Source organism: Chlamydotis macqueenii, chromosome 10 (assembly GCF_036417535.1).
Source record: "Chlamydotis macqueenii isolate bChlMac1 chromosome 10, bChlMac1.mat, whole genome shotgun sequence".
Lineage (NCBI taxonomy): Eukaryota > Metazoa > Chordata > Aves > Otidiformes > Otididae > Chlamydotis > Chlamydotis macqueenii.
In genome coordinates this window covers 16,955,852-17,027,940 of record NC_141565.1, presented here as the reverse complement: position 1 = coordinate 17,027,940, position 72,089 = coordinate 16,955,852, and the positions used below count along the sequence as shown (strand labels likewise).

Here is a 72,089-nt window from a genome sequence, read left to right as displayed (position 1 = left end):
TTGTGCAGTTGTAAAAAATATTTTCCCTTCAGGTAAAGGTTTCTTGTGGATGCCACACCCTAAAACATGATGGGGACTGCTACACTTATGGTGTAATTAGCTTTTTATTACTGCAGTTTTTACTGAAGGACATAATGGGGTTTTTTTTAAATGTTTATAAAAACTGTGCTGAGGAAATGCATCCTTTCACCAGCTTAACTATATATCCAGCCTTTTTGCAAGCGTATTTCTGGAAATACAGCTTAATATAAAATTTCAACAGCTTGAGCAGAAATGAATGACATGGAGACAATTGAGGTTACCAGAAATCTAGATGCGCCACTTTCTTCTGTACTTCTAAAACAAATCTGAGACAGTCTAGCTAGCCAAGCAATGGTTTAATTGCTGATGTGTCCTCAAGAGAAGAGCTAGATTTATTGAGTGAAAATGTTTTTAAAAAAATCAGAAGAACAAAGAAGCTTGGTTTGACCCTGCAAGATCCCTCCTTAATCACTACTTTGATCAGCCTTTTCCCTGTGGATCTCGCTCAGCACCGGAAAACATCTTCCCTGGCACGCAAGCAGGCTCCTTTAGGACTGGAGCGCAGTGATTCACCAGACACCCAGCAGAGCAGCCTGCTCTAAGGGGCCCTTACTGCACCAGCTCTGCCCTTTGCTCACCCCTATTGCCATTTCTGGACATTCTCATCCTCAGACAAGGACATTAAATCTGAAAATCTGTATAAACCAAAACAACTTGATTAATATGCCTGTAAGTAAGTCTCAGAGGGCTTCTGAAAATGGATTTTAAAACTCTGATTTTCTCAACAGTAGGTGTAGTAAAAATACAGATTAGAAATTTGGAAAGCAATTACTACAATTATTTAAGAGTACCAGTAAGTTGGCAAGTCCTTGCTTTAAGACTAATCTGCTATCCCCCATTATTACATAGTATGCTTACATGGGGAAGGGAGAGCAGAAGAAATGGCAGTGTTTATCTCTTTGAGCGTAAATTGGCCTTGATTTCCTTCACTGACTTCCCTGCTGTTCACAGCCGTTCTGCTATGACATTTTGCCTTGGAAGTCGTTCATATCTCCTTAGCGCTGGATGCTTATTAAAAGGTTAAGTAATTTCTCCAGCTGTACTTTGACCAAACTCTGGGGACTCCATGAGCCAGACCATGGCCAGAGCCCCCGGTGGGAAGTGTGCACCCAGGTGGGAACCTCAGAAGCCGATGGCTTTGCCAAGACCAGAATTTGACCTTTTAGCTGAGTGCGTCACATTCATTCTTATTTCATGCTGCTCATTTCTCCAGAGCCAGTTAAGGTGACGTTAGAAAGCCAACCTACAGCTAACTCATCACAGTAAATAAAGGGAAATTATAACTACATAATGAAATTAAGTCCCAGACCCTAGTTACCTGACTAATCTCATGCAATAGAGTGAGTCTGTTCCTCCTGTCTCCCTTGGACATTACTAAGAGCAAGCCTGCAATATTCTTCTGAGTGTTTAATTGGGGATTTTCTTTCATATAAAACTCTAATTTAAAACCAGCCATTCCAGTTTTCTATGGTAAAGCCAAAAAAAAAAAAAAGAGAGAAAGAAAAGAAAAACTAAGTGTATCCAATAAGACCTAAAAACGATCCTTAAATGTCACAAAAGTGTTCAAGTAAATTCTGAAGCGTGTATAATGTCCTTGATTTAACTTGGAGGCACTCAGTCAAATCATTCCAAAATATCTTTTAAAACCAACTTGCAGAACTGCATTAAATTTCTAAAAAGACAATCTTACACATAATTAGACTGCGTTTAATTGAGCTTACCTTTGTTTGCTTTGGAAACAAAAATCAAATTAGGGCTCTTTTAGTCATGAATAACCATGCCTACAAAATGGTAAATATGATTCAACAAATTCATTTTACACTGATATCTAGTTTTTAACTTGGATACATTTCCCTAGTTCTGCTGTGTAGACAACTTCTTCACCAAGGTAGATTTGGAATAAATCAAAAGATGTTCCAGGATTTCAAGATTCAATAAGACAAATGCAGAGCTGACCTGAGCAAGTGTTGGCTCTTCTGTGCCACAGGAGGTTGCTCCATATAACCTTTAAAAACCTCTCCCTCTCCAAATTACTGGTGTGCGCCGATGTAACTGAGCACACTGTGCTAGTTGTCCTCACTGTCAACATATTTTTAGAGCTGAATTTTTATAATGGGGCTCTTTAAATATAGCAGAAATATTTTAAATATTTCTTAAGCTTCCAGATCCTTTTTTTTTTTAGTATAGAGATGGTAAACAGATGATTGTGGGGGCTAAGTGGCATTCTATCATATGATGATAGTAGCTCAGCTAGGTTTTTAAAGCCCTGAACTTTGTTTTAAATTTAAGCACACTTAAACTGTGAGAATAAATCTGCTTCATTATGTATAGGGATAATGTTAAGGCCTTTGCTTTGTTTGGCATATACAAACACAACTGGAAAAATATATTGTAAGAAGTTTAAAATCCTCTAGGGATAACACAGAGTCCATTTCAGTCAATGGGAAAAAAAAAAATCACAAAATCTGTTTTTAGAGGTTTTGGATTTACAAGAACCCTTAGGGAAGAATTCTTGGTAGCAGTTGTATTGCTGAATTACATGGGTGCTTTATAAATCTCACCCTTTATCTCCAGTAAAGTCTCACAGATGCAGTCAGCTGGGTTTGAGTTACTCAGACTGGCAGGGGTTTACATGGCTTTTTCGGAGAGGCATTTACTAGGAGAGGGGCTGAGCCCTCCCCTGCGCTTCACATGGTCTCCCTGAAAGGTAATGCCTTTTAGTTGCTGCTCCTCAGCCAGGCTCCCTTTGTATTCTCTGTCTAAAAGCTTTGTACCTCTTCAGAGTAACAGCAGCTTACTTTCAACAGTCACTGAAATGATTCTGATTACTTGAGGTAGAAACCTGGTTCCCATTCACACAGACACAGATGTTCTTTGGTGTCAGCCCAGGCCTACTCTCGTCTGTACAGAGACTCTACACGGCCTTCAGACTCACCAGTGCCACAGGACTTGCTAGCTAAATGTGAAATTATTTTGGTTACAAAGCCGAGCAATGTCTTTAGCATTTCACTGAAACACTTCATACGATCTTGAGAAAAATAACTAACTTGACTTTCAGGTCTTTTAATCCTGTCTGCAAAATGCTGTGTTCAAGCGTCAGTTATTGGTTAGTATCAAAAAGTATAAGGAGAAATAAAACACAAAAAGAACAAGGAAATATTTTGTTTTAAAACAATAGAAGGTATTATTCAGGTCTTTGCTCCTGTGACTTTGCAGCTGGCTGCAATAACCAGTTTGGGACCATGCAAGTGCTTGCTGATGGTGCATAGCGTAGGACTTGAAGTAACCGGAACAAACTTTCTATTGTTACCTTTTGTCCCATTCTGTACCCAGGAAAATATCTACTTTGCAACCTTTGAGAAATGATCCATCTAAAACAGTACATGGAACAGCTAACCAAGAAACTAAAGACTACATGACTTCCTTTACTGCACTGAAAATTTCCTTGATCTTCAGAGGATCTAGCTTCTTTTGACCTAAGACTTTCCCAATATTCTCCATAGAAATATCATTAAATGGTGGCTGACCTGACTACAATAGGACACCCAATTGCTACCGGATGAGAAATTTGTAGGTTAAGGAGAAATCTGTACTTACAATAGTCTTCCCAACAGACTTCATTTATTCCTGTCAGGGCATACAGCACCCATTTTTAGATGCATTGAGTCAATTGTCTATTTTTTAATTGCATCAGTAATATTTTATATGTGCTGAAGTGGTATTAAAATTTAAATTATTTCAGCAAGCTAATAATTTGTTTTCTACCTGGCAGACAGACAGTCTCTCATGCATAAGAGCAGACAAGAAGAGTGAGAGATGGTGTATTAGATGTGCTTTGAGACTGAAGCACCTTCTGCAGTCCTGGAGGGTGAAGAACAGACACTTTGATATAGTCATTGTGGTTTATTGATCCTATTAACATTATCTTGTGGTAAAATCAATGCTGGAGTTTCAGTCTTGCAGGAGACATGTAAATGAGAAGACAAAAAACCATGCCAAGGCAAATGGTTTCCTGATGGAAAGAGGGATATGAAAAGAAATGATGGGAGGAAGGTGTGTGTTAAGCAAAGATAGAATTTAAGGACAGGAGAATGAGCGCAGGACCTTGTGAAAAATCATCCTCAGTCTTTGATATAGAATGTGGTCTCCTGAAAAAAATCTCTTCACTAAATGTGACATGGCCTTGAAAGGCAGGAAGTGCTGACAGCTCCTGTTACTCAGACCAACGCTGGACCCATGTGGTCCCTTCTTGTCTCAGATCCTGCACAAATGCAGCCTTTCTGCAAGTCCTGCTTGTGTTCATGCAGGGTCTGTCCAGGCCAGGCACACAACAGCACCCCATCCTGCCATCAGTAATAGAAAATTAAATACAAATGGCTGTCACATGTCTGTATTGCTTTAACCAGTTCACTAGTCCGTTAGGTGGGTTTTTTCCACTTTGGTTCCTTTACACACTTACCTAGAGAACTAGGCTGTCACCCTAAGCTCCTCTACTGCACCTGCAGCTGCATGTTTAGGATGATCTTAGCCCAGATTTGATGGTGAGAGGAGAAGGGGCACTGCTCAACCAGCTGTCTCGGGTTGGATGTACACCTTGCAACTGAAACGTGCTGCCCATCTCCCTGTCCTGTGTCTTTGTTGAATGCTCAGCCATGGGTATTGGGAAAACCCAAAGGTGTCAAACAGGAGAGACAGTAACGTGAAAGGAAAATGTCAGGAAAACCTTGCATTCCTTTTGGAGTACCATAAAGGATTTTTAGAATCAGATTTTCAAATAACTGAAACCAGCTTTAAGGCATTCACTGAAATCACAGCATTAACTTGGAATTAAATGGTTCTTGCTCTTCCCCATTGCAATTACAGAATCTTTTTTTTTTCTTTTTTAAACTGACCAACTCTTTGAAATCAATGTGAATCTGTGCACTCATTTGTCTGAAGGAAGCTACATTTTTAAAGGGAACTACACAGGAGGTGCTGAAGAAACAAAATCCAGCTCAATGCATAGGTTTCACTGGATGCTGAAACCTACAGATAGCTCTAATAGCATCTTCACACTGACGCATCGCTGCAGCAGGGCAGCATCACTCAGATATCAATGAAGGCTCAGGTCTGCAGGCAGCGATGCACCCAGCTGACAGGGTCAAGATAAATATGTTCTTCTATAGCTAGGCCTGAATGTAGTGAAACATCAATGTCCTCCAGATTTATTTGGAGCAAATGATAATTTCTTTCTTTTAGAAGTTTGGGGTTTTTGTTCTTCTCACACCAAGAAGTCCACTTTTATAACAATATGTTCTTAATGATCAATTAGTGAGTTTCCAAACCACAATCCATATTACAGAATGACAAATTAAACATTTCTTGTGAGATTATTTCCCCCCTGTAGTACATTTAAATTAGTATGGCTTCATTTGCTTGGCAGCTTAATCAGAGGAGCTGTCTGTGCATGAGTGAATGTGTAGCTGTTGTTTTTAAAGTTCATTTGATCTGTAAAATCTGAACTTACCTAGTTCCCTGCTCTACCAGTTCAGCCAGGTTATTAGTGAAAGGTAAAATAAAATTTTTGGCAGAAATTTCATTGATGGCACAATGACAATGTAAATTCAATCCCAGTGTCCCCCCAAAACCCTCTTGTCAATACTTACAAAACCATCACCTAAAAAAAAACCAAGGAAGATGAGAGCAGCCATGCTGGGTGGGGTAAGTGTCCTGTTCCCAACAGCAATCAGCTGCAGATGGTTGAGGACACAGGGATGGGCAGGTGAAGGTGGTTGTTCTCTGATGCCTTGGGCCATTCCCTGTATTAGGGGCTTCACCAAACTGGCATCTGAACCATTAGGAAATAAAACCTCCCTATCAGTGAGTGACTCTTCCCTCTTCTAATCAATTTATATTTTTTAACTTTATAAATCTTTCTGGCAGGAGCTTTTGCAGAGATGCTCTTTGAGTTGTGTTTCATACCTGCTCCCTGGTGCATTCATTGGGTTCTGCAGAGCTCCTGCTTTTATGACAAACAGGGAAATTTTGAAAAATGTTACCTGTTTAGCTTTGATTCACTAGTCATTGTAGATCTATATTCTGTCCTCCTTCAGTTATTTTAGGTACATAAACAATGCTATTGGCCACTGTGTGCCTAAAATTAAGCATATTGTAAAGTGCTTGCCTGAGTCAGCGCCAAGGCTTTTGTGCCAGTTAGCTTTCTGTTCCTCAGTAGCCAGAGAAGTATTTGGATGTACAAGTGCAGCACAGGACCCTTTGTGCTCCCTTTTCCTCATAAAAACAGACTGCTGCTCAGTGAGGGATCTCTTGTGCTGAGCTTCTGTATGGAGCTCCAGGAGATGCTGCTGACCTCCAGTGCCTGTGTTTAGGACCTGGAGCTGGAACCAGTGGGGCAAGACACTGGGTGCATCTGGAGTCTTGACCTTTCAGCCCTACGGTGCTCCTGGCAGGATCTGTATGTATGAAATAAGGGGAGCAGCATGTTTGGCCCAGAGGGGTGCTTTCAGGCTAGGTTCTGGTGGTCCCCTGAACCCCCTCCACCGTGTGCAGGGAACAGACATCACTGGAAAGGGCTGTAGTGCTTTGCACTGCATCTGCTTGGCCTTGATAAGGAGCTCCTCTGCCATGTCTTGGATCACAATATAGGTAAGGGCAAAGCAGAAAGGGTTTGTGTTCACCCCTGTTGATTCTGGAACGAATCTTGTTCACTCTGTCCTCTGAAATTATATTCAGGCAGGATGAGGCCATAGGCACATCTCTGTCACAGCATCTTTCCAATAAAAGAAAACCCCAACCCTATTATTTAAAAAAGCCCCACAATGACTAAACAAATAGACCAAGACTCATTAATAACTGCAGACTCCATTGCCAGTTTAACATGAGGAGCAATTTAATTGGGACCTAGACTGCGTTTTGTAGCTTCGTTAATGTAATTGAGTAATGCATATTGATTTTTCATGGGGCTCAAATCTTTTTTTCTTCATCTCATATAAGAAAGCCTGTTAAGGAATTATTAATCACACTATAATTGCTTTAAGATCTATGCTCTAATTAAAACCATAAATTCTTTATTACATCTTTATTTTAATTAGACATCCAGAAAGACAATAATTTTTACAAGAAAACTTGTACAATAAAATTACCCTGCTTAGCAACACTTCAAAAAGCCTGTGTTTAGGACACACAGACTCCAATAGGACTTCCTAAATGAAGACATGCGTGATTCTAGTCATAATCAGAATTAAAGATGTCCTCTGAATGTAATTAAGCAAGTTTACAATAAGATCTTCTCTATGCAACTGAACTGTGTCCATCTACAGGAGTAAGATTTTACTTTCTCTTCCTGTCTTTCTTTTGAAAATCTAGGACCAAAGAAGCATGTCCTGAAATTTTAAGAGCCTAATCAAAGGTTTAAAATATAATCCTCTGTCGTAGTTCAGCCCCGATCGGACCAGACTACGCAGTCTCTCTCTCACTCCCCCCACACTCCGAGAAAAACAGGGAGAGAAAATATAAGGAAAAACGGCTCGAGGTTTGAGATAAGGACAGGGAGAAATCCTTAAAGTTACCGTCACGGGCAAAACAGACTCGACTTGGGGAAAACTATTCATTTATTACTACAAACAGCAGGATAATGAGACAGAGAACAACATAACCTCCCCCCACCCCTCCGTCTTCCCAAGCTTAACATTATCTCTACCAACTTCCCCTCCCGAGTGGCACGGGGGGGGAAGAGGGAATGGGGGTTGCAGTCAGTTCATCATACGTTGTTTCACACCGCTGCTTCATGGTCGGGGGAAGAACTCCTCACATTCCTCCCCTGCTCCATTGTGGGGTCCCTCCCACGGGCCACAGTCCTTTGTGGAACTGCTCTGGCGTGGGTCATCTCTTCCACGGGTGCAGTCTCTCCAGAACAGCTGTCCCAGCGGGCCCTCCACGGGCCACAGCTGCCTTCAGGCATCCACCTCCCCCGGTGCGGGGTCCTTCACAGGCTCCAAGTGGATCTCTGCTCCTCCGTGGACCTCCATGGGCTGCAGGGGGACAACCTGCTCCACCATGGTCGTCACCACAGGCTGCAGGGGAATCTTGGCCAGGAGCCGCATTACTCCTCCCCCTCCTTCTGAACTGACCTTGGCGTCTGCAGCCGTTCCTCACAACAGGCTGGTAGGTGTCTCTCAGGATCTTTTTTTGCATCTCATTCACTTCTCATCTCCTCTCCACTTCTTGCAGCCGGGCTGGACCGAGTCGGGCCCAGTCGGCTGCCTGGCGAGAGGCCAGAGGGTGAGGCCTGCAAGGCCCATGAGGCCTGCGCCTCCCCCTCTGCGCCTCTGCCCCCGCTCAGCTTCTTCACATCTTCTCTTCTCTCTCTTTTTTTCTGTTTTCCCATTCTTAAATACGTTATCACAGAGGCGTTATCATGGGACATTCTGCTACCAATTGGCTCGGCCTTGGCCAGCAGCAGGTCTGCCCTAGGCCCGGCCGAGTCCACTGAACAAAGGGGAGCGACTTCTAGCAGTTTCCTACAGAAGCTACCACCTTAGGCCCCCCCTCACTAACAAAACCATGACATCCTCCTGTAATGAAAACAAGCTTATTATCATAACCACATTCTGGTGTCTTCTTCTGGGTGTCTTTGTTCCTGCTGCCATAGGTATCTTTTACCTGCCAGGAGGAATTTAAAATAAGCATATTTCCTCATCTGTGTCAAAGGACCTGATATTTCCCCCATTTAACCTACTGGGAAACTGGGTCCTGAAGAACGGGGTCCAGCCTACAATCTGTATGGATGGATTTCAGTGTGTTGAACTGTGAGTCCTATGGGTCTTTGTTACTAGAATTTGAAGATGCTTTAAAAGCACAACTTCACTTTTTTTTTAAGATTAAAATTATTTCTGTAATGTGAAATAACATGATTATTTGAAATGTTAGCTAATCCGTGATTTGCTGCATTTTAAGTCCAAAACTTTGTCAAAGGTCAATGACTGATTGACTCAGACCGAAACTTTTCTTAGTCTCTAAGCCCAATTGAGAGTTCACCTTATCCCAGTTCAGGATAATATAACTCAGAGTGCTCAAAATTTTACCAGAGAAAACCCTGTAGGTTCCCCACTTGAAGATGTGGTATGTGCCAGAAATGCTTATCACAATTCTGCAGTCTGTTCTTGTGATGGGTACTTTGTTGATGGCCATAGCCTCACTGCAGCCAGGTGAGGAACCTGGGCCAAAACCCTCATGCTTTTAATGGGAGAAATGTACCGGTTAATTCCTCATTGCAAGGCAGATTTTAAACTGTGGCTGTGCACAAAGCACTGAGGGTAAACTGCAGTGATATGCTTGCAGCAAAATGAATGCTTGTGTCCCATTTTCTTTGAAGAATCTGCAGCGCATCTCCTTTCAAATCCCAGCACACCACTTCAGAGTGATATGTTACTATTTACACCGAAAAGGTCTGATTGAAAAGCCAGCTCATAGCCTAGCAGTTGGTAAATGGTAAAAAGAGAGGGTTATTCGCCACTAACTCCTCCACTCATCACCGAAGGAAGCCGCTACGCAGCCAGTACGTTGCCTAGACACATCATTTGTCAGATAATGTCTTGATGGTCACTTGATGCTGATTCAAAATAGATGAAATAAGGTGTTGCTGGAGGGTTTGTTATAGTGGCAATTAGATTTGCCTCTCTGTCTCAGCTATGATCCTTACCTGTGCTAAGCGGTAACAGCTCATTTAAGCAATGCTGTAGAGCTGCCCAGGGGCTGCAGCCCCAAGCTGCTCTGATGTGGGCTGAAACACAGCAAAAGGGACTTGCAAACATCCTGGTACTTTGTCTCCTCTCTTCTGCCTTTTTTTTTTTTTTAACACCTGACACTCTTTTCCAGCATTTTTTATGGTTCTATTCTTCTATTGCTTTAATTTAACCTCTGTTTATTTATTAATTAGGCTGCTGATGGTTTCAACATCTCCAATGCATGGCAGATGCTGACACAGTGCATGAGCTCGGGGTTTAGATGCTCCGTTCTCAAAGCATTGCCTCCATCCGGGACCTGAAGCCAAACTCATTGGCCTGGTCCAGACCAGATCATGGGCAGCTTTTTCCATTGGTTTCAGTGGACTTTGAATCAGGATAACCTGACGTGGTGGAGGAAACAAGTGGGCTAAGTGTGAATAGAAATGTTTGAAAAATGTGGATGTATTTCCTAGACCAGTGTGCCTTGGCATTCCATAGCAGTTGGTCGGAAGGGTGGTTGTACCAGCCTTCATCAAAGTGATAATGAAGTTATGGGGGTGGGGAGATGCAGGAAAACTTGTCCTTGAGATGCAGAGGGCTGCCTGCCACAGATAGATTAGCAAATAGATCAAACAGCATTGCCAGCCGTGCACTCCTCTGGCAGTCCTTGTGAAGTTTGTAAGATGTCTGCCCTGCCTCCCGCCTTAGAGAGTAGGAACATGATGATTTTTTCAGGCTTGAGTTCTAAGGCTTTGCTTTCCTGATCTGTCTTTGCTTAGGCTGAAAACAACTCAGCAGGTCTTCTGTGGGAATTAAGCAAACAGACTACAAGGCTGAGAGTACCTTTTGAACCCTTGAGTCGAGCAGCTGAAGTAGGGAGTGAAGGGATGTGCATCAGCAAGATCTCAATGTAAACTGTGTGCCCTTCTGTGAGGGAGAGCTGTCTGCATTTCTGGTTTTATTGTTGCTGCTGAAGTAAAGTAGAATATAGCATTGTTCTTAGCTTGACTGGTCCCCTCAGACATGATCTAACTTCAGTTATACTAGTGGAGCTATTGCAACTTATGAACCTGGGTTTACTGAGTTTCCTTAAAAACAAAAAAAAAAAATTACCAGGATTTACCTTGGAGATTGCTAACAAGCAGAGACAGAAAGCTGTGGGTGGAAAATATTAAATATCATTACTTTATAGTTATATTAAGTTATTAAACAAATCACAGTTAATTTGTAGAGATCAAAGTACAGTGAGCCACTCAGGTGAATTAATGTGATCAGTCTCTCTGAAAAGCATCCTCAAACGTGGAAAACTTAAACACCTCTATCAAGACAGCGGATATCTGTTTGATTTTCTTACTACCCAAATAGACATCAAAATAACAACTAGGCTTCCTGTTATGTAGGAAACAACATTTTTTAACCTGTCAGTACATTTCAGCACTAAATCAGGAGTTTTTGACATCTCTGGCTTTTGATCTCCACTAAATGCCTAAGACCTACTATTCATTACACGAGAATCCCTGGGCGGATACCATACTCAAAAAATTCAATATCTATTTCTTTAAGAATCAAACAACATACATTAAGCAATTATTTACTCAGATAATTTGTATGTATTTAGTATCCCGAAGTCACTGATCTTATTATAGATATAATCTGTTTTCTCCCTTTGTGAAGCAAATAACCTTTTTTGCTATTACAAATGTCAAGAAACAGTTATTCTCAATTTCTCACGAATGTGACAGAGGGAGGGAGATGACACTATTGAGCTGAAATATAAAAAAGGCAATGCATAATAGAATTGTGGAACTCACGGACGCAGGATGCTGCAGGAACAAAGGAATAAAAAACAATGAGAGATTAATTGAAGAAAAGTCATTTGGAGGCCATTAAATGAATCTCTAGCTTTCAGCTTTCAAGCAACTGAAGACGTTGGATAATTAGAGACGTAGAAGTCGTAAGAAATAGGGCATCTGTTACTGGGCACTTTGGAGAGTGGATATTGGGCTAGAAAGGGTCTTGCTCTGATCTATGCTGCATGGTTTTATATGGTAGGAGAAATAAATGAAAAACTTATAAATCGTTACTTGTATACAACTATTTGCCCTCAGAAGATGTACTAACCGCCCTTGTGTGTTGAACTGTGGCAGGATGGCAGCTCCTTCATGTGTGGGTGCTGCTGAGCAAGCCCTGATGCTACGGCTCGGGGGTGCTTGCCTGGGGCAGAACGCAGAACCCGTTCGGTTCCACTTCCGTGCGGGGCATCCCAGCACATAGGTGCTTGCCAATCGTTCCAAACGGGCTCACTGTGGTGCCAGCTCAAAGCCTTTTCAGAAGCAATTCCTGTAAACAGGTAGCAAAGCAAGAAACGTCTGGAGCAATAACTCTTATTTGAGCCCAGCCAGCAGAAGTGGGAACAGCAAACCTAGCCAGGTGTCTCTGTCCTGTTCGGCATGGATCAGTGAGAGCAAGGTATTTTTTTCCCTTCCCTCCGACTCGGCCACGGGTGGTGGGAGTAGAGCTTTTTAAGAAAATGGGTGATATTGAAGCCATTTTGTAATACTATCCATTTTATAGTGTTCATGGCACAAAACTAACTCCAAGTTCCTTGTTCCTACATAGTTCCTCTGCTCTGGACCCGTGTCATGACTCTAGTGTTCCAAATCCACCCCACTTACCCTCAGCTTTGACTACAACTGCATCCATTTCTCCTTTGATCCTGTAGAGCTGATGCTCCAAACCTCTCCCCATCTCCCCACCCCCATGCATGTAGATTTTAGGGTGATTTAAAAAGCGTCTTTCCATTTGCACAGGGTTATATTGGCTTCCAAACTCCTAACCTGGTGCATATACCAAACACCTCATCTCCCCTCCTGTTTTCTTCCAGCAGGAGCTAAGTTCCTTTGTCACTGTAGCTGAGTAAGCCTGTAGGGACATGAACCACATAGTCACCCATATATCTTGGAGGCAGTGTGACAGGGCTGCAGAAAGAATAGACTGAAGTGATTTTTCCTCTATTATTACAGTTCTTGTCTGCGCTATGGATGTTTATTGCACAATCCCCACTTGTTCTGCATTCAAAATGTCTCCACGGATATGGATGCAAATTCCACGCATTAGTACACTGGCAGGTATTTAATAAGAACAGAAAAAGCCAAGTGAAGATTGAAATCTTCAATCCTTTAGACATCCATATGAGCAGTGAAACTGCTGTTATAAATGTCTGTTGACAGTGCAGCTGAACTCCAGGTTCATAGCAGTAAAGAGGCAGGAATTTTATTGCTTCTGTGGTCTGAGAACACCCAGAAGGCTGCTTGTGATAGCACAGCTTGGTTAATATGGATCAGAAAAAACTGGGGAGCCTGTGCTCCACCCAGCTGCTGTTGGCTCTGGTCCTGCCTGCTGGCCCTGGGTTGGGGATACACACAAATCATGGTGCCAATTGCTCGCACAGGGTAACTGGAGAGAATTTTTACTTCCCCACTGAGCAAGTTGTGCTGAGCTCTGATGGAAGCCAGACAGTGTGGTAACCAGTAATTAAGTTGTATGGAAAGATGGATTTCTTACATGCGTGCTATTGGGAACCAAACTATGCCAGAGAGCACCGTTTACACCTGCCCTCTTCAACCGTGACATCTCTGCCTCCCTCCCCTAACCCCTACCTACCAGTATAGCTTTTGCTTGACCTGCCATCTGATCAGAAACAGGATCTGCTCCTTGTTCTCTGTTTGCCCCTCCTGTGAGAGCAGACTAAATGACGAATTGTGCTTTGGTGGTGCCTTGAGGGCCATCAGGCTGCCCTGGGCTCTCCAGCACAAGCGCAAGAGCTGCTGTGGTGCTGTCAGTGGGACCAGTCTGTCCAGCCTGCTGCCTCCCAGGGCTGGAAGAGCTGTTTGAGCTATTTTAGACCCAAAATTAACCTCTAGCTCTACCACCACTGAGGATAGACTGCTCTGCAGAGCCTGTGCCATAGCCACATGAATAACACCCGGTAAAGGCAATGAGAGGGAGAGACAGCTACAGTGCAGAAAGTGTTTTGTCCATCAATTACCCCCAATTCTTCATCCAGAAAGATTAAAGGCTGTTTGTTTGCAGTTATATGTAATGTCATGCTCTGTTTGTCATCTTAATAGCTCTCCTGGGATCATAAGACATGCCTAAATGCTACAGTGCCACCTTTCAGAAAACAGTCTACTAAAACTAATTAATAGTGCACCCTATTAACACATGCAAACTTGGCATTATTAGTCTAATTAAAAGGATTTTAACAATTTGAGTTCCCTTCTCTCACCCCCTCACAGATTCTAACATATGCAAGTGAAGTAAATTAAATCCATTAATCACCATTGGTGCAAAAGATATAGGTGCCCATAACACGGGCTCATCTCTGAAGAGAGACACTAACATGCCTCATTATGTTTAATTTCGCTCCTTAGCAAAGGATAATAAATACAAATTGTAACATCACAATAAAATATTTAATTATTCACGAGTTTGGTAAGAAAGATAATTAGCTTACTGGTATGTGTCTTCATTTGGGTGATAATGGATCCAATTTAGGAGCTTAACCATTTCTGGATAGAGGTTGAAAATGAGAGTTTTTCTAGGACTTTATTGCTTGAATGTAAAGAGAAGGAGCCCATTTCCACAATCTCCATTACCTCCCATGGAGAAAGCTGTGCAATATCCCAGCCCCTAGGCCTAACAACGTATTCCAGGTACCTGGAGCAATCCTGCCTGTGAACAGGCTCGGGCTGATCTCTTCAGTCTTGCAGAGATACGGGAAACTGAGGGCTGACGGTGCTTCCAGACATGATACTACACTGATCCCAAAGGACAAGATGTCAATGTTTTAACCTTAATACTGATGGATTTTTAATTTGCTACGTAAAGACTCTGGGGTTTGCAGCTGATTTGAAATTCAGGATTTTTCCATTCAGCTACATGAGCCACAGTTGGGGAAGACCTATGAGAGCATCACAAGCAGTTTAGGCTATGTCCCATGTGCAAAGGGGGTGGACTGGGATGGAGAGAACTCTTGCCCATCCCACCTCCTTCCAGCCCATCTACATCCCCGGATGTAACAAAGATGTCCCAGGAGCTGCTGGCGGATGTGCCGGTGGCTTGCTGCAGGGGTGCAGGAGTTAACCTGGTGCACTGCTCAGTGCAGGAGGCAACTGTGCTGGCAATTTAGCAGCTGCTGTTTGCTTTTATGGGACCCTAATTTTATTTATTTTATGTTCCCCTCGTTGCACATATTTAAGTGACAGATGCGTATGTTCCTTAATCTCTTCCTCGTTACCGTATGAAATTGTAGCTGCGTTTTGACAGCTTTCAGACAAAGATAAAAGAAGAGCGGAAAACTTCAAACGCATGGAAATTCACGGAGACCCTGGACTGACTCCTGGTGGGGAGATCACTGAACGTGTAGTTAGAGGAATTAGTTAAGACTGGTGGCCTTGGAGTTCATGGTGTCTGAATGCAGATGTGAGGGAAAGCCTTGCTCAAGCAGCCGTGATCCCAGCTTTAGATTATGTATCATACAGAGGAGAAGGGAGCTTAGGAGTGGATTAATACTCAGAACAGATTGATTCAGAATCGTATTTCCAATGCACTTGCCACGCACCTCTGCACTGTAACCTTTGCTTAAGGAAAAAAAAACGGGAAACCTAGGATGTCTCAACACCTATGTGATGCAAATAGTACACTTCAAACTTACTTTGTAAGATAATTAAGAGTGGGGAGGTCGATTGGTTTGGCAGAAATATAGTGTCTTACCACAAAGGGAAAGGGAGCTTTATGCCAAAATTAAGAAGAGGGCACTGTATTTTTGCTTAGTTTGAATTATTTTTGTATTATTTGCCATACTCATTTTAATGACTGTATCATGATATCCCCATCACCATTTCCCACTTCTAAATACATTTTCAAAGAATTCCCTAAAACATGAATTGGATTGTCTTTCTGAAGAAGGCATCCAAATTAGTGCAAGAGAGTGTGAATATAAATTTGCAATCAACATTATAAATGCGGTGTGAGTGTTGTTTCTTCCTCCACTAATTCTTCTGAGTAAGATTTACTGTCTCAGTGAGGATTTTTAAATAGATTAAATATAACATGAACTAGATAGTTGTTCACATGGAGCTAGAGCTGGAAAGGCTCATTAATCACTAGTTTAAATCCCAGAGTATCCAGTCATCCTAATTAATGATTCAGTGCTGAACTTTACTCCAGCAGTGGCAGCAGAGCCGAGCTATTACCCATCTCTGCTGATAGGGACTGAGCGAGTCGAAGAAAATGAAACAACGCTTTGGGATGGTGCAGCCGGGCTGCTGCTACCGGGGAAGCTCCGTGCCAGCCTGCTCCCACTGCACTGGGAGCGATGGTGGTCATCAATGCCCAGTGCAGCTGCTGCTGCCTAATAGCCCCGTTTGAACACTTGCTGGCGCAGGGTTCAAGCCACAGCCCCGTGGGACAGGCTAGTGGGTCCTCCAGTGACTATTTTGACAAAATGGGGCATATTTATAGGCGATGAGGGCTTCCAGCCTGCTGGATTCCTGGTAAGCTGCTGGGTAAGATGCTCCTTTTGAGGGAGACGCAGGACACCAGGAAGGCGGAGTATTTTGGAGCTGTGTCTACCCACGGTGCCTAAGGTCTCCTCTGGATCCTGATATCTGGGTCCTGATATTTCATGTAGAGGAACAGAGCACCTTTTGTGCAAGCCAGTGCTTGATTAAAGGCTGTAGAATTGAAACTCATTCTTGTAATAAGAAAATAATAAATCATAATCCTATAACTCAAATGAATTCACCTTCTCTTTAGGGATGCGTCAGTTCTGTATTTCATTTATCTGTGTTTCTAAGGTAAAAAATTCACACTATTTCAGTGCTTTTTTTTCCTGTAATGTTTTAGCATGTAAATGCTTTGCATTCCTCACAAATGCCAAAGAAATGTCGTTGTACTTTGTTTTTGTTGTAGGTGCTTTGTTTATTATATATGGTCAGGAAGCTCCACGAGGAAAGCGTTTCATCATGCCTTAGAGAATAAGAGACCCACTCAGGCCCTAGATTAGCAAAGCAACAAATTACAAAGTTCTTTGCCTTGCTACAGTCCTGCTGCTTGGAAATTAATTAATGAGGTGGTCTTGAAGGGTTCAACTTTGACTTTGGGGACAGTAGTTGTTTTTTTTTCTTTTTGGTTTTGTTAGAAGCAAATTCTTATAGGAGAAAGTTAGCTTGAACACAGTCTCAGTGCATGGAAAATCTGCTGAGATGGGGTTTGCAGTTTTGTTGTCATTTTGGACCTAACGTTCTTGTCAGCTGTTGTAATAATTAATTTAATCATGAGAGCTCTTAGGGCTCTACTTGCCTAATTCCTAACACAGAACCAGGGCCTTTGCAGCAGCAACTGATTTTTATTCTTGTTGATTTTTAGCCAGGCTAGAGGGAGCTGAGAAATTTTAGCATATGTAATTTGAGTTATTTCATAAAACATTTAACAGGGGCCTATTTCATTGTTCACTAAAGCAAGTTGATGTAAGAAGGATGATGTTATGGTTAATGTAAATCATAATTATTACCAGGTGCATCACTGAACTGGGAAATTGTGCTAAAAATGTAAGTTTTGCTCCATTTCATATTGAAAAATTACTTTGCAGTCTGACAGCCATTAATCTCTGTTACAGGAATGTTATTCTTTATTTAGGTAAATTACAGTGCTAAGACATAACAAGGCATAAATTATCAGGCTGCAGGAGTCCACTTCACTGAGCTAAGCTGAGCTCAAACAAGCCCTGACAGTGAGAAGAACCAAGCCACCTACACCTGACACCCCCAACCCAGTGCTGTCCACCCTGAGGGACATCTCAGGTCCCCACACAGCCAAACCTTCAGCATCTCCATTCCCTGAAAGTTGTCTTCTGGACATCTGTAAAATAGTTTGTTGTAACAGTGCTCAGCATCTTTATAGCTCCCACGAGGCTGTACCCTCCACGAGAGGTTTGTGGGATGGGTGCTGGAGAGATTTGTGGGATGAGTGCTTTTCATCTGTTGGTGTTGCTAAATCCTCTCTAAACTTAGGTTTTCTCATAAAACAAGGCTTCAAGAAAGTTCCCTTTTTATCCAACAGCTTCATTCTTAAAGCAGGATTGGAGATCTGTGTTTGAAATCCTGCTCTGCAAGGGGGGATGCAAAACTGTATCACTTTATCGTCAAGGGATGAACTGGCTATTCCAAGGCAGAAGTCTGAGATATTTTCTGGCTTCTAACAAAGATTTTCCAGAAGTGGAAAGTGTGTTGGGAAGTACCATGGCAAGCAGGACTCCGGCAGTCTCTTCTTCTAACAGGGAGAGCGCTCATACAGAGGAATATTTATTATAAAATATCTAAACTTCCTCAGAGCAAGTTGCTGCTCCTCCCAGTTCATGCTGTAACATCAGAGGTATAGAGTCCTAGTAGCTTTTGCTTTATAAGCAGAAGAAGCAACTAAACATGAGTTTCCTACATCTGAATTATTCAATAAAAGGGTCGTGGGTTTCTGAGACAATTCTTAACTAGGCTTTTCATGTGCTTTCAGTAAAGTAGTTTTGGTTGGTGGTACTCCATTCACTGTGAAGCCAGCTTCCAGGCTGCTGAATGAATGGTGTGAAATTAATTAATTAATCTTTACTTTTGATAGATATACTTTTTCTGCATGTAAATAACTCTTCTCTTCCTCTCAAACACTTTTGGCATCTATTCCAAACCAGTGTAATCATTATAACTCTTCATAATGATGTTTTAAAAACATCATAGGATTGTTAATTAGCACACCATCACCCGCCAGGCAAAGCTTAAGTCTGAGTAGGTGAATCTCAGGTGCTCTCTATGAAGTGCCTTATCTACCATTTTGTTGCTTGTTGAAGCTCAGCTCCTTGTACTCAAATCACTGTCCAAAATCCCTGAGGGCCCCTCCAAAACTTTTTATCGATTGTGTAAGCAATACTTCTCAGAAGACTTTTTATTAAATCCACCCTCACATTTGTCCTGCCAAGTTCATCTTTGACAACTTCCCAAGAAAGGATGAACAGTTTTGACAATGTAGCTGAAGAACAGAGAAGTCTGTCTGCTTTTAGTGACCATTTTTAATTTTCATTATGTCATCTTCAGGCTGCCATGGAAAGGGGCTGGAGCGGACGTGTCTGTGTCTTGGCATCTCTGGTCTCTTCATTTGCAAAAAAGCAATATTGAAAGCGTTAGAAGTGCACAGCGAAGCTGAAGTGTTGCTTGTAAAAATGATGATAACAGCAAATGGGAAGCCATTTAACACTAGATGTGTTGGTTAGCTTGACAGTACTGCAAGGATGTTGCCAAACCTGAAATGTATGCCTTGATAGTGCAGTCGGCAGAATGAGCCAGCTGAATCACTGTGCTTGTGTTCAAAGAAATTGCAGCAACATATGCAAGTTGTGTTGCACTTCAGGGTTTGCTATGAGCATGTGAGAGCAATATTGAGCTGCCCTTTCCTGAAGCAATGCAAGAAGTTAAATCAAATACATTTCCCTAAAATTGGTGACTCAACCCAAATGGTGCTCACGGGCTCGTTAGTGACTTACCTGATCAAACTTGGTTTGCATAGGGGTGCAATTCTGCACATCTACCTTCAAATGATTACTAAAAAATTATTGGCATTTTCCATACTTTAGCATCTGGCATATTATTATATAGAAAGCTTTTTCCTCCTGGAAAGTTGAAGTGAAAGAGGTTTTAGGAGGACGGTTACTGTTCGCTAGCAGGGAATACCGCACCACAAACATTTCTTTATGTGCCATTTTCTGGGCTTTTAAAAGAAATTGAGAGCCTCAGCCAGAAAGAACAGATGTGAGAAAATTGCAAAATGGTTGCCAAAGATTATGAATTAACTCTGCTGGTCAGATGTTCAACACCCCCAGCTGATTGTGTGCTAATCTAAGAGTAGAGTAAATCAATCATTATCCAGGCTCGGGATATCTAGGTAGACCATAGGAAGCCTCTTGATTAATATGTGCATCCTCACCTAGATGACGGTTAGCTCTGCAATTCTTGGTTAAACTGAAGGCAGAAAGAATTGCTTTTTAATAACCTTGATAATAACCCTTCTGATAGCTCCATTTAGGCATCATTATTGAATAATAGTCTGTGCAAGTCATCAAGTCACTCTGACATTGGAACAGAAAATACACAAATATCCTGGTCATGCCACTGATCAAAACAAGAGACAAACCCTCTTCTGGGGCAAATTAACACAGTTCCCTTGGTATTAACAGAATGGAGTAGCATTTCTAAACAGACACTGAACCAAAATGATGCTTAAAATTTTGATGCAGTGTGTGTAAGATTTTATATATACAAGATTCTTTAAAAAGCCTTAACTGCCCCTATGCTGTCCTCCTGGCATTGTGCAGCATCTAACCTTGTGCTCAGTGGATTCGTGACAGACTTGACGCTGCAGGATGATGCCGATGGATGGACACCGCAGCCAGGAGGGATCTGAGCCACTGCAGACCACCGAGGTGTGGGGAGGTGATCAGGTCTGTTACAGGGTGGTGAACCAAAGCTATACATCTCAAAGGTTTACAGCTATTTATCACAGCTGCTGTTGTGGCAAAGGAAAGCGAGTCTGGAGAGATTGTTGGTACACACAAACCCAGAAAAACAACTGTGGGATATTCCTGTACCACTCGGAACCCCTTGTAGAGGGAGATGTGCTCATTACCAGAATACACTACAGTTAAGTCAGCAGTGCCAGCATCAGTAAAACCACAGCAAATTACACCAGCTGCTTGTTACCTGGTCCATGACATACTGCATCTGAGCTTGCTCCCAACACTGGAATATCTCTCCTGATTCAAGTGGGAACAGGACAATGTCCAGCATGAAGTAGCAGATACTCTTCGCACAGCCAGCACAACTTCAGCCATGAATGGCATGTGAAATACCCATTTCATGGAGGCTTTTGTTTATTTTTTCCTCCATTAAGCAAATTACTAACCAATCATTTTGTATAAAATAACAAAATATGACATTATTAGATCTGATCTGTGCAAACCCTTTATGTATAACAGCCTTGGTTTAATTTCACTTGTAGCATTGACAAACAAATCTAACAGTAAACAAGTTGATCAGCTGTCAATTAGCTGATTGATGTGCTCAATGCTAAACACCATACAGCCAAACAGATTGCCGGAGTCCTGGAACCATGAGACGAATTTTAGAGCAGAACTTCCTGCCCTGGTTTGTTTCATGTCTGTATAAGGGTTCATCTAGGAGTAGAAACAAATTTTGTTAAAGATGGCCCTTGCCTGGGCTTTGCACTTGCACTCACTCCGCAGCCTTGTGTTTAAACAGATTTAGAATGGGTTTTGCTTCTCTTTGGGTTTTACTTTGCCGAACTTCAGAACCCATGGTAGCAAGAGTGACTACAATTTCAGCATAGAATTGTCACTGCTTACAGGGTGAAGGTTTTTTTTATTCTGTTTAAATAATCTCTAGTAGTCCTTATTTACAATTACGTTTATTCCCAACACTTTCAAGGCAAACTGACATACTTAATTTGCTGCAAAAAAATAAGGAATTTGTATTTTTTTTTTTTAAGCAGAGTACCTTGATTTCTTTATTTGCTTTCTCCTTCTGTGAACATGTAGCATGCAGTCAGTTCTCTTTCTTCTGCATTGGTTCTATATTGCGGATTTCTTATTCTCTGTATCAATGGCGGTTTACTCAGTTACACTGTGGAAGGAAAAAGGATGCAAACCTGCTAATATTAGTATCATAGGACCTAGATACACTCCTTTCTTCCTTTCACTTTCAATGGCAGCTGATTTCTAATTCCCAAGCTTCATGCCTTCAGAAAGCCATATGATACCCATTTGTCTGTATCTTGGCATTGTTCAATAGCTGGAATAGATTTTCTCCTTCTCTAGGACTTGTTCCTCTTATATAATGAGGTTTAAAATTTTCCAGTGCTTTAAATCAGAATTTGCTGTGGTATTTTTTGGTCACATTTCTTTAAGTTTCTCTTTAAAGGTAAGGACAAAAATTAATCCTTTTCAACAGTGAGTGATTCTCTTCTCTCATTTATTAGTGTAATGGTTTTGAGGTGCTGATAGAGGACAGTCAATCTTGAAGGACAAGAGTAGGAGGTTCTCATTCCACAACCATATTCCACGGGCATGTCCCTGGGTCTGTGCCTCAGCTTTCGCTCCATTTCTGTGGCATTTGATGGGATCGTTTAGCAAAGCGGTTGTGCAATGCCTACAGTAAGTGTGTATGCTGACAGGGCCCAAGGGAACTTAGGGGAATATCCTGAATTTCTTTTTGGTGGATGCTTGGAAGCATTTCTTGGATATAACTGCAAGACGGCAGAAAAAAAAAAAACTGCCTGGCAGTTTAGCAGGGAGCAGTTAATGAGGGTGTTGTGCACAAGTGGAGGAGTCGACATCGCTTGAGTGGGATGTTGTTTTCCATTGGAGTGGAGTGTCATTTTTATTTGAAGAGCAATGTAGGCTGGAGAGGAGCTGAAGTAAGAGCATGCTTGATTTCCTGGGCTGATTGTGATCCACAGTGCATTCATTGCCTTCTGTGACCATTTATGTACAAACCTGCCCACTTCTCATTTCCACCTTAATGTGACTCTGCTGTTTGAGAAGGTAGAGGGACCCTAAACCTGCGTGCACTGGTGTCACAGGGGAGCAAAGGAGGTAGGAAATGTGTCGCATCTGGACAGTGAAAGCAGGGACACAAGATGTCTTCCTCCTTTTCCAGCTGTGACATGATGTAAAGAAAACATAATGCAGGATGCTCAGGATGAATAATTTAGGGAGAAACAAGGGGTATAAAATTAGTAAGCTGTGAATACGCAACCAAAACAGCAACTTGAAGCTGTGTCTGTGCATCATTTTCAAGGCAATGTTGGATTTTAAACTCTTATCTCCAGATGTTTATCCTTAATGGAAGCAAAGCTGGAGGCTGGCTTCCACAACTCAATTTGTAAAATAGCAGCCACATGTTCCCTTCATCACCTCATTGCAATTTTGCATTTTATGAGATGAAAACAATTTCCCTGCTTAGTTTTTCTCTTATACAGTCTCCCCATTTGAAACAGTTATCATCCAAAAATCCATTAAACAATGGTTTTGTCTTTTATTACGGGAATAGGCAGTTTTAGTGCAGAAGGTTATAATTTTCAGAGCTGAGCTAGCCTCTGACTATGTGCCAATTAATTGAGTCTAAATTACTGATCCACTTTGACTTTTAGAGGCCAGATCCTTACCTGGTAGGGACTAGTCCAACTCCTTAGTATGCACTGATGCTGTCGTGGTACACACTGGCCATCCTTGGACCTATACCTGCTGTTGTGAGCAGCAGATGACTGTTCTACTTGTAGTCATTACGGTTGGTTTTGCATACAGTCAGCTGCACAAAGAGAAAATCCCTTTTTATTTCTCTGGTTCCATTTTGAAAGAGGACTTTTGATTTTCAGTGAGTCTGTGCAATGGGAGATGAGCACCAATGAATATACAAATATCTAGGTTAGCCCTACAAGGAGGCACACCTGAAGTTCAGCCCCTCATTTATTTGTGTATACCTGGGAGAAAATTACTTCTCCATCACAGTAGCAGCTGTTGAATTAGAGGAAAAGAGAATTAATAAAAAGCAGTACACAAGAAATTTGGAGAGGATGGACAAAGCCATGTAGTATTCAAGGGGAAATTATTTAGAATCAATTCACAGTCTCAAGCTTTGGGGCTGTAGGGAAGAGCAGTTGGAAGAAGCTGGTAAATAGTAAATATATTTTCCCTCTGAGGGGCTGACAATATCAGTGACAGGATAACAGCAGCGTGACGGGAGCTTTGCCATACGTGAGCTCGCTGGCACATCACAGCATGGCGCGCTGCTCACCGTGTGCCAGACGGGACATCTGCTCTGGTTGGAGGGGAAGCAGAAACCTCTCACTCCCATCCTTTGCACTTGGGTTTCCTTTAGGTAAGATCTGCCTTCCCCCAGTTACTCCAGGGCCTGAGGAAACTACAGGGAAAACAGAGCGAGGCACATCTGGAACAATGGAGCAGCTGGGAAGTGCCTAATGCTGCAGGGGACAATAGTATTGTGTGGATGGCTGTGACCTTTTCAATATTCCAGATTTTGATTGATCATTTCTCCTCTTTCGCAGACTGTAAACAGGGGAGCAGCGAAATAGGTGGCCAAAATAAACACAGAGTTACATAGGCTAAGGCAAATTTACATTGAATTTATGAGAGATAAAATTTTGCTATCTCATTCCACCCATAAAAATTCTAAAGAGAACAGAAAGTGACATAAAATCAATCCATTTCCGTGACAAAGCTCATTATGAGAAGAGAAAATATAGTCCCATATTAACTTGTTCTCATTACTGTTCTGAGATTTATCATGTTAGATGCAATGTGTAAGGGAGGAAAGAAAAGCCAAGCCTTCCTTGCCCTTACCTTAAAAAAAAAAAAAATCAAACAGATAAAACAAGCCAAATTATCCTCATCATGTTCAGTGAGCATATATTTTTGTCAAGCCTCACAAGGGGCATGATTAGCTCAAAAGGTGTGGCTTGGAGGAACCCTTCCAGGCTGGATGTTCTGGGGCAGAGCAAGTACCGCTGCCTTGGCTGCCACTACTAAACCAGCTCTTGCCCTGGTATCGGTGAAAAACAACACTCTGGGAGGGAGATGCTGTTTGAGGACTTCAACCACCTTGAATCTGTTACATCATCCCTCTTCTAAAGGGTGGCAGGAAGTGCATCACAAATGCATGATTTTTTTTTTTAATACTCATGATCAAGTAACATTAAAGCAGATAATGTTTCCTTTTTTATGCTACTGCATTTATTCTGAAAGGCTTGTTCAATGTAGCAGTTACCTGTTTTCTAGTAATTTACTGTAAATGTAGAAGCTGGGAATCTATAGAGGGCCATGGATATCTCAAAGGTGCTAATTATTTGGCTTGCAAATATACTAGAAAAGTTTTAACTGGAGGTGCTGCATGGCAAAGCAGCCGTGATCCTGCTCCCTGATCCTGCTCCCATCAATGTAGTCACTGTTAGGTCAGATCTTGATTGAAACAGCCATGAAACTAAGTGTAAACAAGGGTCCTCACAGTGCAAAAACCAGCCCAGACTCCCACACATGAGTGACAGGGTAGCCCAAGTGCCTCTTCAACCAGCTGAGTCCAAATACACCACAAAGATCCTTGGGATTGTATATCAGTGATGGATGAGTTAGGACTGGTCCTTCCAACATGCTTCTAGCAGCCTGTTAGGAAAGAGCCATCTTCCTTCTGGACGAGCAGGACAATGGGGATGAGCAGCTGAGGTGGAAGGGCTGATGTATACAGTGTCTCTGAACTTCAGCTAAACTTCACCACCCCCTGATGTGGCTCGAGGCACATGTGCAATAGGTTGGAAAGCGTGGGTGGATAAGCCCCGGTTGTCCCAAAAGCCCAGCAAAGAAGTCTTCTGCTCCAGCTGGCAGACAGAGCAAGGGGCTGCTGTAGGTGTAATGTGGAGTGTCTTGTAACACCACCTAGCTGGAGGGAGCAGGATTTTGAGTTTGAAACAGCTGGTGGGAAAATAAGAGGAGACCTGAGTTGCTCAGAGCCAGGAAAGGGAATTGCCACGCTCAGGCCAGCTCCAAGGTCAGTTATTTTGTCTGACTGCTGTATTTTACCTGCAGTGCTCATTCTTAACTCTGCTTAAGCAGAGCAACAAGTCCTGGGAGAGAAGTCCAAACCTGTCTTTGCAGATGGACTCACTGCATTTGCAATGCAAGGCCACAGCCCTGGCTCTGAGGGGCCATTCGAGAGTCCGGTCTCATCCTCGCATGCATTGCTCCTCGTGTACTGCTGAACAGATGCAGTTCATTTCAGAGCTGACATCTGGTGCTGTCAGAGTACATAACTGGTGCTGATTTGCAATGCAAGCTGAATACTCTGACCTTTTTGGGGCATTCATAAGAGGTGATAGTCTGTATGCGCTATATAGATAAACTAGTCGGTGTGTGCTTTTGTTTGTAAGGATGACAAGGAAAAAGTAAATACACAAAATGAAGTCTGCCAGTTCTGGCCAATGCAAAACCTCAGTGGCCAGCTGAAGAAAGGAAGAGATGACAGATAAATGGAGGGTATAATGCCCTGATAAACACAGGCATTTCCTCAAATCGAGATTACAAATGCTGCTTCTCAATTCAATCAAACTCCTCCTTACCCATGAAAATAACATTCCCAGCCACTCCCCTGATCTGCAGAGGATCGCACAGAAGTACTGTGATGCTTTAATAAGATGCCTTTATCTTTCCAAAATCTGAGAGGGCAAGGTGAGGTATCACTGAAGCTGGAATAAAGGAAACTGTGTCAGGGATATCTGTACTTCACAGCACAAAATGAATCCTGACAGGTCCGTGAATCCTAACCTCGCGCTGGCTTCAACGGGAACTCTTGCATGGGGCAGTGCAGAACCCTATAGAAAGTGTAGTTCCAGTCTAGAAGTAAGGTCCCTCAGGACAGGCTAGGCTTACTTTTCCATACATGGCTCTGGGATTTATACTGTTATATGGCTGGAATTGCTTGGGGTCTTTGGTCTACCTGTTTTGTCTCTGCTTTCTGATGTGATCTTTGAATATCTCAGTGTCTTTCATGCATTTACCCCCATATGTCAGATTGTGACCCGGGGAATGGAGAGAGAAAGGTTCTTTAGGGAGAGGCTTTGCTTTACTCAGCTGTCGGCATCCAACCCTCATGCACCCCAAAGTCTGTTGACACAAGGAAATGTAGGGTCACACAGCAGAGACCCTCAGTTATCAACAGAGAAGGGCACTTTGTGTACTTGTGAAGTGAGGAAGGGACTGTCAGGACAAGAGGAACCAGGACCTTCTCTGCAAACTCTCACAAAGTCATACTCCCGGGAAGGAGACGTCCCCAGCTGTGCTTTGAACTTGCCCTGCATTCTAAGTTGCATCAGGTGGTGGAAAGCTGAGTGATCACAGGGCTTGGCTGTAATGGCGGAGTAGCTTCAATAGTGTCAGCGCAGATAAAAGTGAGATACAAATGTTTATCTGCCGAGAAGCTTGGGCACAAAGTGACATGTTTAAAGGAGAATTGAACAGAGCTGTCCAAAGACACAGGTTAGAGCATCCTTCCTCTGTATAAAATCAAAGTCCCATGCCTGTCTAAAAACCAACACATGCCCAATGAAGGGGAAGACCACAAGCTGCCAAGAGAAATGTCTAGGTTCTTGGATCTAGAAGAGACACAGTACACTGGTGTCCACCTTACAGGATTCCGCTTGGCTCCAATCCTTTGTTTGTCTCATTACAGAGATTAAGAATCTAGCTCAAAGTCTTCCAGACCCCTTTAGGGTAGAGGACAACAATCTTGTAGTTTTACTGAAGGCATTATGGGCACAGTCACATGGGGTCATCCTGGGTTCCTGAATTCATAGTAGAGGAGGAACTGCAGCTCTCCCTGGGGCTGGTCTCCTCTACGAGCTCAAGGGGTGAAACACCTTACAGAAGAGGTTTCGCTGCTTCTACCTCGCCTGCCCTGTCCTCTGCAGATCTGACTTTCAGCAATGAGCAGCCTAACAGATTGTTGCCTTGAGATCTGTGAGTAAAAGTCAGAAGTAAAAAGATTTCTCCTTACAAAACTTGCTCAGAAGAGTTGAATTTTAGATGAGTAGTTCCTTCAGCAGTGGGACTAATAAAAGAAGATTTCTTAAGTTTTGTACTCTGCAGCATGACATTCTAGTAGCCAGGAACGGGCAGGCTCCAGGTGAACACTTTACTGTGTTTGGGGTGCTGATGACATCTTCCTCTGTGGACTTTTCCATGGTTGAGTGAGGATAAGGTCTGGTTGTAGCCTTTCCGCCAGTGGAGACAGCAGCTCCTGTTTTCATGACAGCCGGAGGTCTCAGTTGCCTTTGAAACTGCTGTTCCCTTTCAGATTGGGTGCAGACAGTCCCCTAGATTCAGAAATTACTCAGCGAGAACAGACGTAGACACATAGTGGTACAGGGAGTATGATTGTGTGAACCTCACTTGCTTGGGAAAATAGACTAAAAAATAATAAAATGCAGAAGCCTTGTTACTGTCACAGCTGAACAGTCCTTTCTGACATATTCTATTAAGTCGCTTCTGTTTCACTCAGGTTTTGCATTACTGGTTCTCCTTTCCACGAATGACCTTTTCCACACCAGGCTTTGTAAAACTATTGCCGTTCTTCATTTAGAAATTTGCTAAAGTGTGTTTGCAGAAACCATAGATTTTTTTTTTTTCTGATGAATCATCCTTTTTGGGGGAAAGGAACAAAGAATTATGCTGCTGACCTTTCTTTATATTTAACAGGATTTTTTTTTTTTTTTTTTTTGCAATTTGAAAATCATACAATTGACTTTGGTATGGTTGGAACACTTCTTCCTATTCTGCATCAGCATGTTTATTCAACTGTTTGTTAAGTACCTCTGCAATGGTATTTATAGCACAACGTGTTTTGTGGAGAAATTTCACTTTCTCATTCCTCATCAAACATAATTGGGTAACTGAAATAATATTATTAAAATATTTAAGAAGACAAGGATAGGTTAATATATGGAAGAGCTGTGGGACTTGTGTTATACTTCGATGAGAGAGAATAAAATCTGTCATTTATTAAGATGTATTTCAGTTGGTTTGCAGCTTTTGGGGTATACTCAGGCTTCCTGTCCCACGCACAGCACCAGTGCCTCCCCACCGAGCAGGGAGGGAGCAGGGCTCCGATGGCCGGCAGTGATTAATTAATTGAATGTCTTGCTGCCGTACTGCCTTATGCCCTGGCAGGTGCCCACATTAGCATGGGCCTACAAGAGAAAAGAGGGTAAATAAGACTTAGCTTGCCCTCCCCACGAAAGGTTTGTTCGATGGCTGCATGTACACAAAATACTTATTCCGTGCAGTCTTATTGCCTGCTCCAGTAGTGTTACTTATTACTTGGGTCATGAGAACTTTTTTTGGTGTAGGATTTTATTTGTGGTGTGAAAAAGCTACCAAACTTTCACTTTTACCACTAAACTAGTTATTCCACTCTGTCACTTATCCAATATGTGTTACCCCTGCATTATAGTACCTAAGCCTTGGTAATGTATAACATCACCTGGTGCACTGAGCAATGATGCTCATTAGTGATTTGTGGTCCCATGGTATGTGCTAAAGGTAGATTAAATAAATCATGCAACTCCGAAGAGCTCGTCCAGCAGCTCCTGTTCAACCCAAGCACATCCCTTTTGTGTGCCTGTCAGGGCTCTACAAGAGCAAAGCTATGGGTTGGTGACTTCAATCTTTCTGAGATGTCATGTTATAGATCTAGCAAGGAGCTCATGCCAAATTACAGTTTGCTTCCTTCTTTAAAACTTGACTCCTGGAAGTCTCCCCAGTTATATCTTGTGTCATGATCATGCCCGCCATCTCAGGGATTCACCATCTTGATGATAGCTGTGTGCAGGGTTTGGAAAGATCACTGGCTGCCCCTGTAAATCACTGCTTTCCATTCTGTCTGGCTGTATCTGTAGTGGGTTTTCATTCTCTCAGCATCTGGCTTGTGTCTCACAGCACTGAGCAGACATCTGAGCTGGGGGACCCTGAGGCATCAAGTTCAGCTATTCAACCTAATATTCTGCTGTTAAATGCATTTAGGAGAGGAATACCGTGTGCTTCAGCCCTTTCCCACACCACAGTTCCCGCCAATTGCCAGGGCTGCCTTGCAAAGCTGCTGTTGTTGGTGCTACAATTACCTGAGAACTTCTCAGCCAGGGAAGAGAAGAAGAACCCAGAAGTCCCATTAACTTCAGCAGCATGTAGGCGCACAGAAGGACCAGCTCAGCGTAGGCTGCCAAGCCTCCCAGCTGATTCAAAACAAATCTCTTTTGTTCTCTCTCTTTGTTTCAGGCAGTAAATAAAAATGAATCCCCCAAGGACAAGAGCATTTAAGCTTAGCGTACTTTTCTTTGTTCCGAGCATACCAGTCTGTTCTTCCTGGCTGATCAGATAGAACGGAAACCGAAACAATCTCAATTTGTTGTTCTGTTTTATTCTATACATACTCACTGCTTCTCATTTGCCTTTAAATAGCTGCATAAATACACATTAAATGCAGTGACATCTCTTTTGGGATGCAATCCAGTGTTTCCTGCTTATTTTGTCTCTTTGAAAGAGATTAGGTTCTCAAATATTGCCATCTTTCTTGTAAAATCTTCTGTACGTGTGCACACGCAGGAACGGATATTATAATGCTGAGTCTGTTCTTGTCCCCTGCAGTCATCAGGATTTTGGTGACACTAAATGAATGCGTAAGAATATTACACATGGCATGTGCCCAGAAACCATGGGTGAAAGCAGAAAAAACCTCTCGCTCTGAATAGCCATGAGTGTTATTTTGGACTGACGCTTCTTGCACCATTCCCTCTGCTCTCAGTTTGCTCTCTTCCCACTCTGCCTCTGACTCTCAAGCACCCATCCCAGTTTGCAGGGACCTTTTTGGGTTAGCAGCTTACGGCTCCTGCAGAATGGCTGGCTCCTCTTTCAGTCTGGTTTCCATCACCCAGCAGACACACGCTGTCACTTTTGGCTTTTCCAAAAAGCAGCCTTCCTGCTCATCACAAGTCTAATGAGTAGATATTAGCACTCCAGGCTTTCAAGATTGAGGTAGATACAAGTGCCAAAATCTGAACTTCTGGCCAGCTGATGACTGTCCTTCTAGTAAGAAAAGAGCCATTTGATGCCATATACACCAACTGTCAGCTCCAGAAAACTGTGAGCACTAAAATCTCTGCAGAATTCATGAATTAATTTTGGCCATCTTCCTGTGCTTTCTGAATTCATTTCACAGAGATGAGCAGAAGGAAAGTTCTCAGCACCTGGAGAGAGTGGGTTTCAAATTCACCCCTTCGGGTATTCCCACAGCATCTTTTCCAGAGTGGCAGTGACCTCAGGTGGGCACATTCCTCAGAGGCTGCCACATCTGGCTAGCTCAGAGCAGGAGGAGGCTGAGCCCATATCTGTCCTCAGCATACCACATAGTCACACTGCTTTGTTCCTGTTAGCTGGAGAATCAGGAGACCAGCCTCATCAGTTTAAATCAGTAGGTCTCTTTGCAGTGTGGAATAATCAGAACTGCTATACATTTTTCCAGAAGAGACTGTGGTTAACAAAAAATGTTTATTGCAGATCAACTGTTTCATTCTAATAGTGAGGTGTGTATCCAAAACATACGTGTATCATGTGAGATGCACATAAAAACATATACATGTGTGGACACAGATGCACGTTAAATCTGCTAGCCTTCATTTAGGAAGACAATCCCAGCTATTTCGTACAGCACTGGGACTAATCCTGAGGGTCAACATGGTTCTGCCTGGGATAAACTTGTAACTGAGGTCTTCTAACACAAATGATGTTGAAGCTCAGTTGCTGGCATTTTGTATCCTCTTATATTCCACACACTTCCCACATCTACGCAACGAGTTGTCACGGCTGGGTACGTTGGCACATCATGCTCAATATATTTCTGAGATGCAAAATGAGAGATGATCAGAGAAGTTCTGAAATAGCCAAAACAGGAAAACTATGAGCTTAATTGGAGCATTAACCCTGAGTGTGGCACTAAGCGGGAGCTGGAAGAGCTCTGCTCCAGGGGAAGCATCTGTACACTGCTTTGCTGCTTTGATTATCGAGTAGTGTGATATCACTGCCCCAGTATCTCCAGTGCGTAACTGCAGTGGTGTGGGATGAGGCACGACCACTAGCCCTGCCCTGAGTGTATAGGATAGTGCCATGCTGCCTCCAGCCTCAGAGAGCAGGCAGTGGGTTGGGATGCATGTAGAAAAGCAGAATATCCTTTTCCTCTGTCTGTTTTTATCCCTCTCTCACAGATTTGCATGTATCTAAGAAAGGAAAATGTCAGTAATTTGCTACTTAAAGGTGTAGCACTAGCAGGGTGATCTGACAGCAGATAGGAGTCTGGGGGTGGAGAAGGGGGGAAACAAAACTCTAAAAGATTATAAGGGTGTAGTATAAGAACCAGCTAAAACAAAGCAAACCGTCTGGGGAAAGAGAGAGAGTTCTGCATTTCTGCTGCAGAGAAATGCACAAAATTTCTCTGCAGGGAAATGTCTTTATCATGCTGCTGGCTAATTAGTGACCCCCAGGTTGAAAGTGATGGGGAAAAGTACAGGCGAAAAATGAAAATGCACTGGAAGGAGCATGCCCATTCGAAAGGAAAAAAAAAAAAAAAAAAGTGGGATGTGGAAAGCCAGAGGTCGGGCGGGGATGGAGGAAGGCAGAGGCGGGCGCGGGCCCAGCGCGGGGCAAGGCTGATCTCTAGCGGCTGCGGGCGGAGCCGCCGGTCCAGCGCTCCCGCACCGCTGCTTTCCGGAGGGGAGGAGCATCTTGTGGGGGTGCCACCCCCAGCACCGAGACCGAGACCCGGTCCAGACTGTTTTCACCTTTAAGTAACACGCCAGGATGTATTTTCTCTCGCTAAGCAGCCGGTTCTGCGGCTGTGTGTCTTTTGGGGCAGAGATCTGTCTTGAGTATTCGGCTGCTTCACAAGAATTGTTTGAATGAAAAAGGGAAACATTGATTTTAGATCTTTCTGTTATTTTTTAGATTCTGATTCAAAGCAATTGTTTCTTTTTTTTTTTTTTAATTATTCTCTGTTGAATACTTAACTTCTTTTTACTTTCTCTGTGGTGTCCAGTCTTGTTCCTCCTGTGGTTGTTGGAAGGAGAATAGGTGGAAAAAGGAGAGGTAAAGCCAGATGTGAAATATTTTTCATTTGTTTGAAATAGTTTTCTTCCTAGTTGTAACGAGGGAAAAAAAAAGAAAAAGTGATGCAATTTCATGCATAATATTTGCAGGCCTATTAACAAGGAAAGAAAACCGAAATGTTAATTCTTCGGAAGAAAAAAGGGTGGTTCTTCTCCAACAGGAAAACACAGTTCTCGCTGAGCAAAGCGCACACTAGTGCCATCAGGCAGATAGTAGAGCTGTTCTTGCTCAAATGTGTACCAGTTGATTAGGGGGTTGGACTAGATGACCTCTAAAGGTCCCTTCCAACCCAAACTATTCTGTGATTCTGTGAAAGGACAGTTGTGACAATCATCAGCCACGTTTTAGCCACTACTCAGAGGAACCCGGGGAAAAGAAGGAATCCAAAGGACATTTCAAAATAGACAAAAAATTGAGTACTATGCACTTTGAAGGGCTATATAGTATTGAATTTGTCAGGAGAAGTCATTTCCCTCTGGGTTGTGCTGTGCCAGCTAAAACCGCTGATTTGTTCTCAAGCTGCAAGACTAACAGTGACGACACTACTGCTTGTTCAGTCACTGTACGTGCTTGTGTTTTACATAATGCTGACAAGTCACTGCAACAGAAACCACATATTCAGAGCATCGCTTACGTGATTATATATGCTCACACATCCTTAATCTAAGCGCTCTCTTTTATTAGCTGATAAAACACACAGCACTGCTGTATATTTCTGTACGTTCCATCAGCAATTGTTGCTTAATAATGTTTGCTGATGAAGGTTGCATAAGTTTAGAGAGAAAAACTTAGAAACTTCAGAAGATTATTTCATCCATCATTGTCCTTTGAAACAGGCGGTGAGGTTTTTTTTTCCAGATAAAATATTACCTTTCCTTAATTAAAGAAGATACGATTAAAAATACTTCCAACTGATCTAGCACAGTTGGTTCAGGGGTGCTTTGCATATCACAACCTTCCTATCCCAAGTCCTTTTCATTCTACCGTTTCAGCAGCTAACACCCCGTGATCTATTCCTTGACTCGGCATTTCACAACAACAACTAATATTAACACCAAAACCACAATCACTTCATGGAAAGACAGAAACACCTAATCAGCACATAACCGTAACGTAGCGGGAAGGAGCCAGGCTGAGGGATATGGGAATTTATACAAAGAGCGGGCTTGTTTTTTGTCTCTAAGTGTCCAACACTGGTCTAATTCTCCTCCCGCTAACTGCACCACTAAGATCCTGTTTCTTAGGTGAGTACAATCCCTCTGATGTGACTCACGTTTGAAAATCTCAGTAGTTACCATGTCTTAGGGCACCTCTCGCTCAGTAGTGGAGCTTGGCCAGGGATAGCAGCTTGCCCTGTAGTACCATAGTCAATGTCCACATTGTGGCTGCAGAAAGAGCTGTACTCCTCAGATTGTGCTCTTAGCCCAGGGAATTATTTTTTTTTTGTCTGCCTCCTGCTGAAATCTTTCCTTTTTTGCAAAAGCAAAGCTGTCTGCTTCAGCGACCTCACTAGTGACAAGTGCTTATGGGGAGAAAGAGACCTTGCTCCTCAAGAGAAGGGTGACAAGTCCCATCCATCCCCAAGCCAGGGCAGGTCTCAGCCTTTCCACGTGATACCTGTGTCCTGAAATTTCCTTAATGTCTGCAATGACAGGATTTACTACAGGGCTTTTTTGTTTTGTTTTAATATCACCTTGGTATTAAAGGGAGGAAGATGTGCAGGTCTTGCACAAGATAGTAGTAGTCCATGCCATGAGCTGGTCAGGGTTGGGCTGGACAGGGGCCTCTGGAGGCTCTTCCAGGAGGGCATAGCAAATACTCATGCTCATGCCAGCACAAACTGGGAGCACAAACCTGTGCAGAGGAATCCCCCCAATTTTGGCACCTTTCCTGTAGCTCCTTGGAGAGTGGTTAGGGTTTTGGTGGGGCAGATGCTTTCCCAGGCTCCTGCCATGGGGGCACTGTGAAAAACAGGCATCCAGGGCTCATGCCCCAGCATTTCAAAGCAACCCTGAATGCTAGCTTCAGAGCCATTTTTCACATTTTGCCACTAGCTGTCCCTCTGACGGCCCTGGCAGCCAGCACTGAAAGAATTTGTTGCCCTGTGATGAGGAGCTGTGTGACAGCCAACGGGCAATAGAAGTCCTGCAGCAACCCGCTGCTGTCTGTACGGATCCTTAGGCTGATTCATGTCTCTCTCTGGCAGCGCAGGCCTCACACATCCTGCTCTTTCTGGTGTTAAGGAGAAGACAGCAGCTTTGCACTTGGAGGAAGGCTACTGTACTCCCTCATTTGGAGGTCACAGTGATGGAAGACACACTTAAAAGCCTTCTTACTTATTTATATACATATTTATATAGCTGCTACAAGAGCATCGAAGTATTCTTTCTTATAGGCTTCTGCTTTTCTAGGTTTTCCAGCTCATATTAAAGTCATAATTTCATGACCTGCATTTTAAATTAGGGTCTCTGGGAAGTGCAGATCGTGGGCTGTAGATAAGTGTATGAGTTCCTCTTGGTCTGACGGTCCCGAGTGGTGCTTTGCTGCTCTAGGAGCATAAAGACATTGGGAGGGTAGGAGCCACCAGCCCAGCTGAGTGTGGGGCTCATGGGTGTGCAGAAAAGCCACAGCTGGTGAAATGATAATGGCTAATAGACAAGGATCCAGTGATATCTGAGCAACCCCAGGATGGTTTTAAGCCACTAGGAAGCCCTAGACACAGCCTGCACAAGCGTACATAGGACTCTTCTGTCACATATGTATGGTATTCATTCTCTGCGTGCGATGCGTGCACACACAAGTGTGTGTGCGGAGCACAGAGTGCCCAGACACATCTGCACATCTGGATGTCCCGCACATTGGACAGAGTTGTCCTTCTGACCTGGGGCCTGGGCTCATAACTTAAAATGGCACTGGAGTAACAGCCGCGAGCTGGTGTGGTTCACGTCCCTGGTGCTACCTCTAGCAGTCCAGCAGCTTTGTCCCCTTCTTCAAAGCCTCTCTGAACCTCTGCTCACATTTCTGTTCACGTTATGCAAAACAAGAGCACCTGCACCTCCAGGAGCAAAGGCCTGCTGCTGTCATCAGTGCTCGCACACAGCATGTGTTGAGGGGAAAGCCCTGCTCGGCTTGTGTGCACACAGTCATTTCTCACAGGTAACGGCTCCTGCTAAATGAGGCCCAAAATATTTCTCCAAACGGTGCTTAACTGCTTACATGCTTAGAAATAAACCACGTTTAGCTGCCTTTAAAGCTTTTCCGTGTCTATTTTTATGCATTAAGATCAATTTCATGAGCTTTCCTAGGTAAGATGATTGCCATCAGCAGGAAGAATGTAGTAAATTAATTATAGATGTGTGTTAAATTACTTTCATTACCACCCTCAGTTCTGGGAGGGAATTGTGTGAGCTGGATGACTGATGAAATGGGGTTTTTTACATATTCCCCCAGTAATAGATATTTTTACATGGCCACCAGTGTTGTTTCTCAGTTCAGAGAAGCTGGTATTACACATTTCAGAAAATGGAGGTTCAGTCTAAATTAACCTCCAAAGGTTGCCAGACAACTGCGGCTAAGATAGACTTGCTGGGATACAAGCTGTCTGTTCAGGGTGTTCTACTGGCGTTCCTCAGGAACCTGCAAAGGTGAACTCAGGGAGGGTTCATCCTCTTCAACATTAAGCACATCCAAATCCAAGGGAAAGGGAGTCACTTGAATTTGGGGGGTTGTTCCTACACACTGTCCAAACTGTAACAGCCCAGGCAAAAGTCAACATGTGTGGAAAGTTATTTTCCATATTCACCTTATAACAACCTTGGTGCAGGGTATTTTCTAGGGATTAATGACTAGGCCAGTTTAATGGCTCTCTGCTGAACTTCAGGCTATCAACTTTTCACAGCCTATCATTAATCCCTGGAAAATATCTAGGTTCGTGATAGATGCGAGTGAAAAATAATACACTGTGTGAAGGTAAGTATATTGCTAGTGTTTCATCATGTCCTGCCCCTAATTACTAACTTCAGATAGGCTTCAGAATACAAGTAAATTAGCAACAGCTTAGTTACACTGTAATTACAAAGCTGCTTCACTGCACTTCCATTTATATAGTGTGTAATTACGATCTTCTCTAGCTGAAAGCTGAAATCATGATATAATTGTCCCTTGTGTTTCATACTGGAATGCACTACACAATACTGTATTTTGAAGGGTATCTGTAACAGGTAAGTCAGAGGACAAATACCTACCGGGTAAATTAATTCAATATACTTATAGCCAGTGCATTCATAATCTTTTTGTTAAAAAAGTAAAAAAAAAAAAAAAAAAAGAGTTTAGCAATGGTTTGCTGACAAAAAAAAAACAAAGAGAAACCCAAGCAGTCAGGCTGTTTTCTAAAACATTCTTAGTTTTCTAAGCCAATTCATTGATGGAGGTCTCCAAATGGAGGCTTATCTCTGGAAAGGTGATGTTTCCTCCTTGTAGACCTCTGTTTAAATATTGTAACACAGATGACATGTTAGCACTTCATGCAGGAGAAGCCCCACATGGCTGTAGCCCACCCTTTGAGCTGCAGGGAGATTTTGCTTCTGGTTTTAGTGAATCAGCACAGTTGTCTTTATTAACTTCTTAGATGAGATGTGAGGACTCATTCATCTTCCTTGTATCAACCCACTAACACTCTTGTCCGACAGACTCTTGACAGACTTTCTGGAGAACACAACACCTCTTGAAGGAGAACATGTACTCAAAAAATCTTTCCACTTAAATACTCATGATCTCAGGGTTAAGCTGACTTTTGGGAGTAATGCAAAGAGATCTCAAAAGAAGAAAAAAAGAAAGTCCAATGAAATAATAAATACGAATCATCACATGTCTTTTCCCAGGTCACAACCTGGGAATAAACATTATTATGTGGTTTGTCCTGGCTGGAAGAGCAGAAAGGCAAGCCTAGCTGTGAGAAGCAAGTCATGCTGCCTCCTCAGTCCTGAGTTGTGGTCTGGCATCCGGAGTCAGCACTGAAGGGAGCTGCCCTCTCACCTCACATTGTGTCCGACATCTGGCTAGGACCCATCTAGTACCATCAAAAAAGCTTTGAGGATTCCTCTTGCCATCAGATTTGAGTGGCTCACAGTCTTTTAACCTATTAGTCCTGACATCACTGGTGAATGCAGGCCCTTCGTGCAAGGGGATTTTCCCTCCGATCTGTTGGAGTAGGCTGGGACGTGGGTGCATGCATGTGCGCACAAGGTAGGGACTATCTCAGAAGTCTGAAGCACATCAGAGAGATTTCATTCCCCACGCTGCCTCTGCAGAAGCAAGTCTCCTGTAGTTTCCATTAGACTTGTAGAAGTGCCAAAAACCCCCCGTAGTCTGCTGGGAGAGTAATTAGACTTGGCAAGTTTGCTCAACAAGCACTCATTATACATGGTATTAACGGATGATAGGTAGAGTCTGCGGTTATTTCACTTAATAATGCATGGATCCTCCTAGATATCCTAAGGATCTCTCTCTGGAGTTGTATTTTGTGATCAGATGGCATAACTAATGGCTGAGGCTGATTACATACTGATTAAAAACTACTTAAGAATCTCATCTGTCCAAGAAGGGAATGCCAAGCCTTGCAGTACGAGGGAAGTGCTTGTCCCTCTTTCATTTCAGTTGTACCCATTCATCTGTCCCTAGCAGCAGGCACTGAATGACTCTGCTTTGCACATCAAAGAGAATCCAGGATACATGAGGAATCCATTGTGTCTGAGTTTAGTCAGAATTAGACCTTGAAGCTGATGTCTTTGGTGAATGGATATCTTCCCCTCCTCAGAAGCCGGTGGGTTTGTCCAGGAAAACGTAGAAGCACGTTCTTGTTTGGTGCCTATCTGAAGCAGCAGTGTTCCCTCAGAAGGTTGGAATTTCTTCATGCAACACATTTTAGTGGGACATATTGCACTGAGGAGATCGAAGTCTAAAAAACTCTGGAGATCCTATGGGAAGCCTGTGTTTCTCTGTGTTTCTTTTCCCATGGATTTAGTCTGGTGAGACAAATGACAAAATTGTGAGTTGGGGAGCTGGTAGTGAAAAATGGACCATTCAGAGATGATCACGGTGTGACGATGGGCAGTACCAGCTGAGGAGTTTGCACCGTTAGGACTATCAGTTCATTTGAAGCAGATCCTAACTTTGGCTCCTATATCTATGGGCAAAGTGCAGGACTCTGCCTTGTGTGTGCACTGGGGACATCCTCACCTGGACACTTCTAAGAAACTTCTTAGTTGCCTCTATAGAAACAGACGTTATTTCATTCTTACCCTTCCTAAAATCTGCTGGGCACCTATACCTTCATAGGTAAGGCATAAAACAGAGCTACGTTCACCAAAGGGCTTTAAACTACATGCCGGCCTACTGAGACTGCAGGGTCCTTTTCAGAGCTTGGTTTACAAAGGACAGCTGACTTGGGACAGCCTTGGACACTTACAGCCAAATATCTGTCACTGAGTTAACTATGAATTCACAGAAATCAAAATAAATGCACATGTTGAACACTGGGAGGGATTGTTATATTTGGAGGGTACAAACCTGTGGTAGACTTCATTAATTGCCTGGTCCCTGCTGCAAGAGGCATGGCGGTGCTCCTCCGAAGCTTTTCCCGTCTGGCTTGCACTGTAACGGGTTTCTTAGGCTGTCCAGCAAAATTGCATCTTGAATTTCTGACTAAAATACGATCTGCAACTCTTAGATGGCTTTGTAGTGTTTGAAAAATGTTAGAAGAGGGGAAAACATGCTTTTAAAAAGTATGGAAACAGCACGATATAAGAGCCAAGTTCAGTGCAAAGTTAGTGTGTGCTGAATAAGGTTGTTTAAAAAGAGAAAAGAAAGGGAAATCATTAGAGGAAGCATTTTCTGTCCAAACTCATCAGTAATACTAAAGTTGAAGAGATGTAGAGTATGTTTCAGAAAGTAGTAACATATAAGCAAACAAACAAATACTAAAAAGAAAAAAAGATTACTTTTAAATATTGTACAAATGTATGCCTTTGTGGAGGGAGGGTACATAATTCTTCCCCTTGCATAAATATCCTCTCTAACTGTTTGATTGATAACTGAGGGCTTGGATATCTCAAGCCACGTAGGACTGTGTTTGTCTCAGCCTTTAGACGCAGTGCTGTTAAACACGTGGAGATTCACCCTCTGCGGACACACCGAAGTTGCAGGCACAAATGTCACGCCAAGGGTGACACCTCGGCAGGCGCTTGGCTCTGCAGGACAAGGGGTTGTGTGTTTTTTAAAAGGGAATTATATGATGCCGTTACCTGCGATAGCAGGGTCTTGACCATGGTGATACAGAAGATCCCGTTTACCAACCTATGTTCATTTTTTTCACGTTAGAATGTAAATAAGCCTCTCTCCAAATACAAAGCACAGCACAGCAACACCTTAGTGAGTGCCAAAGCAGACAGCAAATGAAGTCTCCATTTCTGAGCTGCACTGCCGTTACGGGAAGCTTTGCTGACAGTTATGAATGTCACACATCAAAATGCCCTCACACGGTTCTGATCAGTCTAAACAGCACTATTTTATAGCCAATGTCACTGTTGCCGCAGAGGGCATGAAAATCTTCTTTTAAATTCATTCCTCAATGTAATCCGAATGCACCTGTATTGTCTACCAGGCATTTTCTGAACGCAGCCAGATAAATTTGGTGTCAGGTGCCACAGGAACTGTCCTTCTGAATAATCTCGTATTGTCTGAAATGATTGCATATTTCAAACATACAGGTTGGCACTTCATTATTTTTTTTTGTTTGCTTGCTTGTTTTTAATACAGTTACTATCAAGTTACCTCTGCTCATTTGTGTTTCTAGACTTCTCTGGTTTCCTCATGTGTTTTGCACTTTCCAGACGTGGTTCATTCATTTTAATAAAAGGAAGAGAAATATATTTTGCTCTATTGCTGCACATATTGCCAGTGAACATCCTTCCCCTTCATGGCCACGAGCTCCTCTGTGTGCTGAATGTAGAGGGCTGCCCAGAGCAGCAGAAAAGCACACAGATGAAAACTGCAGCCTCTTGCGCTTACTTCAGCTGACAGCCTGGTTTTACACTTTGTTCCTTGAGTGCTGGGTACTGGCATCCTCTTGGCTATCACTCCACTGTAGAAGACTTTGATGAGCGGCATAAAATAAAAAGCACTAAAGCTCTCCTTTGTGATGAGCTCAAATCTACAGCTGACCTTGCAGAGCTGCGGCCCCCAGCCTTGCTCATCTGCCCTGCTCTTGGGCAGTCCGTGTTGCTCCTTGCCCAGGCCAAGGCAATGCTATGTGTGGCAAAGCAGCATCTGGCACGATGTGTGATGGCAGAAAATGTCCCCTTCTAGTAGTGTGACACTCCACCATATGGCACAGTCACTGCTTCATCATTCTGTTAAAAAGGGAGGTAGGAAGGTGTGTAAATTTTGCCACTTCAGAGTAAGTGTTGAAATATTTGGATTCCTCCTCTGTGCTTTTAAATTTGGAAAACTAAATATAGGGAGGGAAAAACTGAGGGGAACTATAAATAAGAAATGTGTACGTGGGTTAAATCTAAATCCAGTCCATGGCATTTGTCACACCTCCCTATCAAACACCACTTGTGCCTCTCCAGCGGAACGCGGCTGCAGGGAGTGCTGTGTTGCTGCCTGGTCTCTTGGCTTCTTTTGTGGTTATTGGGAATGATGGTTCAGCATCAAAATCAGGCTCTTGGAGAAGGTCAAGCAACCCTAGAAACAATGGCCAATTGCTTCTAATAAGGTTACAAGCTAATGAAGTATAAAAGATGTCTAATAATTGCACTCCAATGAAAGTATTAGCAATCATCCTTGCGCATCTGATATCCCAAATATGCCCCATGTGCCTAGTACATATGTTTGTGGTACAACACTCACACCTCTTGACTTCCCTACACAGGTGCTTTCCAGACTTCAAGCATGCACACAAATATGAATATTGTGTTCAATTTTCCACACAAATCACTAAATTAGATGCGCAGGCAGCTTCTACTCCTTCACAAGAGCTTTTTCTAATGGATATTTCATATTGCACCAGTCATTTTTAATAACTGAAAATGTTCTTAGGGAAGCTTGAGTGTTTTCCAAGCCTGGATTACAGCTTGAGCTTGCAAGGTGTTGAATTAACAGGCTTTGATGCAGTGAAGCATTTCTAGGGCTACTCACATGCTTAAAAGTACACAGTTATTTGGCATTGCTTTGCTGCATTGATTAGCGAGATTTCATGATCAGAGCTTTGCACCCACAGCAGGGGAAGGAGGCAGGGTAACGGGAGAGGCAGGCCAGTCACCACTGAAAACCAGCCGTAATGACCAAAATTGTATTAAAATAGTCTGGCTTCCTATGTGACAGAAATAGTGCCATGATCTTAAAGAGAGTACATGTTTCTATGACAGGATGTTGAGTAGGTTAAATGAAGTAGCTGCTTAATGTTAGAAGACTTCTGAAGCCGTAAGGAACTACTTATCCAATGTAGAATTTTTTGCCCTCGGGGACAGGTTAACAAAGGTGTCTCTTTTCCACAGGATTTTCACAGATAGCTGAACAGAAAGCCTTTTTATTGAAAATGTTACTGTATTAACAAAGTTTTATGATCTAAAAAGCTTGTTTTGTGTTTCTGCTAGACAAAGTGCCTTAGCATCAGCTCCTGCAGTAAGGACAGCTGGAGATCTGGGTCACTGTTCCTAGAATTAATTGATACGACCTGGTAGAAAGGTACGAAAATCATCTTGTCAGCTCCTTGCCAGGTCATTCCCAGCTGCTTTCAGACTCCTGGCTCACTGAACCGGAGGTGTGAGTCAAGCTGGCCCAGGTTACTGACAATGTCAAGGAAACTGTGTGGCAAGGAGCTCCCAGTTGTGGTCCTGGAACAAGAGGCCACGACCAAGAGTCGTATTACTGCGTACATGGGGTCAGGACTAGAAACCCTATGAGGATAAATTCCTTACCGGATAGAAAGGCAGCATTACCCTACAGATCACAACAGGCAAATGTAAACTCATTTCTTTTTTTTAAAGAGTTTTATTAAGGATATGAAAGCTTCCAGAAGGCATATTGGAAAAATGTTCAGGACTTTCTATCAATGTCTTTTTAACTGAACTACCACAGATAAATTTAACAGAAATAGAGAGCATTAAAAAGCTTAAGTATATTGTATAGAATTTGTTTTTCAGAGAAAATACAAGATACTACATAAGGATAAAATTTAAGTCTTCTGAAGTCAATGGCCAAAGACTATTATTTTTTAGTGGAACGAAAGTTTCACAGAAAAGGTTTTGTACAAGAAGATATGAGTGATATAAATCTAAGAGCATGGCCTATTTATGAAAGTATTTTTACAAGCCATTCTTCATAGTGTGTACACAAGTGATAATTAAATACAGTTCTTCACTGACAAAGTAATGAAAAAATACTGTCTGATCACATAAGGGTACCATTGAAGCAAAGGAAAGGAGACCTAGCCTTTGGACTGGTGTTAGCTTTGGATTTGGGTGATCTGCCTGAAAAGCCCTTGGTTTTATCTGGTCACTTGGAGCTAAACTCACAAAAGGCTGATGATCGAACTACATGATGCCATGCTCAGCACCCATGGCTCTTGGGCAACAGCTGCTTGTTACAAAATACATCAGTGCTTGCTGGCAGAGTCCAGATCTTCCCAGCTCAAAATTGTCACCACTGGATGAGAGTCCTATGTGGCTTCAGCTCCAGCTCTGCATCACTGACCCGGGGAAACTTTATTTCATGCAACAGGATGACATGAGGCCACCAGGTACTGCCATGCTAGCAACAGAGAGTGCCTAACCCCACCCGAACAAGGGGAGGCAGCTGTGTTTGGATTCTCTCCAGGATGGATGCAACTTCAGCAGGTTAAAAAAAAATACGGCACAAGGTCGCAGCTCAACGATAGTGTTTAAAATCATTAATCCTGAGGAATACGAAGCACAAAGCAAGCAAGCTGCACTGCAGAGAAGGCTGTGGTTTAATGCACGACTATCCATGGTATTTCCCATTGTCTAGCAGGGGGATACCTGTGCTCAGCAGGGCTTTCAGGCACCTAACTCGGGGCAGTGGATCCCAGTTCAGCTCTGGCGTGTCTAAGTATTCAGTGATGCAGTGATGCCCATAGCTCCTCTGTGTTTCAGTTCTTCATTTATACAATTAATTAATAGTAACAACACTTACTGCCTCACCAGGGTGTTGTAAAGAAAAAAACACACTAAAAATGGTAAGGCACTTAGATAATAAGGACTGTGTAATCTCCTAGGGAAGATTTTGGAGAATTTGCACTGTTCAAATGATGCTCAAAGTTTAAGCCCTTTGAGATTAGGTTTCTTAGACAAATGACCTGGAAGAAGGACACCTGTAGGATGTCAGCCTTGTGCTGGTCCCGTGCATAACAACACCTTTCTCAAGGCTTTTTGCTAAATGCAGAGGTCCCTGAGAAAGTCCCCAGTCAAGCTATGATGAGCCACTCCAAGTTCTTTCCTAGCATGCTCAGGCTGCTTGCTGCCACTTCATGTGCAGGCGTGCACTGCCCTTGTTCTGTTCAAGCAGCTCTCTCATGTTGTATTTAAGATAAGCCTAAAGTCTATTTTACATTTCCATGAGACAGAGGTGTAAGTCACAGTGCAGCTGCCAGTGGAAGGCAGCACCAAATCCCTGGGATAATTCTGACACCGCAGCCAAAGAGTTTTGACTGCATGGTGGTAAGATCCAGCCACCACAGTCCTCAATGCAAAGCCCATTCAGGCTGCTGGAAGGGCTCTGCATTGACTCTGACGGCGTTTTCACTGAGTAGAGCTGTAGCACAGGGAATAAAAGTGGGGTGCCAGTTACACCCTTACTCAGCACCTCTGGGAAATGGGAAATATCCAAAGAAAAACATTACAGGACCTTTGATATGTGAATGGATACTGCACTGTGTGTCCCAGCACTTTAAAAGAAACTGGACTGGTTTCTCTTTTAGTATTCTACAACCAAGAGGATGCACATGGCACAGTATAGGGCAAAATTTAAAAACCAAGTGTGATTGCACACTGGTATCAACTTAAGTAACCCAGAAGTAATTTCCCATTCAGCTCACGATAAAAGGTTTAAACTTCATTTGTGCCATTCACTTCCTTCTTTAGTCCTTCTTGTTCCTCTCGCAAAGGTTCCAGCTCGGGCCCATCCTGTGCGGTTTCTTTATTCCAGTTATTTTTGCCTTCATTTTCTGTCCTTACAGATTTAGGGTCCTCTTCTTTTGCCTTTCTTTCCTTCTCCTCCTTGGCAAGCATACGATAATTATAATAATTCATGATGAACAGGAAGGTTCCTGCCAGGACCATCACAGCTCCACATTTAATGAACATATATTTATAGTCCCCAAAGGTATCGATAAGAGTTCCTGTAAAACATATATTTAAAAACAATCAAAAACACAACTTAGTGATGAAGGCAAGAATATTGTGTTCTCAGATCCTAAATGTAAAGGGACACCCTTGTGGCTTTAGGATAAAATAAGACATTCTCTGTACTTCAGATCTCTTTCACAAATACTCTGATCCTGCAAATACTTCAGCTGTATTCTACTATATAGCTGATACAGGTAAACTACCAATAATTTGTACAGTGAAGTAGAAGGGGATAGAGAACCTCTGTTACAAAGTCTGAACTTTTCAGGCCCACCTGTTGTTTTTTTTTCCCATGCAGAAAATGAGTTATCTGATCACAGAGTCCGCAAGACAGTCTTTCCGTTGACTCCAATAATCAACTACAAGGACGTCCACCTGACTTGGTAGTCCTCAGGTTGCCAACAAAAGCAACAGCTTTTGGGAAGACATTTGTGAGATGGTACCTGGCCACCAGGTCTCATCTCAGACTCCTGACAAAGACCCTCCAATTTATTCCACCATGGGTCACCCACCAGCATTAGCCGGGGCTCAGCTTTTGGTCACAGCTGCCCTTTTTGCATTTATACTCATGATATAAAGATGAAAGGGCACTGCATGGAACGGGAAAACATTAGTTCCATGGAAAGCAAAGATGATGCTGTCAATGTCAGATAATTTCAATGCCAAGACAAATGTGACAGGTTCCTCTCAAAGGTTAATGCCTCTGCTACAGAGTTACAGAGTAATTGAAGGGAGACGGCTTAATTGAAATGTCAGTGTTCTCCATTACGTCAAAATGTAATGCAAATCTTATTGGGATTATGATCCTGAGCATTAATTCCCATTTACTGGTGCAACACAGACCATTCTTAACATCCCAAATCCTAATTAAAGTAAGACCCACTCCTAACCTGGCCTTCATCGTACAGATAGTCCTCCTTGAAACTGGCTCATCATCCATTAGCTCTCTGACTTTTTGGAATATGCTCTCCTCCTTAAAAAGAGGGACCTTTCATTACTTCCTGACTGACCTCTAATGTTGAAAAGCTGAAGATTAATAATCCCACTGCATTACACCAAGGGATTTTATGGCCACCAAATAGATGTTTTGATCACAAAAAAAAAATTAATAATTTTAACCGGTTTTGTTCAATAGTTCTTCCTGAATCATTCCTAGACATCTTGGTACACCATTTTAAATGCACTGTATCTTTCATGTTACTGGTGAAACATCAACCAAATGCTAATTGCAACAATTTTTCCTTTTCTGCTAATCAGGATGACCTAGAGCTCTCCTAGACAGGTTTCAGTGAGAGTTTTAATGAGTAAAGTATTGGAAAATTCAACAGTAGGATAGTCTTGCCTCTTTTCCTTTGAGAATAAGATAAAGTCATAAAACACTCTGGGAACAATTTACTTAGTTCATTAAAGCAGAACCCTGCAGTAGGTTATTAAAATGCCAAAGAACCAATAAATTTGTTGCTTATTAAAATGGTGGGGTAAACCCTACAAAACTAATATTACTGATTATTACATAGAACTGTTTTAGCCTCATTAGCAGTCTCTGGTCATTAACCAGAAAATGCTCATTTTAAAATTGTATTTTCTTTTGCTTGTCATTAATTAAATAATGAATCTGTAAGACAGCAAGAGGATACAGCTGCTTCTGTCACACTGTACGAGCTACACAGTAATATGAAGAATTAAATGGCTCTGCAGGATGTGTCATACAGAGTAGTAGCCAGATCTCAGTTTTGAATCCACGAAATGGGTTTAAACTGCCTTCTTCAAATTTATTAAGATACTGTCATATAAAAAAAAAAATTAGCAGAGTTTAACTTTTATACATCCAAACACAACAGCACACACAACCTAATTAAGCATTTTAGCATACTTAAGGTGACCAGTCCCCAAAGCAGTTTTTCCAGCTTGCGTACAGGTGAAACACAAACTGCAGAACAGGGCACACAGATAGGATGGTGTCTGATATCACCTATAAAGTCATTTAATTCATAGCCAACTCAGATCTGGTAAGGACTGTACTTGAGCCAAATGCCAGATTCAAATATGATGTCTTCTAGACATGGTGTGTTCCTTGCAGAAAAATAAGTGAGCACATGCTATAAAGGCTGTTAAAATCACAGGAGATCACTGCTCCCACTTGTCTTCATATGACGGTGAACTCTGCTGAACATTCAATATTGTCAGCACAGACATTTGAGGGTCTCTGTCTTTTGATATTTCAAACCATGCCATACAAAATAAACCTTTTTTAATATTTGTAACAGCCTTAAATCCATTAGATGCTCTGAGATGATTGAAATCCATAAGTGGAAGTACTCAGAGCCTTAGAGACAGATAATAAATACTAGGTTTGGATCGACAAGAGGATTTTTGGGTCGACAAGAGGATTTCACAGAATTGTTGCATTTTACTGTGCTTAAACTGTGGTGGATGCCAGTCTTTTTCAACGGGCTGTTGAGGAGGAGAAGTTCTTGGTGTTGCACAAATCTCATTCTGCAAGTTCAGTTTAAGTGCTTGGAGGGATCAGGAACTAAAAGATCTCTCTCTAGAGTCTTGACTTCAACTGGAGGACTACACAGAAAGGAGTAAAGAAGAAATGCTGGAGGAGACACCTAGGACCTGCCTTCTCTGTCCAATTACTAATGGAAAAACGGTGAGTGGGAAGCAGAGAAAACATATTTAGAATCACTTCTTACAAACTGTGCGTGCAAGAGGCTAAATATAAGTGACAGCGCAGTGGAAGCAGAGGAAGAAAATACACTCACCTCCAATAGGTGGTCCCAGCAATATCGTGCAACACTCTGCAATGGTGACCAGGCCAACAGCGCTTGTGAATCGGGTAGCTCCCACGAGGTCCATGAGCGTTTCAAAAAGCATGGCACAAACCATGCCAAAGGCCAAGCCGAAAAAGACGGAGTAAACAACAAGCCCCGTGTAGCCGGAAGCCAGCGGGCACAGAAGGTGGCAGGCACCGTTGAAAGTAATGGAGAAGCTGAAAAAGTATTGAATCCGTGGCCTCACCCACTTGCTGTTTGCAATGATGCCAGTGGTGGGTCGGGCAACCATGTCTACAATAGCAAGGATCGAAAGGAGGAAAGCAGCTGAATATTCATCAATGCCGATGTGCTTTGCATAGGGTGCCAGAAAAACAATGGGGGCAAAAAAACCCAGGAACATGAGCACATTTCCAATCAGGTAAATCAAGAAGCCCCTGTGCTTAAAGAGGGAAAAATCAAGGTACTGATTGATTTTTTCACAACAGTCCTTTCCTCCTTCTTCCGTTTTGGCCTCCACGGGGACCTTCGTGGGACTACTCATTTCCATGGCATCCTTAGTGACCTCTGCTTTCAGAGCATCCTTCTCTTCCTCAGTCACCTGGGTTTTGACTGACACTGTGGCTGCCCCGATGGGTCTGAAGAGAGCTCCTGCCACACAGCAGTTTAATAAAATTGCCCCAAGAATTAAAAAGCTGCCCCTCCAGCCAAAATTGTCAAAAAGGAACTGGTTGAGAGGAGCCAAGGTGCAAAGCATCACGGGGCTCCCTGCCATAGCAAGGCCATTTGCAATGGGTCTTCTCTTCAGAAAGTATTTCCCTATGATTATCACTGATGGCTGGAGGTTGAGAGCAAGGCCAAATCCTGGAACAAAGAAAAAATAGTTGAGATACAGAAAGGAAGATTTGAGACCCATTTATCCTCAGATCATTGTTTTAGGCAAATTCATGGATAATTGGTCCACTGGTGGCTCTTCAACATAACAATGCTTGGGATGCAAACTCTGTTCAGGATATCCCTAAGCTTCTGTCTGCCACATGTAGGGAAGCAGGCCTCAGAAAGACGTTTTTTGGTTCCTTTTGCATGGCAAATCTCTAGGATGACAAACCTAGTGCAAAGAGCTTACTTCAGAATAAATTGAAACTACACCCCCAACAAATGCTGACTGGTTTTGTCCAGACACAGCAGCCTTGTTGGAGGAGAGAATGGATCTATTACAAAAAAAAAAATGACAACTCCCAGTTTGAGGAAGGTTGTTCTGGCTTGGACAGTGCTAACCACCAAAGCACATCCTTCCCATGTGTGACTGGGGCTGGCACCCCCTTCCATGGAGGGTGGGCACCCAACATCACTACCAGGCTGGCAGACCAGCATAGCAAATGATATCACCCTTCTCAGCCGCTACTAATTTGGTGGTGTGAGCAATTCAGGTCTGATGCAACAGATTAAGAGGTCTGCAAGTACACAGCAAAACAGCTAATTAAACAGGACCCTAGAGTGTTTCTTTTAATTAAAAATTATTTTATTGCATTTAGACACATAAATGGTATTATAAAGCTGCATTGCTAATTGAGTTAGCTAGCTTGTGTCTCGCACAGGTGAAATCTGAAGGCAGAGATACCAAATGCTGTGATGATCTCAACTTTCTTTGCTTCTGGTTGAGAGCACTCACATGTAGTATCCTCTTTTTAAACATTTCTATGTTTTGCAGTATTTCCTTAAAAAGTTAAAATTTCAGAACTCTGTTGAAAAATCATGCCATATATTTTTCCATCCTATCATCCAGGAAAGAATGAGCCACATTAGAACAAAGCAGAAATGTAATCCTTGAAGTGATTATACCAGAGAACACGAATCCTGAAAATAGGGTCATGCAGATTTTTTTTCTTGTTCATTAGTCTATATAATTAGTTTGTTTAACTGTGCAGTACATAATTAGGCATATTGCTTTACAGAAGAGAATTTAGAAAGGTCAAGGTCCTCAAAATTAATTAAGGAACACTATCATTAGTCACTGATAGAGCAGAATCCAACTGATGCAGCAGAATTCAACTGATGTTGGAGAGCTTCAGTTTGAACGCTTTTACAAAACTGTGATTATTTTTTTTTGTCAAGATTCAATTTTTTTTTTAATTACTTGGAAGTTTACAACACCAAAAATAAATTGAAATGGCAACATATTAAAATTAGTTTTGATAGGAAACATATTCTCAGCATGAACTTTTCTAGTAGTCCATATAATTGGCAGGCCATGTCTTTGGGAAATACAGCCTACTCATAACACATAAGGGGCCAAATTCAGGCCTGGCAGAGGGCTGACCTGAGAAATACGGAGGCAAAACACAGCCTTGCTTAGAGAACACCCTTCACGGTTTTCAGATACAGGAATGCCTCTTCTTTCGCGTGAGAAGATGCAACACAGTGGATCAGAGTTTGGTGTAACTCCGTATTTCCCAGGCTGGTAGGTAAGAGCAGAAATTGAACCATCATTTCCACAGAATCATTTTTGGTAGGGACCTACCAAATGTTGTGCGGAGAAGGAAAATCAGACTGGATGCCAGCTACCCACTTAAACAATAATCAACTCAAATTTTTTATCATGTGAACATTAATTTGCCAGTCAGACGAATCTAATTTAATATTACCTCATGCTCTTCCCATTAATTAAATGTTGAGAGTTTCAAATTGACTGGAATTTCAATTTACTTTAAGCTTTTGGCTGACTTTAGTTGGAAATATTTAAACCGATTACATTCCAGTTTTCAGAAACTACAGCAGCTTTTCCATGGCTGAAATTGCTGCTCAAACAGCCACATTTTCTCCCCCGGGACGTGACAGAGAGGCCTAACGGTCGTGTTGCACGAACAGAAGCATGCATCCTTCCCTAGAATAAATACATCTCCCTTATATTAGAAGGAAATAAGTGGTGCTACAGAGCGAGCTGTGTAGCTATTGATCTTCTTCCTTTATTAGCCAGGGAAGATCCTACCAGGTATTTCAATGCTCAACATTAACAGCTGAAGCAAAGACTCCAGTCTTAACAGTCAGCATGCTTCTCCCTAGATCCCATTTTATCTTGTGGCAATCTAATTGGTATAGATTTAACTAAACTCTGACCAGTCCTTATTGCCTTGTATTTAGCTTTGAAATTTGCTGCTACCACCTCACACTTGAAGAAGAGGTTGCATGCCCAAACACCTACACTTCATGCATCCAGGCTGGCATCTATCCAAGCTGACAGCTTGCAAATCCCATTTCTTTTTCTAAGCGCTATAGGGAAACAAGTGAGGACAAGAACACGGGTTTTACAGCCTATGCAAAGCGCCTCGTGCAGCCCACAGCTCGGTGCCATCAAGGACAGAGCTGCTTCAGAGCAGCCTCCGACAACGGAGCCCAGTCCCTGCTCTAAATGCAAATAGAAAAAGCCATAATCGAGAACGCAATTGAGATTGCCATGACTAATCTCTCCACCGTAAACAGATACCTCCTGCTCTGCTCCTCTGAAGAGCTTTCTATTAATATGCCAAAGGCACAGGACTGTAGCAGAGACCTCCCAGTACCCACTGTCTTGTTTTCATCTCCATCCCTGCAAGTTACGTGAACGCGGTCTTTTACATCAGTCTGTTTCCTCCTCAGGCCAGTAGGAAGGAGGCTCGAAAGAGTGTGACATTTACAGGTTGCTTTACAGTCACTGCAAATCGCCTTTACAGAAGTCGCCTTTACAGTAACGCTGCCTCAGCCGCGTGATGAGCAGGCAGCTTCATAATTGCCCTTGAATGCTTCCACGTTAGGCCTGACCAGCAAAAGCACTTCAAGCGTAATTAGAGGCATCAAGCATGTTAGCATGATTACAAGCATCTTCCCTTCTCTGTCAAATTAATATTCCTCCCCCAGCACACACACCATGGCTGGAACTGATGAGTTATTAGCCAAGACCTCATCCATACAGCTGCCCTCATTCAGCAAGCAGGAGGAAAAGACATACAAAACAAAAAAAAAATGTGCTTTGCTCTGAGGAAACATCCCAGCATTAAAGCTGAGGAGATATGGGGGCAGTTTGCCCCCATACCCTGTTGCTGGGACAAGGGTTACATGTGTGCATTGAGCACAGCTTGTACTCTCAGCTCTCTGGGGTGGGCGACGGAGCAGATTCACAAAGATATTCAGGGACCAAAAAACAGCAGGGTCTTCATAAATCCTAGGCCTACTGGGGTTAGGCACAAAATTCCCTCCTGGTACATTTTTTGAAAATAGGAGTCAGTGACTTCCTACAGCACTGTTCCTTGCCTGAGGCCTTCTGCTCACCAAAGTGCATATATTTTTAGCAAAGGATTTACGGTTTACGTGTGCATTAATCAACTTGCTAGAGGACATTTGTTTAGCAGGGAGAGATGCAAGCTCATGCATCAATAAATATTGAATTTATCCGTGGGAGACATTGGGTACTTTTATTTCTCATCAGTTGGTTTCCAGAATCTCTTTCAAGGAATCTTCAAGATTTATCCATTTAGTAATAAATAATTTAGTAATAGTTTCATCTAACTACAGTGACCGTCCTTAGAAAAAGCAAGGTTTAAGAGAGGGAATCCTACATGGGGATTTATTCAGTCCTGAACAGATTTAATAAAGCAATATTGGTGTAGGAGAACAAGGTGACAAACTTTCTGTCCCAATTTACTTTGCTAGTGGCTGGTTTTATTGATTTTAAATGTTGAGCTCACACTTTTCATGTTCAGAAAGCAGCAACACTTAATGCGGCTGCAGAGAGAGAGGGAACATTCATTAAAACACACGCCTTGCAATCTCAGAAGCCAGTTTTGAACTCATTGTGTCATGTTTTCAGGCATGCTAGCTGCACTGGAAGAAACATTGGCTGTACCTTAGCCAAAATAATAAAACAAAAATGCTTACAGTTAAGCATCCATACTCACACAGGTGGAGAACCCTAACCCATTTACCTTGAAAAGCAATAACCCAGCACTTGCAGGCTTTAAAGATGCTGAACTGAGCTTATGCCTTCTCCTGTTTGAGTTTCTAATACGGAAATTCATATTTCAATACAGACAATTCAAACTGTAACTTCAGGAAGGAAATACAGTTTTATCTTTTTTCTCAATAGGAGAATATTGCAGCTTCTCAATCAACTCCAGTAGTTATTATGTTCAGATAAAGGACCGCCTTACCTCACACGCAGGCAAAGGGTAAGTAAACTAAAGCAAACCCCTGAAATCGCATTTCATAGATCTCATAGAGGGAAGATAACACACAGTAATATGGGAACACAGGTGCTTTCTTCACGGTCGCACTTGTATCTTGAAAGGTTTGCGTTGCCCAGGGCAGAGCGCGGTCACTCTGCATTCGCTTCAGCAGGAGCTGAGAGCACTGCTGGCCATCCTCACCATCGCCTCTGGCCGAGACCATTCAGCTGCAAAGACCACATTCCCTGCTAACATCCCGCACGCGATGTTCAGCCAGGAACTCGGCGCTCAGCAGGGAATATGCTCTTTGCTAAAGTTGAGTTGGAGCAGTTAATAAGCAAGGGCCTTTGTCCCACCAGCTTTTTCTCTCACCAGCTTCCCATTGCTTTTGGCTGAGGTCCCCAAGTGTGGATGCCCCAAGCCATCAGAAGTGGACTCCAAGTGTGAGTGGATGTCTTCTTACCTGTGATGAAGCCCACGCAGATGTAGAGCTGCAGGATGCTGGTGCAGAAGGCGGCTGAGACCATCCCAATGCCACACAGCAGGCCTCCGAATATAACCACGGGTCGGCTGCCATAGCGGTTTACCAAAATACTGCTAATGGGACCTGGGGAAAGAGTGCAAAGTGGTCCTTGAGGTAAGGATCTTCTGACAGAAGGGCATGTTTGACACAAAGTAGGTAAAACTCTGCAAGATCAGTGCCCCTGAGGTGCTGCTGACAGCTTCTAGGGTGACTTCAGGAAGAAAACGGAAAAAGGGAAAAAGATGATCCACACTGTGTGGAGAGATGGCAGCATGTCCCATGCCACACAGTGGCTGTGTAGCCGGTGACAGCTCCTGCCCCCGGGACTTTAAAGTGTCATCAGAGAAGACAAACGGCAATAACAACTCAGGCAAACACATGGTCCCATCATAGAAGCTTCTTGATTTATTATGATGCTAAACCGTACACACAAAGCAGTGGTTCATATTACGAGGCTGATACTATGAATACTCTTGCATTTTTAATGTCTCTATTTAATGCAATTCCAATACTGCTGAGCAGGACTGAAGCTTCAGCACAACAGCTGTTAACTACATCGTAATAGTAGTCTATGTAGGTAGAAACAGTTCGGGGTGATGGATTAGCCAGAGCTCAAAAGAATCAGTGTGGTCTTACATTTATCTGAAGAGGTGGTTCAGGAAAGTGCAAAATTATGAAAGAGGGAAATGGCGTAATAAAGGCTGTGCACACTGAAAGGAAGAATTAAAATCTGAGGAAGTGGAATATGCCAGCAGCTTTGAGCGGCGGGGGAAAGAAGGGAAGTCTTCTGTATAGTAGCCTCAACCAGTTGGAGGACCAGTAAAAATTAGAATAACAGAATAATATATGTCAGAAGGACTTTGCAGGTCTCAGGATCAACCTCCTGCTCAAAGAAGAGCCAACACTGAAGTTAGATCAGGCTGAGAAGTCAGAACAAGAGAAAGCAAACTGAGCAGGAAAGAGCGGTCCAGAAGTCAAGCTATGAGATGTAAGAAAACAATTCTGTATTCCTCAAAAACCCTGAACCAAAATACTGCAAAAACGATGCTGGAAATGAGGCAGGGGGATACCGGCAGCATTTAGTACCTTCTCTTACCTGACTGTCTCTGGTGCTACTCAGCACACAGCATCGGTGTTTCAGAGCCCAGCGTGCCTGCTTGCCTTCATTCCTGCCGCTACGAACAGCCCACACTGTCTACATACAGATTACTGGGAATGGGTATTTTAAGCTTACAGGCATCTCTGGAGACTTTGACTGTGGGATCTGCCTCACCGCAGAGCCATTTGGTAGGATATTTACCTTTGCATAAATAATTTCAGCCAGAAATAGCTCCAGAGCTCTTTCCAGATCCTGCAAAGCACGGCACACTTGAGCACAGGAGCTGGGCCAAAAAACCCCAATATCTGCTCAGCATGGCTGAGCATCCAAACAAGTTCTCAGCTGTTATAAAGTCCAAGACTAAAAAACAGTAGGTATGGCTGCTTTAATCTACAGAATGAAGCCCATTGTTACATCTGTAACATGTAAAATATTTCCAGCAGATGTCTGAGGTCAAAACACTCATAAACGAAATACACACAAGCACCATCTTAACAGCATCCCTGTAACAGTGTGATCTGTGAGCTGGTCACATCGAATGCATCATGTAATTAAATTTTCTGTGAGTGTATGATTACGTGAAGAGTTTTTTCCTCCTAATCCTGCAACTGGATTCACATGCATGCATCCTTTTGCTGCACAGAGCACTGCAGAATTCAGTGAGGAGTTCTGGGGAAAGAGATACATATGTCAGATTGGCACAGCAGGACAGGGACTCCTTTCTCACTGAGCTTCCCCTGGTCAGGGCCTGGACTTGCATCATGCTTGAGCTGGTCTCAGCGTGTCCTATAATTCAACAGATCGAACCAGTGTTCCTCGGAAAGGCACCAACACACTCCTGTACAGCCTAAGGGCACACGACTCTTCCATTTTTCAATTTTTCCACATGTCTGTGTTTCTCCAGAATCAATCTAATTACTCAACTATGAAAATGGGGTTTCAATTACCCCTCCTGCTGGAAGGGGGCTTTCACATCAGCCCTAAAACTACAGGATGTCGTACCATGGAGTAGACCATTTAAAGCCCACAGGATTTTTGCTAAGCCCCCTCTTTTGCTCTGATGTCAGCCGCTGAGGTGAAAAGCCCTTGCTATGAGAAGTAAAACAAAATGCTCACTTAGACGCCACTCTTGCAGCATCCACCTCAGGAGAAGGGGAACACGGATCCACACCACTCTCATGTCAGTCCATAAGCTGTCGCATGGGCTTCACCCATCAGTAAGGGTGGGTTTGGACCACGATAGCAGATGTTGAACTGGAAGGGGCTGAGGGTGGGACACGTTCTGCTTTGCTTCCCAGCTATGAGGACAACCCCAGGATAAAGGCTGGAGCAGATGAAAGCCAAAGTTCATATCCCAACCACTGGCTTTACAAATGAGGGCACCCTTCCTGTGTCCCAGGGGCACCCACCATGAATATGCAGTGTCCTCAGCCACATCCCAGCGACCACTTATTAAGCCACGAGACCACAATTGGTCCCTGTTCTCATCTTGTGTGATCTCTCAGCAACTTTACAGCAGGTCTGCGTGACCTTCAGCAAACAGCCTTCATCTGCTATAACCAGCATTATCAGTTTTACAGTGGGATAATCAGTCCTCTTGTTTGCCAGTCCGGGTGGGAGAGCTGTGGTCTGAAAGGCGTTATCTGCCTGGGCCGGGCCGAGCTCATGGGGAACTGTAATGAACTTCAGAAGCAACATAAGCCTTTCTCCTTTGCAGCCTGAACCCTTAAGTCAAAGCCCTGTGAGCCTGCTTTGCTAAAGAAGCAGAGGGTACAGGATCACAGCACACACTTGTGAGTGACAGCATTTGATCTCCCTGACCAGCCTCACCCACCCAGGACTGAGGGTTGGAGATCTCTAAGATATTAAATGCAGCCAGTCAGAGGAGAAAACAGGAGTAGAGTGTCTGGACCAAACTCTTTCAGCCACGGGAGAATCCACAGTGAAGGCCATGATGAGCACTCAACGAACAGAAAAAGCACTCAACGAACAGCTAGATCTACACTTTATGAGACACCAAAGAATCCAATCCAAGGCTTCAAAGAGTTGGGAAACCATCCTGAGCTGCTACTCATAGGCTGAAGGTTTTGTAATAGGCCTGAGCAGACCTTTCAAATGCACTGAAGCAAATGTAAAATCACATCCTAAAATTACTTCCACTTAAGTCATTTGGACCTACAGAAACGTCCACAGGCTTTAACGGAGCAGCCTTTCAAAAGCTGTCCCTTCTCTGGGCAGAAACCAGCACACGCAATATGTCACATAGCTGTGCACACTTCAGCACGCAAACCCTACCAGCGTGGGCAGGTGCACGAAGCACAGACGCGTACACCTTCACCCTGGCCAGATGTCTTCAGTGATCAGCATCACACCCAACAGACCTACATGCACCGCTCCTGCCCTGCTCTGCCACGTGCCAGCGTATTTCTTGCAGTGGGCTGATTAGCCATCAAGCATTAGATAATTTTAACAGTAGTGTTCTGGGAACTCTTGGAAAACATCAAATAGCTCAAGTCAGGGCAGAGGAATTAAGAAGCGGGGGCAACAAAGCCAGCACCGCAGTTGTGGGAAAAAGGAAACACAATTACTGCTTTGCTTGCAGCTATTGCAAAAATTAAAAGTGTGACAGCCCCTGGAAACATGGTGGAATTGAAAAGCCAGATCTGTCATTTACCAGTTATTCAGCCTACATGAAAAGAATAAAGATGCTGTATATTACCACCCAGAAACCAATTACGGTAACAATGTGCGCAGCTTTGATCCCAAGGAACCTTTACTTGCTAATATCTGCCTGGTCAAACGTGTAGGAACCACCGGCTCCCTGTCCTGGCATCCAGACTAAATCATCCTTCCTTCCTGCGAGCCGACGGCAGGAGAAGATAACAGGAGTCAGGGTGATTTTTGCCTCTTAATACAGAGCCAGGTGAGGACAGGGCAAGAGAAACAGCTGGCAAAGCTCTCAGAAAGCCACCGTTTACCTGGCCTGACCTTGCAGAAGCAGCCACGCAAATGCTATCCAAGTCCCTGAAAAGCCATGGCGAGGAGCAGAGGCCATCTCAGCAACCCCGAGGCACAGCTTCTCAGGGACTGGAGCAGCCACGGCGAGGGTCACGTAGCCAGCACTGTTCCCCCAGAAACACCTTGCTTTACACCCCAAGCCCTTGCAGAGCAGGGTGCACACAAAGGGGGGGGATGTTCTGCCTGCAATAAAACCCTGCATCCTGGAGAGCAACAGTTCGCACCAAATATCCCCAAAAGATGCTGCTGGGATCATGGCGCTCCCGGAAGACTGATGTAATGTAAAGCGCTATCTTCAGCCCATATAAATCATGCTGGTTTAGTGCCTGTCCCGTACAAAGCCTCTCTTTTCTCATACCTGTGGCAGATTTCCATCCATTGTTAGCTGGTACCTGAGAGGCCACGTCAAAGAAGCTGATCTTGGTGGCAAGCAAAACACAGTAACTCGCCGGTGGGAAATAAAGCAAGCCCTAACTCATTTGTTAGCTTGTCCAATTACTTTTCACCTTGAGTTTTGTGTTTGCAGAAGTGAAAAGGACCCTGAAGTGGAGATTGGAAAACCACAAAGAAAATGCAGAATACCCTCGACTCTCCTTTCTTCTCCTCCACAAAGCCAGGCCATCTTGTCATTTATACTCTTTGAGCCGCTGAACTATGATCCAGAGAGGATCGTAAGGCAGAGCTGGCATTTAACAAGAAATATCAATCCAGACCGGCTTAAACTCTTGCAGGTATGACAGTGGTCAAAAAAATAGACACCTGAATTGCCTTTCTGTTTTCCTCAATAAGACTTATGAATTTTTTATGAGCTGCAAAACTTCCAGCATTGGTGCAAAACACCAAAGTATTTTAAACTAAGGCTAAAACATTATTTTTCCCCCATACCTCTGACCATATATACATCTTTTTTTAAAAAACTTAACCTAATACTAACAGAAACAGCTTTCCCTCTTTTTGGTGGAACCTGGCTTGGATGAATTTCTACTGAAATATTTCTGTGCAGGGCTCTCAGAGAAGCTGCTAAGAGCTGAGACCCTGAAAGACAGACCCCGTAACCCAGAGGCCTCCATGCAATGTGGGGTTTTGTTCCAGGTTTCACAAGACTGACCTTCTGACAGTGTAAAGTGGCACAGAGCCACTGTAAACATCCTACGTCAGCTGGTAAGACCATTTGATGGCCATGCAGAAGATAAAAGAGCAACACTTTAAAATATTCACTGCATGGTCCCCAGAGCTGGCAGATTTGGGACCAGCGGTGCTCCCATCATTGGAGCTGCAACGTGCAGCTCAGCTTTTCCCACTTTTCCGCAGTGACAAGTGGCTCTAAAAAGCTGTTACTGCGCAGGCACATCGGTCAGCACCAAAAGAACTGCCCAGATAGTTAATATTTTCCAAACTGCTGTGAAAACACAGATAATACTGAGGAACTCAGCACGACATGACTGGCGTTGGCTATGCGGAGTCACTGGGGACGTAAGAAGGAGCGGAGCGTACTCAGCTGCGAGGAAAGGGGGGGAAATCATTTATACTAATAAAACAAAGTCTATTATTACACTAGTAGTGGAACAACGACAGGAGCAGGCCTGCAATTTCCTCAGTAATAATCTCATTCCCTCAGTGGAATAACAACACTGCCTTCGGCCTTGTAATTTATCCAGCAGGGTACGGGCCCAGCGCAGCCTCCTCATTACCCCGCAAATGAAAGCAAGCACCCCCGCGTTATTAACGCGCTGCCAGGATCCACCAGCCTCCCGAGGTGGAAGGGGCCAAAGTCAGCAATCAGCGCCCGGTAACGATGCGCGGTCCAAACCAGAAGTGGGACTGGGAAAACACAGAGCACAGCTGCAAAGGCGCGGGGAAAAGGATGGGAAAGCCTGCAGCTTTTCCAGTCTTTTGCCTTGCTAGAAGAGAAATCTGAAGTCCAGGACCTGGAGGGCTCATGCTTGTAAAAGTTTGTCACCAGGCATTGGAGAACTGCTGCTCACCAGCTGACCCCTGATAAATGAGCCCTGCACATGCCCGCTCCAGATCACTGGAGAAGAATAGATGGTACCTGGTAATAATACAGTGCATTGTTAGTCTCAACTGCTTGGTTCAGATGGTTTGTTTTGCACTAGCCATGGCCAAAGAGCCCACGCACAACTGGTTCTTTCTCACGCAGTGCTGCTGGAGATAGGATGGCAACGCATGACCGTGCTGGAGGACAAGTGGCAGCAAGCCAACGCCCCAGGTGACAGCCATGCTATCAAATACTCCTCTGCCAGTCCCCAAACAGATGACTACAAAGACCTGTCCACCCCTAAACCCCCCTGATGCCTTCTGTTAGCATCACTTTGCACTGCAAATAATCATTTTTAAATAAGGAGGCTGAAGTCCAGCACGTGCAATAGCAGCTCCAACAGCTAACCGGTCACCAGAAGCTGCCTCTTTTTCTTCCTCACAGGTGAGGAAAATGGTCTGTACGGTAAAGGGTCTTAGAGCTGAGGCAAATGCTGCAGTTTCAGCGCGACCCCTGTGAGATGCACAAGGCAAGCATGGGAGAGACTGCCTGGACACGCGTTACTCAAGCGTCAAAACGGTCAAGCTCTGTGGTGCTGGGTCTCCTGGCACGGCAGCCAGCAGAGAAGGCAGTGGGGTTAATGATCTGGTGCAGAAACCAAGCTGCAGCAGCGCACCCTCCTCCGCATCCCCAGGCATGTCCTTGGGAAGCCAGGGACCCTGACCTCCCATCAGAAACACATGCATTTGCCACAGCAGCATCCTGATGTTAAAAAAAAAAAAGAAGAAAAACAAAGCAGACGAGGCCCAAACTTCAGAAAGACAAAGTGTCCTCTTCCTTATCCAGCCATCTTATCTGATCAGCGCTTCGGCATTTCAATTTCCAGATTACACAGCTGACACGCGCTGCTCCTGTGGCGCACGGAGGACCCACAGGCCAACAGCTCCAAAACTGGGGCTGGAGCCAAGGTCCTTCGTGTCACTTCATATTTAGGCAATTAAATAACTGCTCCTGCAAGGGGTGGCATCGCAGGTGCCGAGCACACAGCTGCCTGTGCTCCGTGGTTTTCCTGGGCTGCGGGTTTGGATCTCACCCACACAGAAGATCACAGCCGCTGACCTTCAGAAGGTCAAGACTTCTGTTTCTTTTTAATTTCTTTCCCATGATTTTTTTAGCTAACCTTTTGCTTTGACAGGACCGCAGACTTTAATCCCTTCTATCATTTGAAGCCCAGCTGCAGAACACAAGTCCCCGATGCAGCTGAAACACCTATTCCCCGACATCAGTAGCCCTTCGTTATCAGTCTCAACACACTGGTGACATGCAAATTGGCTCCTACCTGGCCATGCTCTCCAAGAGGCTTTGTCCACCTCCAGGAAGCCCTACATAATTTGACCAAGAGACCAGCTATGCTGAAGAGCCATCCAAGGGTAGAAAAGCTACAACACTGCAGGACAGTTGGCATCAACGCTCTCACATCCTTCCTAGGGCAGCACACAACACACATGCCGTACTGACCGCGGGACGAAGCCTTCACATGTTTGAACTTCACTTGGGGGAGAGGATTATAACTTACTCCCGGGCTTAACACCTGCCTGCGAAGTATTAACAACCCCCCCACCAAAACTCTTCATTTTCTTCTTCCTAGTTCTTGTTAATTTTGGTTTTTATTAAGTCTCTCACATCTCTATTACGGCTGCCTGGTGACCTTGCTAGCTCCAACGAAGGACGAAATGATAAAGCTTTGTGACCAAGTCCACGAACACAGAAATATTTCACCTGAACCTATAGTGCTATTACTGTTCTTAAGTAGAACAGGGCTATTAAAAAAAATAAAAAATATAAGCACATACATGGTGACCTTGCAAGGCTTGAGTGCTCTCTGAGAGTCAGGAGAAGTATATGAATCTGCAGCACTATCCATTACAGAAATCAAATCATTCCTCACTCAGCTTTCTTAACAAAATCCACGATCATAACGGTGCTACTGCCCCAGGGATTGCCCCAATGTGGGAAGACACCTTGTTTCAGTGACACGGGGAGGCTGATTGTCTCTCGGTGGGACTCCAAGAGGTGGTGATGAGAAGCAAAAGCATGACGCCCAGCACTGGGCAGCTGAGCCATGGGTATACAGGGAGAACCTGCCTGGGCTCGGGCCACAATGGCAGGATGTCTGATAGCCACTGTGGATAAACAGAGATATTCCTTTGGTTTCAGCCTACACAAAATACCCAGCTGGAAAAGCACACACCTAGGGAAATCCTAGTGAAAGCCCTACTCGAGAATTTTTGCTGAACCAACACCGTAAGCACGTGAGTAGAGAGAGCTGGCACACAATACCTTACTGCCTGTCGCCCCCTCCTCTCTCATAACCCTTGCTCAGTTCTAAGGGCTGACGAAGGAGCTGCTCGTGTCATTTCAGACACCCTCAGGTAACTGAGGCATCCCACAGGGTGGTCAGACACAATGCAGGACCCAGAGGACACGGGTGCTGGATTTCCTGGAAAGACCACAGATTCGCACTGCATCTGAGTGGGCCGAGCACCTCCGAATGCAAACCGTGCCCAGGGACTGACCCTTTTATTTCTCTGCTAAGCCCAAGTTACAGAAAATGATGGGAAGCTGATACTGCAACCACCCAAGCATAACACACCAGGATAACCTCTGTTTTTTAGGAGCGAAGCCGCTTCTGTGGGAACTCGCAGGCTTGGGGCTCTGGGTTTCCTAAAGAACAAGAAAAAGCCCCAGCACGTGCTGCGGCAGCTCATTTCTCAGCAGCAGGGGATGAAAACAGCAGCAACAGCATGTTGAGCACAGGATCTGCAGAAGGACTCGTGCCTTGCAGAGATTATTCCTTTAACCGGACGACAGCCCCGTTGGCTGCTCCACACAGGCAACCTGCTCTCACACCAGCAGCTCTCTTCCCCGCAGCGATGGGGATGCCCAGCCGTTTGGAACTCCACGCACAGAAAATCCACGGCAAAATGCTGGGCAGTGCACAAGACACAATTTTGCCAGGCAGCTCCATCACCAAGCTTTTGACAGGAAGCACAGTAAAGCCTCCACCGGTCAGGGCACATGCTGCCCTGGCGCTTGTGGTCAGGCAACGTCTGAGCCAAAGCTGGCTTGCAGAGAGCTTGCACCTCCTGGGGCCTGGCCTGGGCTCTGTTACCGGCTCGCTGCTTGGCTGAAAAGAAACCACACCTCCCTTCCTGTGCCTCAGTTTCCCCCATTTTAGTGTTGTGGTACTTCACAACTATTTCCAAGCACTTAGGATGAGTGATGAGCCCTGGGTGAGGTCTTCTGGAGGCAGGGAAGGTTTTGATGAAGTTTGGACCAGACCAGAAGAGAACATTGGCAGTTTTGATTAAGTTAAAAACTGCAGAATCAAACTCATTATTCATATAGCTCTATGCCACCGCATGTTCTAAGATGCTTTCTAAACCTGTCACTACAATTTATCATGCTAGCAGTGTAATAAAATACAGCTATAAAATTTTGGATTAAATGTTCAAGGTCAATAGTTGACTTTCAATTTCCCAATCTCTTCCTTGCTGCTTTAGCAGACGCTCTGTTAAGCAGTTACAAGCTCTGGGAGAAAGTTTCTTTGGAGAAAAGACTCAGTTGTGCAGTATCTCCAGAATTAAATCTTCAGACATTTCAGCCAATTACAAAACCATAAATAATAAATAACAAGATTGGTAAACACTGGCTGGCTTCGGGATAAAGCTTTTACTTGAGAAACACTAATTTCTTTTGTGTTTGCAAAAGGTGGCTCTGCACCTCTCTTGGAAAACAGACAGAAGGCGATTCTCTAATTTTAATAGAAATTCAGATCTGTAAGAACAGCACCCTGGAGATTTTGGGGAGAGTATTACAGCAGCAAATAGAGAAACTGAGACCAAGACTCCACCATATGACGTACTGAATAAAATGTATGGGCTGGATGCAACTTGGCGTTTTTTATGTATTAAGGAGCAAGAGAAGCAGCATATATTTACATCTACAAACTCCACACAAACATGCACAAGGCTTAGCTGCACAGCCATTGCAAAACAGAGAGTGAGATTCTTCAAAATGAGGGGGAAAAAAAAAAAATCAGGTTTCTCCTGCTCTAGCCCCAGCTCTTTCAGTTTATCAGCTGCAATGACTCTGTGCCAGGGTCTGGTCTCCGAGTTTCAGGTGACTTCTGTTCTGTCATTGCAATGATGAAAGGAGCATTTTGGCCACACAGTCACCATTAAAAAAACTGAAAATGCAGATACTGTCCCAGGTATTCAATTATTCTCTTTACTCTGGCACACGTGCCAGAAAGCCGGCTCGTTGTTCAAACTCTAACAGTTGGCAATAATAAAAGACTGCTTCTTCCCACAATCCCTACCTCTCTGACAGCCCTAGAGCTACAAGAACATTGCTGCTATTAAATTAGTAGCATCAGTATTTCTTATTTTTAGCATGTTTGGCTGGTTTCCCTGATGCTGAGTAGGGCAACTAAATTACCAGCAAACTAATATTCCTTATCTTTTCTTTCCTGGGGGCGCAACTGCCTCCTGCTTTCCCTGGGTAACAGTTATCTCCAGGGAGTCATCTGTAGCCTCATTTTGAAAAACGTTACCCTTAAAAATGGGAAAAGGGCAGCTTCGTTTGGTCTTGTGAACATGATGCAGGCACGTGGCCCAGGTCAGGAGGTGTGAGGGCCGAAGGCTTTTGTTTTTGCAATTATATTATTTCAGACTGTCTCATTGAACAAAACCCATCCCTGCCCATGCAGCAAGATCTTGGGAGCCTGTGTTGGCATAGTGAAGTCCGAGGAGGCGGTTTGCAAAGGAAACCCTGCCAAAGACACGCAGCAGCACGACGGGTGACCTGTGATGCTCCACATTTTGATAGTGTTGGCATCTCCTTAGGGAAGGATGGTGGCATCTCCCATGGCCCCTTAAGGACAGATCCTGGGTCCTTTTCTTTACAACCAGCAAAGACTCCGCTCCGTAATACTTTTCTCATTTTGGGGTAAGGAATGAGCTCTTCATCCATGACCAGAAAAAAAAGTAGAAACATTGCAGAACAGAAATCCTTCGTTATCAGGTTGACAGGGTTTCACCCTGCAGGATCTGGTCAGAGAAAAGGAATGTGCTTTCCTTGTGCTTCTCACTCACCAACCTCCCAGTTTTCCATCCACAACTGGAAACATGGGATTGCGGAACGTGAACACTGGCGAGAGCTGCAAGTACCCTGTCATAAAGTCCATGCCACCCACTTTACTGCACACTAATCTGTTTTACTACTTGTGTTATAGTGACAGAATTGTTTTCTGCAACCTAGTTCAGATTAAGAAACTGGGGGATAAGACGCATTAAAACTTCTGCAATATATATTGCCAGAGCCTTGGCTGGTGTAAAACAGCTTCCTAGGGGAATTAAGCAAAAAGTGAAGGGCAGAAACAGCCTCGGCTGCTGATTTTTCAGTCTCAGTCTGAAAAACTGGCACTGCTGTGATGCTACAAGCCAAAGCCTCAGGTGTAAATCTGCATCCATGCTGTCAAAGTCAACAGAGCAGCAGAGATGTGGGTTAGTTCATGAGAGTATTTTAAGAAAATGCACTTCATTTGCATTATTTACGGAATGCAAACATAAGCTCTGTTACACAGTAAGCAGCACAGTCTAAAAACAAGTCCCCACACCAACAAGCCTGCCAAGGAAATGAGGGACTGTTTCCTGAGGATGTTTGCAAACATGCTGTTGTCAGTGGAAGCATCAGACCCTCCACGCCCTGCCAGGACGCCGGGCGGTACGGCTGCCCCGAGCTCGCGGGGACGGAGGGAGCGGAGCCAGCCGGCCGGGTCAGTCCTTGTGGGGGGACTTCCCGTGCTAAGATGCAGCCTCGCTGCCCTGAGTCCTGGCTCCAGGAGCCGCGGCACAGCCCGGAGACGTGGCCCAACACCAGGGAGGGGACAGCAATGCTACAGCCTTTCCCTGAATCCAACTGAGCGAACAGTGGAGCCCGTGCACTCTTGAGGAAAGCCTTTGATCTGTGTGGGCACCTTCCAAATCACAGCAGTTTACTGGAGTAGGGGAAGGGGTGGAGGTGAGGCAGGTTTGGAGGTTTCCTTTTGTGGCTGCGATGCCCACGCTTCACACCAGCAAACCCACCACTTAGCCCCTCCAGCCCCCCCAAGACACAGAGCCTGACTCCGCGTATAGGAGATGCTCAGTGCACCCGGCGTGGTTCCTGCGTGGCTGCAGCCCACCCACCCCTGCACCTCCACGTAGGCTGTGACAGTTCTGCCTCACCACCGGTTTGGGATGGGAAGAGAAGGAATGGGGAACCGATGGCAATCATTACCTGGTTTAGGAACTCCACTAATTCAGGCCTATGTTGAAAGTTTACTTTGGCATTTTTAGAATTTCTTTTCTTTCAGAAAAGATTGGCAAAAATCCAGTGTTAAATCACTTTCTAGTTTTTCAGCAACGTAAATCAAGCTTTGCCGCACGGGCATCCTAACAGCTCTGACGGGCACCGCAGCGGAGCACAGCTCGCAGGAACCGGCACCCTGTTCCTTTAATGAGAGTTTCTAAGTCACTGAAGTAGTTCACGATCCAAACCTGCTCTGGCGTTAAATGCCCAGTCAATCAAATTAGATGTGCTAAATAAGCTCCTGGGCACGTGTGTTTCGTTTGCTCCGTGTTCTGCAAGCTCTCACCACGGCCCTGCCTGCAGCCACCGGACAACTCGGCGGCTCAGCCTGCATGGCTGCAGCGAGAGGGATGATCAAACAAGCATAAATCTTATGCCAGGGCAGAGCAGAGGAGGGGAGGATATTAAATGGACATAACTGAGCAACCGCAAGGCGAGTGGGAAGGTACAAAGGTACAACCACCTGCAATTAAGTCTAACAGAGCCCAGTTGTATCATCCCCCGTATTACCCTATAACAGCGCACAGGAGGGTAAAGTTAAAGCTCCTTGCAAAAAGGCGGGAGACACTCAGTTAATTGGGATAAAAGTCCATGCAACTTCCCAGGTGCAGAGCACACAGCACTGGCTTGAACACTTGGAGAGAAAGAGAAGAAAGTGGGTTACAAATGGGAGAAGGCAGAGGTGGTCAGAGCAGCACTTCACCTGCTCCAGCGCCAGCTCGTCAGCGTGACCCGCACCCAAAGAGGCTCGAGCCCCCCAGCTGTGCCCCTGTGAGCGACTTTGGGCGCTGACAGGTCCACAGTTAACCTGCAGTGCGCGTTCCTCACACTGTTGTGGTCTGGCTTGAAGCATCTCTGCCATGTCAGAAGGTGGCGGGGACACATTTTTGTTGGAAGACAAAGCAGAGCTGGCAACAACCCACAGAGGCAGCCAGGGAGCCCCTAACCTACAGACAGCTACTTTGGTGCATTGTCGCGTCATTACTAGAAAGTCAATGGGATAATGCTTCAGCATGGGCATTATGCAGAAGGGACATGATTTCTGGAGTTGCTCCAGCAAGGTCTCACTCCACCCCACAGCAGAGCAGGACTTCCCACGTCTTCACTGTGGATGATGGTGTCCAAACAAAAACGTGGCTTCTGCAAACTGGTTGAAATCACGAGACCACCACCACGGTGCCTCGAGCCTCAGCTAACACCTACCCAAGACCAAGTGCAACAGAAGAACCAGCCTTTCCCCAGGCAGAAGGCCTGCACAGAGGCCTGTGGGAAGACAGAGAGCAATGTGTTGGGTGCCCAGCCATCGGGGAGAGCAGTGGTCCCTGCTCTCCATGGGACACCTTTAGCACACTCACCTATATTAAAACCCCAACCACAGCCTTCCCAACAAATGACGTCCTAACTTTAGTACCAGACCACAAAATTTACAGCAACCTCCACTCATTCACATACTTTTGGTACCAAACATTTCTTTGACTTCTAAAACATGCAGCTTCCTAGACCCTCGTCTGTAGGCAATTGAACATGCTGAAAGTGTGGGCTGCCTGCTTTTCCTTTTTTCCCCACCTGACTGCTCCAGAGACATTCCACATAATTTACTCCAGCCCTTTAATACAGTATTTAAGTAGCATCTAAATGACAAGCGGTCCTTTCGTGCCACCCCATGACAGCGTTTCCCTTCCCCCACTGCAACCCACTTGCTCCTGCTCAGCCTGTACAGAGTCTGGCTGTTTCCTTTCCACTGCAGATTGCTTATTTGTATTGCTGGAGCTGAGGGAAAAGTGCTTTTCCCTGCATTCAATAACAAGTCCCAGTGGAAATCTATCCCAAAGTTGCAGTGCTCCCCAGGGCTTGTGCTCAGCATCCCATCAGGGAGGCCAAGGGGGGTGGCCTGGGACAACGGCACTGACTCAAGTAGAGGATTTCTCTTCCTAAATTGCTGCTTGGGTTTTGCCCTCGAAGTGCTCCATTTGTGGGTTCTCAAATAGGAACTCAGCCCTTGCAGAGCTACTCCCCATGGGACCAAGCCTGTGCAGTAGGTTACAACAGGGTGGATTACAACCGGCTCTGACTGGAGCATCGCTTCCACTTTACAAACCTTTACAAAGCATCTTTAATTTCATTACCAACTGCACTCTCCAAAAAGCACCACAGTGCATTATTAAGGAAAAAAAAATCCCTTTTTAAAAACAAATAATATTTTCAGAATTGCTTTAATAGCCAGGATAAATATCAATGAAGTTTCCTGCAATTACAGAGTGTGGCTCCTGTCTACCTCCCATTGCAGATTCAATCCAAGGCAGCCCAAGTTTTTCATTGAGTCATGAATGCAATATCAAAATCATAAGAAAGGAGCAAAGTTATATGCACTTCTTTGCAACTAATAAGAATGATTGACTCTGGTGATTCCATTGCTGTAATTATAAGCTGCTACAATAAACAAGTGGCTACTTCGTTTATTGCTCTACTCCACGCTCACCTTTGGCTGAAACCCAGACCATTTCACACCAGCCTGTTCTCAGGGCTTTTTCACTGATGCCCACGGGAAGCTTTCGTAGGTAATGGTTTCTGGGTAGGGGATCACCACTGGTCCCCTCAGCAGCACCCCAGGCCTGGGTCACACCACAACTTCACAACCGCTTGGGTGCCAAAGCAAGGCAGGAGGATACCAGCATCTCTTCGAAACAGCTCACCCCTCCCCTCACCACTTGGGTACAAGGAGTGGGCCTGGTGCTCCCCGCCTTTGAGGGAACAGCAGTGCTATGTGACGGGACCATGGCCTCATTCTGTTTGCGGTGTCAGAGAAAGCCCCCGATGCAGCCCGGGGCAGGCAGCATGGCCAGGGAACGGGACACAGTAACAGGACATGACAAGCAGCTCAGCCTCTGCTGCCAAGAGGATACTGCACCCCTTTTCAAAGGCTTCTGCAGAACCCCACATCCATATTACTGAAATAAGCCCTAGTTCAAAACGCAACAAAGGTGCTGCAACCCCAGCTGGAAATAAAGGAGATGTCAGCACTTAACTGGTCACAGATCACATTTTCAAAGACTTTGGGAGTCATCCCCTGGCCCAAAACTCACCCAGAGGGGTCAAAAGACACCTGCATCTGCTGAACCCAGTGACAAACATGGAAGGTCTGTTTGAAATCCCAACCAACACCAATTTACCTCCGAAAAACTGCCCTTTAGCCCCTTTGGGTTCCACATACGACTTGTTTCCCTGAATGGCATTGGAAATCAGATCAGAAAATAAACCTATCGATAGCACCTGTGCAGATGGACACAGCTGCTTTCCCCATACATTGTTCCGGAGCAGGGATTTCTGGCTTATTCCTGCTTTTACAACACACCGTGCCGCAGGGGCTGGTGCAGGTTTACTCACCTGCACCGTACGTCGTGGCCAACATGATGGAGGAGACCCACGCGATCTCGCTATAGGACGTGCCAAAGAAATCCTGGATTTCTTTGAAGAAGATGGCTAGGCCTTTGGGGAAGGCGTACGCGAAGCCGATAGAAATGAAAGCGCCGAAGACCACCGCCCAACCCCAGCCACCGTCCGGCGGGCCAGGGGCTCGCCCCAAATTAGCAGGGGGTGGCATGGTTGGACTGGGCGAGTGGGCACCCAGAGCTCCTCAGGAAGCCCTGAAACACAAAGTGCAAAGGTGCAGGGTCAGATGCTGCTCCTCCAGAAGCCCCCCACAACCCCCAAATCTGCAGCCACCCCATCACCCCAACGCAGCTTCAACCTCCTTAATTCTCACGTCGCGCCCCGTGGACGTGGCTGGTTAGAAACGGCGGCTCCGACCCCATGCACCAACCCACTCATGTGTGCCCACCCCACCTGAGTCCCTGGACACGCGTGGAGACCCCTCCCGCGCGGCAGCACCCACCTGCGGGATCGCGGCCACTGAGCTCCCACCGCCCCCGCCCGCTGCGACGGGACCGGACGGGGCGGGGGAGCCGCCCGCACCGCCCCACGCGGGACCGGCCCGCCCCGGCCGACGGGCACACAGACCAAACCTCCTCCCGGTTTTACACCCCTGTCTGCTTTTCCCTTTTTCCTTCCCCTTTTTTTTATTTTTCTATCCTCACCCCCCGAGCCGAGGCATCACCAGCATCCAGCCACCCCACGAGCGTTAATTAAACCACCCTCAGTTATTTAACTGGAAATTACTATTTTTCCTGCGTTTCCACCAGCATCCCAGCTCTTCTCTCCTCCTTACAAAGCTGCAGGCTGTCCCACTACCTTGTTGCAGCCTTGCGCAGTCTCCCACTGTTTATCTCCGCCAGTTCTCTGTATATTCCGGTTTTTAGGTTGAAGTCCGTTTGGGGAAGCGTTAGCAGTGTTTGCTCTCGCTGGAAAGTTGCAGTTTGGCTGCCGAACGTACATCTTGCTCAACCTTGCCTCCCCCTGTCTTCAATAACAGCCCCACGGTCTTAGAGGAATTCAGCCATGTGCCCTCCTGGCCCCAATTTTGGGGAAACTCATATGGAGATGGCAGGTGTCAGTGCCCCATCGCTTCCCACTCTGCCTCCAGCCTCCCATCTTCCCTCCCTGTGGACCCATGCACAGTGGGGTACGGTTTGGGCAGATTTTATGAATCATTTGGGCAAAAGATATTTTTCATGCAAATCAGCTACACTGCCTCCACTGCAAATCTGGCCCGTTCTTCCCCGTTCCCCAAGCAGAGCTTCCATTCCCCCTTTGCACCTCAGTATTTTAAGTCTCACCATGACTCTTCCCTGATCTCCTATAAATCTGTATCCAGTCTATTTTCAGAAAAGCCAACCTAACACTCAAAAAGCAAGTCACGCCAGTTAGGTGTGTGGAAATCAGCTGTTTTCAAAACTTACATTTAAACACTGTTCGCATTTTTCTTTCCTCCTCTTCTTAAGCCGAACGCCACCCGTGTGGTGATATCATGGGGGCAGTGAGCCCTCCCCGTCCCGCTCTGCCTAGGACAGGAGGTCCCAGCCTTCCAAACCCCCTCCATGGGGATGCTGGAGCCCTTCCCAGAGAATTCGGGAAAGAGCAAATTCCTGCGCTCGTGAGGGGCTCTGTCAGCCTTTACCTCTCTCCTGTCTTGCACCTGGCTGGGTCCATACACAGCTTTTCTCCCCCCAAAGAATGGGGAGACAAAGCCTGCTGCTCCGGGCTGGTGTTTCTTCTCTAATTTTGAATTAACAACATGATTTTAATGGAGTTCAGGTACAAACATGTCAATCTCTAATGAAAGAAGAAGGGGGTCCCTGCCTCCCCATTTCCACCCTCCCTCCAACACCCCCAAAACAGACCCTGTGTTGCTGTAAAACCCATTTTTCTACATACACATAAGCAATAATGGAGAGGGGGAAAAAAAATCAGTGCCTCACTCCATAATTTTCCTGGCACAGTTAATCTAGAGCTTTAAACATCTCCTTACAACATGTGCGTAAGATGTTTTATTACTACTATTTCTTTCTTCCTATAAAGCTGAGTAAACTTAAAACCACCAGAAGACCTTTACTCTCAGGTGCAGGGTTACAATGTGATGACCCGGGGAGTTTTGTTTTGGTGCAGCCCAGACCCATTTTATGGGTCATAAGGAGACTTCTGCTTTTACTGCATCGCTTTTACGACGTACGCTCCTGCCTGCGTGAAGGCACAGGGTGCCGTGGCAGGCAATCTGCCATCGCAGGAGACAATTAAAGTCTCCCCAGTATGAAAACCCCGTCTGCAGCTGAATAAGGGGATGGCCAAGGGGACAGGGCTGTTTTCCTCTCTTTTCCTACACAGGGATGAGGGTTTGGATTAGTGGAGTTTTTCTCATAAATGGGAATGAAGTTCATTTCAGCAGCTGGTTTCTGTGCTGCCAAAAAAAAAAAAAAAAAAAAAATTGATCAAATCTAAATAAACACACTTGAGTTTGAACTTGGGCACATCCTTAGCAGCAGGGTGGAAGGTGAGGAGGGCAGCTGGAAACTGCCAGGAGCAGAGGGATGAAGAAGCAGGTT

The 72,089-nt window shown here is 44.3% G+C and overlaps 1 protein-coding gene across 1 annotated transcript; it reads right to left on the bottom strand.

Annotated features, from left to right (window-relative positions):
* Window positions 1-42,673: 42,673 nt before the first annotated feature.
* On the bottom strand, window positions 42,674-70,171 carry LOC104480373 (monocarboxylate transporter 2). The gene is made up of 5 exons (XM_086755799.1): window positions 69,986-70,171; window positions 69,478-69,737; window positions 53,504-53,647; window positions 47,834-48,706; window positions 42,674-45,058 (listed from the first exon to the last, which is right to left on the bottom strand). The coding sequence occupies exons 2-5, from the start codon at window positions 69,692-69,694 to the stop codon at window positions 44,766-44,768; spliced, it is 1,527 nt and encodes a 508-aa protein (XP_086611925.1). The 5' UTR covers window positions 69,695-69,737; window positions 69,986-70,171; the 3' UTR covers window positions 42,674-44,765.
* Between the last annotated feature and the right edge of the window lie 1,918 nt (window positions 70,172-72,089).

What these genes read in the sequence shown, in the direction of transcription:
- LOC104480373 (XM_086755799.1), bottom strand. Translation starts at nt 69,694, where the DNA reads ATGCCACCCCCTGCTAATTTGGGGCGAGCCCCTGGCCCGCCGGACGGT. An exon ending in GGCCACGACGTACGGTGCAG is followed by an intron (nt 53,648 to 69,477) that starts GTGAGTAAACCT and finishes CTCTTTCCCCAG; the next exon opens with GTCCCATTAGCAGTATTTTG. An exon ending in GCTGGGACCACCTATTGGAG is followed by an intron (nt 45,059 to 47,833) that starts GTGAGTGTATTT and finishes TATGTTTTACAG; the next exon opens with GAACTCTTATCGATACCTTT.